At 39.2% G+C, this 72,089-nt stretch overlaps 2 protein-coding genes and 2 long non-coding RNA genes across 5 annotated transcripts in view; all 4 read right to left on the bottom strand.

The window, feature by feature from the left end:
• LOC142175674 (uncharacterized) overlaps positions 1–2,902 on the bottom strand; it is a 2,925-nt gene extending 23 nt beyond the window's left edge. The window contains exons 1-5 of the mRNA XM_075242593.1: positions 2,557–2,902; positions 2,183–2,387; positions 1,442–1,992; positions 622–968; positions 1–418 (exon numbers count right to left, since the gene is read on the bottom strand). The exon at positions 1–418 is cut by the window's left edge and continues 23 nt beyond it. Coding sequence (XP_075098694.1) covers positions 1–418; positions 622–968; positions 1,442–1,992; positions 2,183–2,387; positions 2,557–2,902 — 1,867 coding nt within the window. The remainder of the gene's footprint in view (positions 419–621; positions 969–1,441; positions 1,993–2,182; positions 2,388–2,556) is intronic.
• A 3,329-nt stretch (positions 2,903–6,231) lies between these two features.
• On the bottom strand, positions 6,232–15,875 carry LOC107762542 (uncharacterized). Of its 2 annotated transcripts, XR_012707388.1 has the most exons (4): positions 14,242–15,875; positions 13,986–14,151; positions 12,290–12,341; positions 6,232–6,291 (listed from the first exon to the last, which is right to left on the bottom strand). It is a non-coding gene; the product is annotated as an uncharacterized LOC107762542 (long non-coding RNA). The 2 variants fall into 2 exon arrangements; XR_012707387.1 differs by lacking the exon at positions 6,232–6,291 and having other exon boundaries at positions 12,097–12,341.
• Positions 15,876–15,986: 111 nt separating this feature from the next.
• Positions 15,987–17,672, bottom strand: LOC142179391 (uncharacterized). The gene is made up of 3 exons (XR_012707389.1): positions 17,483–17,672; positions 17,071–17,127; positions 15,987–16,222 (listed from the first exon to the last, which is right to left on the bottom strand). It is a non-coding gene; the product is annotated as an uncharacterized LOC142179391 (long non-coding RNA).
• A 10,267-nt stretch (positions 17,673–27,939) lies between these two features.
• LOC107762541 (serine/threonine-protein phosphatase PP1 isozyme 1-like) lies at positions 27,940–35,388 on the bottom strand. Its single transcript, XM_016580907.2, has 4 exons — positions 34,667–35,388; positions 32,698–33,257; positions 32,405–32,623; positions 27,940–28,294 (listed from the first exon to the last, which is right to left on the bottom strand). Exons 1-3 carry the CDS (start codon positions 34,884–34,886, stop codon positions 32,450–32,452), a joined length of 954 nt encoding a protein of 317 aa, XP_016436393.1. The 5' UTR covers positions 34,887–35,388; the 3' UTR covers positions 27,940–28,294; positions 32,405–32,449.
• Between the last annotated feature and the right edge of the window lie 36,701 nt (positions 35,389–72,089).

A 72,089-nucleotide genomic window follows, 5' to 3' on the forward strand; every position in this document is an offset into this window, starting at 1 on the left:
AAGTTCTTTTGTTATGCCCTTCACCTCCACAATTTCCATATGACACCTTGTACTTCTTTGACTTTATTTCATAAAATGTTTTATATCTTTCCTTGTGAGGTCTCCCTGGCTGCCTTTTATCTCTCGCCGGTGGCTTTACTACCTCATCCAAAATATGTTGTGGCACATCCCATTTGCTTTCATCAGGAAGAGGATTTACTGGCATTTCATAGGTAAGCAGAAGGCTCTTCCTTGTGTAATACGGAGAGCAATAGTTTTCGTATGTTTCCTTCCTGTGCCTTAATGCTGCCAAAGCATGCGCACATGGAAGTTCATCAAGTTGGAATTGTCCGCAGCTACATTTCTTGTTTTCTAGACACACAATGTACCGCTTCACACCATCTAACACAGTATGTATATGATCTGTTGAAGCCCTCACCTACAATTGAAGAACAAACAGAAATAATAATATATCAATCATTAAAAAGGATTATCCACAACTTACCTACAAATCAGCTACAAATACATTGCAACTTATCTACAATCTACAATTACCCACAATTTAACTACAGTTTATCTACAATCTGGAAACAATGCATATTAAGCAATTTATTTTTTTTGCACCAAACAAACAGATCTTACCCTTAGTATCTGAGATAATGTATTGTTGTCATCCAATTCTTTGTTGAATTTGTACCCAAGGTATGTGAAAGTACCCTTTGCCTTCAATAACTTCTCTTTCGTCCAACGTTCAAGAAGCGTCCTCATATACTCTAATAGATCAAATATTGGCAGCTCTCTTGCCTCTTTTGTTACAGCATTCAACGACTCGGTAATGTTTGATGTCATAGTAAAAGTTCTATTCACTGTTGCATGTACTCTTGACCATCTATGATAGACAATATCATATATGTAAGATTTCACACGCGGGTCTACCTCTTCAATCTTCAACATCCTTTCATTAAATTCATCCAAAGTGTATGACCGTGCTGTAGCAAAGTACAATTCATGTAATTGTAAATGTCCCTTCTTGAATTTGGACCTTATATTTGTCCAAATATACCACATGCAAGAGTAGTGTGGCATGCCCGGATAGACAATTGATGTTGCCTTCAGTATACTCTCATTCCTATCTGAAACAACACACATTGAAGGTCTTTCACCATATGCCTCCTTGAATTGCTCAAAGAATCACTTCCAAGACGCGTCGTTTTCAGAATCAACCATAGCATATGCCAAGGGAAATATAGTACCTACATTTTTAATTCATAAAATATTAATTGGAAGCCCTGAAAAGGTATATAAAAATATAATTAAATAACAACTACAATATATATTCAAAATATAGACAATTTATCTACATTTTTTTCCTTTAGCTACAAAATAACTACAATATAACTACAATTTAACTACATTTTATAGACTGCCTACAAAATAACTACAAAATTATTACATTATTTACCTGCTGCATCCATGGTGCTTGCTGTAAGCATAATCCCCTTGTAGGCTGACTTTAAGAATGTCTCATCAACCACTACTACTGGCCTACAATGTTGCCAACCACTTATTGATGTACAGAGAGCAACAAATGTGTATAAGAAGAAATCATCTGCTGCCTTCTTCAATTTAACAACAGAACCAGGATATGTCTCCTCAAGAATATAAAAATATTTGGGTAATTTGCTGTAGGAGTCAGACGGATTCCCTCTCAAAAACTGTAAAGCCTTTTCCTTGGCTCTCCATGCTTGCATGTAGCTTAGGTTCAGTCCATGTTCGGATAACATGTCAGTTTGTATGTCCTTTGGTGTGTAAACAGTCTTAGGATCACAATACTTTGGAACGACCATGCTACCAACTACAGCTGCGGTACGTTTGCGTTGTATGAATGTTTCGTCCAATAAGGAGCATGTGTGTTGTCGGCTGAAACTCCTTATCTTGAACATTGCCGAATCATTAATTGGCGTTGCCTTGAAGTGCCATTTACAGTTTTCAGCAACACATATAAGCCAGTAGCTACAAAAAAATACAATATTTAATACAGGCTATAGATGTAGAAGCAACAAAAAGGACTGTTTTAACACAAATTCATTAAAAACTACAATTAACTACAGCTTAACTACAATTAAACTACAATTTATAAAAACCACATATCTTCACTAAAACACTGCTTTTACTGATATATTCTCCACAAATAAAGCCATACCTTCTATGACTAAATCTTTTTACTCTGAATTGGAACTTGTGCATCACAGAAAAATTCTTCATTGAAGCAACTACAGTTTGCTTGTCCTGATAAACTTGTCCTTCTTCAATATATGTTTGCGTAGATTCAGTTATTATTTCACTTTGATATTCCTCTATAACTGGTGAGAATGGAATTTCAAGTAAGTTTAGGGATCCAGACGAACCTGCAGGAACATAGAGATAAATGTAGTAACTATGTAGATAATTTTGAAAACAACATTGTTTTATGAGCTTCAGTACATTGTTTTTTGTAGTTAATTTGTAGATAAATGTTGTAATATTGTAGATAACACACTAACACAATAACTCTCTGCAATGTCGAATTAAACATACCTGCACTTGTGCTATCGTTGGTGATTGCCAATTCCATATTGAAATCTCTTACGCTTATACATAAAGGATACGAACCTAAGTTCTTATTCTCCTTTTTGGTCTCCATATACACACGAACCCCCATATCATTCCTAATCTCCATTGGAGGACAATTGTCGTTCACAATGTATTTGATTTCTACAATTTTATCCGATGTATCAATCGATAGTTGTTCTGCAATTGTAGAAATCAGAATTCCGTAGCTTGCATTCTCATCTACCACAATGGCATCAACTTCAAAATCTCTAAATCTGCCATAGTGATCCCAATTTCCATTCAATTTTAGCATTATTGGGATTTTTGACATGATTTCGTATAGTTGAGAGAAAAAAGATGAAGAACAGATATAGGTTCGACAATTTGAGTACTGAGGTCGATGAAGAACAATTTTGAATTCTATAATTTGTATTGCGTTGTAGAATTTGTAAAAGCAATTTGAGTACTGGAGCTTCTGAAGCTTGCGTTGTTTTAGAATTGTAGTGAATGAGAGAATTACGCAACAATGAGATCTCTTTCCGTTTCAAAATTCGAATTTAATGTGGAAAGAATCAAACGCAGATTTCGTGCCTTCTTTTTAGCGCGTTGCAGAATCTGCCTAATTATAGATTGGTATATAAATTGTAGTAAAAGTGTGGACTGGGCGGGTAATTAACAAATTATGAACATTTTTGGTAATAAGGTTTCATATATGGTATAGATAGGAAAAAATCCCAAAGTAGAATAGCAGATTGCTTAGCTATTGATGTCACTGGTTCACAAACCTTGAGCTCATTTGTTCAATGAAATCAAAAAGGTCATAATAGGAGAAAGACAACAAATATGACCCTCAACAGATATCTCATTTAACAGAAAACACTGTTGAAATGCATCATTAACCCACATAACCAGAGATATAACCTTTTATGTTTTCAAATATAGAAGCATAAATTGGAGATGAACATCTCCACCCAGGCGGAACACCAGTGTGGACTTAAATTAATGGTACCTCAAAAAGGAAAGAGGAAAGTACAAATAAAGAGCACAAACCTTACTTTGGAATCTAGCTGCAGATACAAATCTGGCCTAGAATACAAATCAACTCGATCTGGGCTTCGTTCTCAAGAGGAAATTACATGAAGCTTCTATTACAATATTTCAACCATGAAAACATCACTTCTCCTCAAAAAGGTACAGGAGCAGCTATATACAAAGGTCAAGTATGTGCGTGTTTCAAGCATTTGCGCCTGGATCACTGACCACGCCCAGAAAATCATCCTTTATCGTATCAATACAGAACTGAAACAGGACACGTGAACCAACATGTGAGGGAAATGACGAAGAATCCATGCAACACAAGTAAATATAAAATGTTGGAGTTCTTATTTTTGCTTGAAATTATCTTAGGAACCTATGATTGTATATCCTTGATAAAAAAGTTGCAGCGTCTATGGTCTTTACTCTTTCTCCCTTTCATATGATCATTCAGAAAAAAGAAATATTATGATTCTTAAGAACTCAACGTGCTATTCCCAAAGAACGGAATCTCATTGAGTTCCTACACTCTCATGTTGACAACTTAATATTGTCATTCGATCACGACAAGAATAAACCCAATCCGGAATACAAACCTAAAGTAAAGTACATATTAAACCGATTGCAAGAGTACCAGTAACAATATCTATTATCCAAAGAGGAATTAACAGTATCGGTATTTAGACTTTACCCCACTTCCCTTGGGTTAATATCCCAACCACAAGAGATTTTTTAGCGGCACAAATAACATTTCCTAGTATCTCAATTTCATCCAGATATTCCTTCTTCTCAGCTTCAGGACCTTCTCCAGTCATATTAGTTTATCCTAGCCACTTAATGTCCCTTGACAGAAATCCCTCATCCCACCCCAAAAATAAATAAAACTTGGATTCACTAGCTAAAAGTGGCGATAACAAATCCAAACTACATGACTATCGAAATTTAGTAAAAGTTATTCAAAAGGGAGGTCAACATTAAAAACTATATGGATCTTCATAATGACAACTAACTAGAAAGAGGCCAGAGCAAATGTCTTTAACAACTATTTTTCTATAACAGCTATTTGTTGAATCAATGGGAGAAAATCAGCATTCTGACTTTGTTACCACCTCCAACCTTACGGTTGCGGGTTCGAGTCACCATGTTACCATATCGGAAAGAATCAGCTATTGTTACCTAATGTGGGAAACTTTGTACCTAAGTATATTATACCGTGGAACCGTTTCTAAAGCCCAAAAATGAAGAATTTTGGTTAAATGTTCAAGCCTATAAGACTAAGAAAAACATAGAGATGAAACAATATCAGCTCCATGATTTTGGACAGAAATCTGCCTAGGTGGACGGAATATTTCCGCTCCACGATATCAGTCCACAAAAATCATCTGAAGCAAGATTTGAATGGAAGAGAAGCACAAAGGTGGAGACGAAATATTTTCGACTCCACGATTTAGCACTGCAAGCGCATTTTTGTCAAGACTTTCAGGCTACTATAAATAGAATCTTAGCTCATTTTCTTAGGTCATTTTTCATTCTTTAGAGTAACACAACAATTTTTAACCTAGTTTAGCAAGGATTTGGAGGATCTTCACCATTGTGTTTGGATTTTCTTACTTTATTAGTCTTTAAATATGTTTATCTTTTCATCCAACTTTTAGTTTCCATTTCTAGTATGAGTAGCTAAGCTTTATAGCTAGGGCTATAAACTCTTATGGCATTAATGTGAATGTGTATTTGTTTATCTTGTTTATTATTACTTGGGTTGTGATTATCTACTTGTTTTCATGCTTTATTGTTAATTTGGTAGCCGCGGACACTAGATTAAACCCTCTAGTGTCTATTTCTTACTTGGAAAGGTGAAATTGGACTGGGTAGTTAACAAGTAGCAAGGATTTGAGCTTATTAAGGAATTAATGAAGCTAGGTTAATGAAATCAAACTAGGAATAGGGAGATCTCTACTTGGTTCATTATCAATTGGGTTTTAGTGCATTCCTTTGTGTTTGGAAGAACATTCTAGGGATAAGCTTGCTAGAGTTGAAAAATTTCTAGTGGGTAGCTAGTAACTGAATCATAATTACTAATTCAACGTATTTAGGCAAGCTAAGTATACCCGAAGAACTAATTATGCCATATTGAGGTTATAACCCCGATCTTTCTCTAATTAGAAAACAAACAACTTTTAACGTGTTCGATAAAGTTCCTAGCCTAGTTTAGTAATTTTAGAAGTCTTTAGAAGTAATTGAACAATCACTCTTTTGTTTGGAGCTTACATTAGGAAACATCAAGTTCTCACACATTTTGACACTCTAGCACACACACTCCTCGTGGGATTCGACCCCAACCTAGTAGGGTTTATCATGGCTCATGACCGCACTATTACTCACATGGAGAGTAGGATTGGACGTCATCAAGGATCCGACATGGGTGCTACAGGATTTTTGACACTCTAGCACACACACTCCTCGTGGGATTCGACCCCAACCTAGTAGGGTTTATCATGGCTCATGACCGCACTATTACTCACATGGAGAGTAGGATTGGACGTCATCAAGGATCTGACATGGGTGCTACAGGATTTTTGGAGGACCTAAGCAACATAGAGGCAAATAAATATTACATACCGAACCATCTGAAGTTGTATAGTTTGGCACATCCCCTGACTGAAACTCCATGTCATCCGGTATCAACTGCAGGAAATCCAAGGGTCAACACAAACAAATGTGAGGAAAAGGCCTATAATAAGCTTTTACATGCATCAAATGGAGTGTATATTAGCATAAACTGGGAAAAGAATAATTACTTTTACATATATCAGAGATGCTCTAAACTATAAATAACAAACATAATTCGAATAGATAAAATTTCAGTGCCAACTAGTAAATAATTTTCGAGATAGCAAGACAACTTTTCGAAACTTTTCAAACATATAACTTAAGTCACTAAGATGAGTCCTTATACTCCTGGTGCTAATAAGAAAGCTATGCATATGCACTAGCCACTGGACATACTAACTACGGAAGTGTAGAGCAGTAAACTTAAAGAATCTCTAAGTGCATTTGACCTGATGTCTACTGAACCGAATAACAGCATGTATTAGGCCACTTCCAGTCACGACCCCTTATTCTTTGTTCAAGAAAAAGGATACAGTAAAGGATTTGTACAAAACATTTGGGTATTACCTTAATGAGAATGCCTTTTAGGCAGATCCTTATTAATTGATGGAGTAAACGAGCTCAGATCCTATAAATTCTTTCATCCTTAAAAGTCTGCCTATCATTGCTACTTCGGAAATTTGGAGAGCAAGGTGCGATGTTAGATATGTAAATGGAAGGTTGAAAGTGAATAGGACAGTATCCCTTTTAGGATTCTCCATTTCTCAGCTTGTTCATATGCAATTCCCCAGAATCAAGCTTGATTCAGATTGGAAGAAAATTTCAATTTCTCAACTCCTGAACAACATTATGCCTTTCAAGCAACCCATCAAAGTTAAGTGGGAAAGACCTCCCCGAAGTTTTGTTAAACTTAACTCAGATGGAAGTTGTAAGAATGGTCTATGTGGAGGAGGGGGGTGATCAGAAATATCTATGGGCATTTTCTATATGTTTATGCATTGGCGTTGGGGCCTGGGACCAACAACTGGGTGCGTTACAGTTTGGAATCAATTGGTGTTTGAATAATGATTTTCAATACAACATTGCTGAGAGTGATTCCAAACTACTGGTCGGCTGTGTCAAAAGGTACTAATGCTACTCCTTGGAGGATGTCAAGTGAGGTAGAAGACATCAAGAAGTTTATGAGGCAAGGCCATATTGTTCTAAATCATTGTTTCAGAGAATCTAATCAGGTTGCGGACAAACTGGCATCATTAAGCCATGTTTCTGCTCACTCCCAGATTCACAAGTGTTTGTTGAGCTTCAATCTCAAGTTAAAGGCCTTCTAAACATGGATAGGTGGGGCATTCCTGCCTTTCGCTACGTCAACAAGAAGAAATCTACAATCACATCCGAGCCTCCTTGATTTTGTCTCTGTATACGTGTAGACGTAGAATTTTTTGGTGGATCTTATGTAGAGTTTGGATACTAAGTCTTAGTTGTCTCATTGACTTAGTTTCCATTCACCACATGTATTTACTTCATCTCAAATATATCCAAGATATAATATCTATCTTGCAACGTATTTCAGGGTATTTGTTAGATGTAATAACTCCCTCAAACCAATGTACTGTTTCGGAGATGAATAAAATGCGTGTTTAATTAATTTATTTTTTTTAAAAAGAAAAAAGGATACAGTAAAGGAGGACAAGATGGAAAAGGTAATAAGACCTAAGTTAATTTAAGAAATCTTAGTGTATTTGAATTCATGTCTACTGAAACAAAAAAAAAAAAAAAAAAAAAAAAACAATGTCTTAGCACCAATTTCATTCACGATCTTTTATTCTTTGTCCAAGATAATGCATGTAGTCTGCTTGGACAAAATGGAAAAAGTACGATGATCTAAGTTACAAGTTCAGGTATAGAAAATTGAGCCTTTATTCCTTTCTAGGGGGGCCTTCAACTTTCATTTTGAAATTTTGGTCAAGGAGCCAAAGAGTTCTTCCATGTTTTGTATGGCAAACCAATTCAAACTGTTCCGCGGTTTTCAATCATATTATAAAACAGAGAAGAAACTTGCATATCAATGATATTACTTTCTCGCATAGCCTTAAGACACAGCAAAGACCTCTTCTTTCATTCCAGAATTGTTCACTCTTTTCCTCTTCTCTCCATCTGTCTCCTTTGCTAAGAGAAATGAGAACAAATGCACTAGGGAGGAACTCAAGAATGAGTTGATTACAGAGAGATACAATTATGAGGCAATTAAGCATTGCAGAGCCACAGTGCCCAGCTAAATTTCGAGTGCGTTTGAGCTTAAGTCATTTTAAATTACGTGCTAATCAAATGAATCAAGGTATTGAAAATATGGAAGTATGGTTGATAGGCTATTGGCATGAAATGGAAATAATTTGGAGTTTAAAGGAAGCCTGAGGAACAATATAAGCTGGAAACTACGCAAGGGGCTAGAGATCCAAACAAGTGACACAAGGCTTACCTTCAAACGGTCTCGACTACCAATGAATAATATATTTGCCTATGAATAAGATGTCAACTTAAAGCACTTAAACTCTAGTCTCCAATGCTTCAAAGTTTTAGTCATTCAGATATTTCTACGAAAAGTTATGAGGATTTTACTGAAGGCTGCCTGTCAGGGAATACCCGTGCTTGCCCAGGGCGAGGGCGAGGCATACATCCTGAGGTTCCATGTGCACGGGCAAGTCCTGCTTTGCCAGAACGTATGCCTACATACCTAGGGCTTAGAAGAAGCCCTCATAATGTGATTTGGTTCATTTTTCTCATCTTCCAAGCCTAAGGCACGACTTCAAAAGCCGCCTTTGGCAACTCTAACCATTGAGGTAAGTTTTATGGGCATATTTGTGATAATTTCATCTCATTAACATTGGTAATAAAATGGGGCTACGTTGAGATCATAGGTTTTCTTCCGAATCTTCAAAGAGAACAAGAACACTACAAAGTTTAATTTTCAAAATTTGGTCTACTTAGGTAATTTCATCATTCCCAATTTATCTATTACATGTCTTTATGAGATTTGTTGGTGATTGAATGTTGAGGGCTCATGAACCCTATCAGTGAGCCATTAATGGTAATGGTTGGAAGGTTTTTTTTTTTTTTTTTTGTGGGGGGGGGGGGGGGGGGGGGGGGGTGATAGATAATTATTGGGTGTTTGGAAACAAGAACTTTTATGATTTTAAGGAAATAAGTATGGGAATAGGGTAGGTGGACTTGATTTATAACAGAAAGACTCGAAGACTCGAAATGGTGAATTGAAAGAAATTGGCTAATTGATTACGCTTGCCGTTGGGATATATGATTAAGGACAGTTGTTGATGGAATTTAATTTTATGTAGATCGTTGAACTTGTTTGGGCACATTGGAGCATATGTTTAGTTGAAGAGATTTTGAGGTGAGTTAAGATGTACCTTTAGTTAAGGTCTTTTCTCACTACGTTCATGCCTTCAACGAGTTCGACAAAATGTTTGAGAATATTAATGTGTGTTCAACTGCAATGAGTGAGTGTGCATTATCTATAAATATTTTGAACTATGTTTCAATTGCTAAAGTGACATAATATAAGTGTTTAATTGATCCCTTTCAAGTTATGTTTACATGATTTCAATTGAATTAAATTTCATGAAAGTTATCAAGTTTCATTATAAATTTCCAAGAATTATTTGAATACTTGAATTATGTTTTCATGTAACGAATATTATGACAAGTTATGAATGATAAAGTTATGCAAAGTCGAGGCCTAATGTGCCAAAGTAAAAGCTTTTATCAAGTGTTTTGGGAGCCACCTTAGATATCTAAGAAGGGTATTCGTAGCCTTGGTTGGACTGTGATTTACCCTGAAACTACTCGTACCAAGGTATGGTAGTATTCATTGACTCGGCTGTACGACAAGTTGCCCTGGTAAAGCAACTACATAAGCTAACAAAGAAACGTAAAACTGTGTGGCACCATGGGGAGATGTCCCAATCGATCGGGCAGGGATCGCCAGTCCAGTCATACTGGTTATATGGTGACTTAAATAAGAAAGATAGTCGAATGGCACTCTCGTGAAAAGATAAGTTTAAATTCGAGCTTATGTTTAAGATCTTCATAAGAATTGCTTTAAATGATTTCAAATGCTTTTATGTTATATCACGCTTTAAGAATTTATACTTTAAACGTCATGTTTTATTAAGTCATCATTCCAGCTTTAGTGAGGGAATCAATGATACTCACTACGAGGAAGTTGTGCTCATGCTCCCTTGTGGGGACGCTATTTTAACTATGTCATTATAGGTATATGTGTCGCAGATAATCAGACTGCAAGCTAGAATCTCCCTCACGTTCCACAGACTTTTAGTGAGCTCCATTTTTGCTTTCAGTGGAGGCATTTCCTTTTTGGTATTTCATTTATTTTGTGGGATAGCCCAAAACTCTTCCATCTCGTGTATTTCATCCTTTCTTCATGTCTAATAGACTTCATAGATGCAACTTATGGTTTCCCCTTTTTGCATGAGCACTTATATGGCATGTAAGAACAACACTTTTCATTATGACGTTACGAATATGAAAGTTTAAAGATGTTTTCAAAGTTTATGATTTACTTCTTCTCAAAGATTGCACAAAGTTGCACAGAGCATGCCAAGGGTAGAACAGACTAGTTGGTTCACTCGGTGCAAGTAAATGGTATCGGGTGCCGCCTTAATTTTTCAGAAAACATGCCGTGACTATGGATCTGCTTATGAGCGTTGGGTGATAGCTAAGATAGTTGGGTAAGTTATTAAAGAAGTAAATACAAAAGGATAAGAAGGGTAAAACTATCTTTTCACATAGCAGTTATTGTTGTATGTTTTTTTATATGGGATTCCTCCATTGTTCTAATAAACTTTTTTGATAAGATCCATTGTGCTAATAAACTGCTTTCATTATCTTGAAAAAGGAAATACAACAATGGAGATAGATTAGATTAAATTTTGTTAGACGCTGGCATTCTCAATTCTGTCATCTACTATAGTATAGTATAATGTGACACTTGGCTGCATATCTGGTAAAGTAAGAGCTTTTATTAATGAAGGGCAATCACCTGTATAAGTATATCAAAAAGTAGACGACCTTACAAAGAGATATGGCTTTCTAAAAGAGTCAACCAAACCTCGATACAAATAGGAATCTCATGGGTGCACCAAAATGATATAAGAGATAAGAGACTACTCCTCAAGTGTACAAATCATTCTCTATCACTTAGCTACATAATATCTACCATCTTTTCTTAGTTGGTTTATAAACTCTGTTGAAGCATGAATGTACTTGAGGACTATAACTATTCCCATCAGAGGCTTACATTTCCGACCACTAGTCACGCATACACAACCACTATTCCCAGGACCGGTGAAGTTCACTTAAGGTAGTAAACTCAATATAATTTAACTCTAAAAATGTTTAGTATGAGTGTCGTGAACAATTTGGTCCTAGCATAATTCTAAAGGCACTAATATTAGCTGAGTACAAAATTAGCTTGGCGCAATATTTATTTATTTTAAGTTCGCTTGGTGGAACACTTAACCAATCCGATTAATATAGTCAAGCATAAACTCAAACTAGATATTCAAGTTAAAGCTAATATTCTATAAGAATAGAATTCTGGATTCTTCCTGAATATTTTATGGATTTAACTCATTAGAATACAGATAAGATAGTTGCATTAGTGAGGGTTTGCTCTAGTGATAGAGTCATCCACTTTCAACAAACCAGTTGAGAGCTTGCATCACCAAAGGGGTTTCCAAAATAAACGAGAAAAGTTACAAGAAAATGTGGAAACATTTTATTAAGTTTGAACCAAAACATGTTTCAAGAATCAACAATTTGCCTTTCTAATAGAAGTTGACATTCAAGCTTCTACAACAAAAAATACATGCAAATTACATTTCATCTTCATATTAAATTTCTATATTTAAATTTGATCCATGCACTCATGCATATAGCAGGGTGCCCCAGTGGTATGCAATGCTAAAAAAATGTACAGCAGGAATGCGGATCAGCAATATATGCTGGTCTAAATATTCAAGATCCGAGAAAAACTCACATGATTTGAAACGAAAATCTGCACAGGCCCTGCTTCAGCAAAAAAATCCCATCTGCAATATTCCACACATATAAGTATCTATAGGTAGAGGGAATAAACTTAATTAACTTTAACCAATTAATCAATTGATCAACTATGCCTAAACCACTTGGAATCGACTATATATATGAATCTTCTATATACATTCTGCTCTATTGAGACTCATTTCTTTCCTAACTGGCAATTAATTTATCTTGTAAAACTAATTAGAGTTCACTACCAAGACTAGTGGTGGCAAAATGGATAAAAGAAAACTGTTGGGTTGGATAATGAACTTTTTAAAAACGGGTCAAATATGGATAAGAACCATATTATCCACTTAGAAAACAGATAACCAATGGATAACTAATGTGTTTAACTTTTACATTTGTAAAGCCTCAAATAGGGGGTTCCTCAAGTTTGGGGGACTAAGACTTCTCCCAAAAGTGATATTCAAGAAGCCATATGGACGAGCCGTATTAAATATGTTCGTATTACCCGTTTATTATCCGTATTAAATATGATTTGGGTCAAATAATTTATCTGTTTTTGCATTACCCATTTTCAACATGCTCATGTCCGACCCGCCCGTTTGTTACCCCTAACCAAGACTAACATAAATACAATGAAATCTTTTTCCTTGCAAATGCAATGTCCAAAATCATAAATATGCATAGGCCAATCAATTAATCATTCATATTGTATCCTATGTAATCAATAATCTATGTTTCAATCCCAAACTAGTTAGAGTCCGATATATGATAGCCTACCTCCATTCTACACTATTCAAGCCTGCTTATTCGCTCTATATAAATCATTACCAACTTTACAACAACTACTATTATGTCTCAATACCCACTGAACTAGTTGCTCCATTTAAACTCAACTCATCTCATGTCAATATTATGTAAATCATAACCAACTTTAATGCAACGAAAATTTCTTACCTTGGATAAGTCCTATCTACAATATTTCACAATCATAAAATAGATTGTAAGTCCATCAATCAATTAATCTAAATCTCAATCTCAAACTAGCTAGAGTTAGCTATATGATTGTCTACATCCCTTATACACTATTGAAGATTCTTTATTCACTACATAGAAATCATGACCAACTTTAATGCAATGAACATTTTTTTACCTTGGAAGTCCTATCTACAATATTTGACAATCATATATGTATAGGTCAGTCAATCAATCTTAGTATCAATCCAAACTAGTTGGATTCAACTATTTAATTCATCTGCATCAAGTCCACTCTATTCGAGCCCTTATTCGGAGCTATATGAATCATGATCCATTTTAATAAAACACTAGCTAACTTTCTCCAATCTTCCTAAACCTTGGTAAGCAGAGTTACCTTGTAATTGTGCTAGTGGGAGGTAATACATAGAGCTTCATTTCTCCTTCTTCCTAATGGACTACAAGGCCAGTAATTGTGCTAGTGAGAGATAGTACGTAGAGTTTAAGTTCTCCTTCTTCCAAATTGACTACAAGGACCGGGTGGAATAGTAAGGTGCACATAAGTTGTTTGCCAACCACCGTAATAAAGAAAATATCTATAGGTCAATCAATTAATCTAAGTTTGAATCCCAAACTAGTCGATTCGACTATTTAATTTTATTCCAAGCCATGTGAATCATGACAAAATTTTAGTGCAATGAAACATTTCTTACCTTGTTAACCATGGTAACAACAGCTTCCAAAATCTCACCTTTGAAAGGTCGAAACACAACGCACTGATACTTCACTGGGAAAGTAACAAAACCCGTCCCGTCACGAATTAAACCTTTCCCCACGCTTTCGATCCCAGTAATCGCCACTATGAAACCGTGCCGACCACTGAAAGAACCCCAAAAACTTAAGCAATCAATATAAACGGCATTCAATGTTAAAGCAACGGGAAATTGAAACTTTCCATTTTAATGAAACCTGCAAGTGCCTTCGACATCTTTCATGAGCTTGGAGACGAGTTTTTCGCGAAGATCACGGCCGAAATGACGGGGATGAAGTTGCATGTTTCTTTCTAATACTATGTGGAAAAACATGTTTGGTCTGGTTGATTACTTGAGATTTGAGAAAGGAGAAGCTGAGTGAGGTGTTGAGCGAGTGAGGGAGAAGAGATGCAGTTTTTCTCAAACGTGTGGGGAAACAGAAGAAGAAAAGAAGAAGAACAACAACAACGCAGTGTAATCCCACAAGTGGGGTCTGGGGAGGTAATATGTACGCACACCTTATCTCTACCCGAGAGGCAGAGAGGCTGTTTCCAGGAGACCCTCGGCTCAAAGAGGCAACAAGAGACACTATATTAGTACTATCAATAGACTCATAATAAAACAACATAAAATACCATGAAATCCATAACATAACATAAATGCCATAAAAAATAAAGTAACAGCAATATAAGAGATATAGGAAATACGAGAAGGATATAAGGTATTAATACACAGCAGATAAAGCCCATCATCAGTAGTTGATCAATAGCATCCTAAGACTAACTCCTAACTGGCTAGTCTCACTCTAGTGCGCTGTAAAAAAGACATCACAATTTCCCCTAACCTACAACCTTAATGCTCGATCTCCACAATTCCATGTTTAGGGCCATGTCCTCAGTAACCCTAAGTCGCGCCATATCCTGCTTGATCACCTCTCCCCAATACTTTTTAGGTCTCCATGTACCTCTCTTCGTACCCACCACCGCCAGTCGTTCACACCTTCTCACCGGTGCATCAGTGTTCCTCCTCTGGATGTGCCCGAATCATCTGAGTCTTGCTTCCCGCATCTTGTCCTCCATGGGGGCCACACCCATCTTCTCTCGAATATCTTCATTTCTAATCCTATCATTCCTTGTATGCCCGCACATCCACCTCAACATCCTCATCTCTGCAACTTTCATCCTCTGGATGTGTGAGATCTTCACCGGCCAACACTCGGTCCCATACAACATAGCAGGCCTAACCACTGCCCTATAAAATTTACCTTTCAGTAACAGTGGCACTTTCTTGTCACACAGGACTCCCGTCGCTAACCTCCATTTCATCCACCCCACCCTTATACGGTGTGTGACATCCTCGTCGATCTCCCCGGACCCCTGAATAAACGACCCCAGGTACTTGAAACTACCCCTCTTAGGGATGACTTGAGAATCAAGCCTCACTTCCACTCCCGCTTCCGTCGGCTCTGCCCCAAATTTGCACTCAAGGTATTCCGTCTTTGTCCTGCTCAACCTGAAACCTTTGGACTCAAGGGTATGTCTCCAAACCTCTAACCTCTCGTTGATGCCGCGTCGTGTCTCGTCGATTAGGACTATGTCATCAGCAAATAGCATGCACCATGGCACCTCCCCTTGAATATGATGCGTTATAGCATCCATCACCAGGGCAAATAGGAAAGGGCTGAACGCAGACCCTTGGTGCAACCCCGTAATAACCGGAAAATAATCGGAATCGCCTCCTGCTGTCCTAACCCGAGTCTTAGCTCCATCATACATGTCCTTAATCGCCCTAATGTAGGCAACCGGGACCCCTTTAGCCTCTAAGCATCTCCATAAGACCTCCCTAGGAACCCTGTCGACATATATATATATATAAACTAGGCCAACAAGGCTATAACAACAGTATATATATAAACTAGACCAACAAGGCTGTAACAACAGTATAACAGCTATCCAGAAGGCCGATAGGGCAATACGAAAAATATATATATACAATGACCGCTAGTCTGCAAGCCTATAAGAGTGTAAGACAATCTCAACAGGGCGGGACAAAGCCCCCGACATGCCCAAAACCACACATATACATCTGTAATAGTACCTATGGACTCAAAGTCAGCAACTCCGAAGAAGTGGAGTGCGAAACCCAACGCTGATCCTGGGGGTCCTACTGAGGAGGCACACCACTCTGTCTATTCGAACCTGTGGGCATGAACACAGCGCATAAAAATGCGTCAGTACGAAATATGTACTGAATATGTAGGGCGACAAGTGTAACATGAAAAATGTAATTAACAAGAGAAGAGACATAGAGATAATTTAAATTCTGAAACTAGCCTCGGTAGGAAACTAAAATTCAACATGGATATAAATGTATGCTCGTGACACCGTCGTTCACTATCGCTACTTATAATATATCACATTATATAATAATAAATCCCTCTGTGGGGCTATAATATCCATAACATACCCGGCCATAATAAAGGCTCGGTAGAATCGTACCCGGCCACGTGAAGCTCGGTAATCCCAACTGATCAGTGGTTACACAATATGTGTCATACCCGGACGTCTATAATGCGGCTCGGTAATGAAAGTAAATACATACATATACTAGATCATAAATTATATAGGTGCAATGCGAAACCAACCTTAAAAGACGTATTCTAAGAAGAGTCGAAGTGGCCTATCATCATTCTTCCCCGACTATCATGGTTGTGGCTAAAAATATTTAATTTTCAACTACGAGCCAACAAGTACTAAGAACATGAGAGTTGTGTATTATGAGTACCTTTGAAGTAAATGTTACTTATTCATGATTTATATGAACGTCGAAAGGAGAACGAGTAAAAGGCTCTAGTTCTTTTTAAGCAAAGAACAAGGAAATCCGAGAATTCATAGATATCCTCTAGAGTAAGCAATCTATGAGAAAAGATCAGGTCTAAGCATCTTTATAAGTTGAAGGTGAAATAACTCGAATCCGACGAGACAATTCGATAAACGTTTATTCGAATTTTAGTCATGCCGGAAAGTATAGCGAAAGCCCTACATACCTTGTCGATGGAGTTATATATTGTTTCCAAGACCTCAAAAGCCTTAGGAATGATTTCCTACATAATACAAACCATTCAAAATCAAATTCAAGCTCATAGCTTAAATAATTCTTCATTTAGACATTTACGCGAACAACTTGTGGCCATGAATTTGTAGGCTCTTTTGTAGATTAATTTTCCCCCAACACACCACCAAATTTTACTTTACTACATCTCCTCATCAACAGAATTCCATCCATGTCTTCACAGATCCAAACAACACAATAAAATCATATAGAACAGCCCCAACAATCAAGCCATATTAAGAGAGGTTTCTAAAAAAATCAAGAATATTTCTATAGAGGTTTCAACTATTTCTTAAGAATTCTTACGGTAGAAGTTTACAAAGATCAAAGAGGAAGTTAAATCATACCTTATGTGACCAGAATTACTCAAAATTCGAAATTACAAGACGGAGTCTTGCTATGAAAAGTGAAACACCGAAGAATTCACGATTCCGAAGCTACCATGGTGTTCTCCATCTTGAGGATGACTAAATTGTTGTTATGCTTGGCTAGATGGACGGGAGAAGTTTGAGAGGAAATCCCTAGGTTTTTGGTTCTGTTTTGGAGAGGATAAAACGTAGGGGTTCTGTTTTAAAAATTGACTTAAATAAAGAAATTTTGACTAAACCCGACTAGGCACACTGTTCCCGTAACAGTGTGCACCCCTGTACGAAAATGTTAATATCTCTCTACTCTGAAGTCGTATTAACGAACGGTTTGTTGCGTTGGAAACTAGACTCATAGACCTTCGATTAGGTAGGTAGAACACACCATAACTCCCAGTATATTGAGAGAAAAGGTCATCAACATTTTATCCAAATTCCAGTGAAATTTAAACCCGTAACTTGCGCGCGATCTTTGTCGAATTTTTAATCACAACTCAAATGACTTCCAATCTTAACGTATAACTATCGCATCATTTAAATATCTCATAGAAATTATCTTCCTACCGAATTATCCCATTTACAGCATGATAACGCCGAATACACAAGGTGTAACATTCTCCCCTCCTTAAGAACATTCGTCCTCGAATGTTAACGGTTAACCTAACTTCTGAATTTTTATTTTTTAAAAAAAATTCGCCAGAGTTTCCCCTATAAATATGAATATCCAAAACCTGCCATCAGCCCAAACATACATATCTAAGGCCACACAGGGCTACACATCATAATAATAACATCAACTTGGCCTCACCCGACCATTTACTTATACAATAATGATAATAAGAAGGTTAGCCATAACTTAATTACCTTAACTGTCACTGGTTGATATATGTGCAACACCTGCCATGTTTGTCTCAGGCATATCACCTGAAGACTCAAATAAATGAGGGTATCTGGACTTCGTGTCCTCCTTGGTCTCCCATGTCATTTCTTCTACATTATTGCTCCTCCAAAGTACTTTTACTGAGGCTACCTCTTTAGTCCGTAGCTTACGGATTTGACGGTCAAGAATGGCAATAGGTATTTCTTCATATGACAAGTTCTCGGAAACTTCAATATCCTCGATAGGGCTGATGCAAGAAGGATCACCTAAGAATTTCCGAAGCATGGAAATGTGAAATACCGGATGGATTGCTTCTAATTCTGGTGGCAGGTCAAGTTTGTATGCTACTTGCCCAATTCTCTGAACAATTTGATATGGCCCAACATATCTAGGGCTGAGTTTTCCTTTCTTACCAAATCTCATTACACCCTTCATAGGCGACACTTTCAAGAATACCCAGTCTCTCACAGCAAATTCCAAGTCTCGACGTCGGTTATCTGAATATGATTTCTGTCGACTTTGAGCTGTACGCAACCTTTCCTGGATCAACTTTACCTTTTCTACAGCTTGCTGTACCAATTCAGGTCCTAGCAACTTTGTCTCACCAACATCAAACCAGCCAATAGGAGATCTGCATTTCCTCCCATATAGTGCCTCATAAGGTGCCATCTGAATACCGGCATGATAACTGTTATTGTAGGCAAACTCATAAGCGGTAATTGACCTTCCCAACTTCCCTTGAAGTCTAAGACACAAGCTCGCAACATATCTTCAAGTGTCTGAATAGTGCGTTCGGCTTGTCCGTCGGTCTGCGGATGAAATGTTGTACTAAGGTTAACAAGAGTACCCAAACCTTCTTGAAAAGACCTCTAGAAATTAGCTGTAAATTGGGCACCTCTATCAGATATAATAGAAAACGGAACTCCATGTAGCCGAACTATTTCCTTGATATACAGGCTCGCATAGTCTTCAGCTGAATAGGTGGTCCTAACTGGGAGAAAGTGAGCTGATTTCGTCAGCCTATCCACAATGACCCAAATAGAATTGGACTTACGGCGAGAATTGGGCAATCCTGTAATGAAATCCATATTAATCGATTCCCATTTCCAAGCTGGAATCTCAATATTTTGAAGTAGCCCTCCAGGTTTCTGGTGTTCAGTTTTAACCTGCTGGCAGTTGGGACACTGAGCCACAAATGTGGCTATATCTTTCTTCATGCCGTTCCACCAGTATAGCTGACGAAGATCATGATACATTTTGGTTGAACCAGGATGAACTGAGTACCGAGACTGGTGCATCTCTGTCATAATTTGCTTACGAAGCTCCCCAACATTAGGTACACACCATCGGCCTTTATATTTTAGAATTCCATCATCAGATTGCTCGAACAACTGCTTCTTCTGAAAAGGGATACTCTCTTTAATTTTGACTAACTCCGGATCCTCAAATTGACGCATTTCTACCTCAGCTACCAGTGATGACCCCGCAATATTTTGGACTACTACACTCTGGTCACCTGTATCATGTAGTCGTACACTCAGGTTAGCCAATTGATATATCTCTTTAGTCATTTCTAATTTCCCAGCTTCTACATGCTTCAAGCTGCCCATGGATTTACGACTCAATGCATCAGCTACCACATTCGCTTTGCCCGGATGGTACAAAATATCCACATCATAGTCCTTCAGCAATTCAAGCCATCTTCTTTGTCTCAAGTTCAAGTCTTTCTGCTTAAATATATATTGTAAACTTTTGTGATCTGTATAGATATCCACATGAACACCATAAAGATAATGACGCCATATTTTTAAGGCAAATATAACGGCTGCTAACTCAATATCGTGAGTCGGATAATTGTATTCGTGCTTCCGCAACTGCCTCGAAGCATATGCAATAACTTTTCCATGCTGCATTAGAACACATCCCAATCCAACCCTGGATGCATCACAATATACCACATAACCTTCAGATCCTTCCGGAAGTGCTAGAACAGGTGCTGATGTTAAGCGTTTCTTCAACTCATGAAAGCTCCTTTCACATGCATCAGACCATTGGAACTTAACGGCTTTGTGTGTCAATTTTGTCATGGGAGCAGCAATAGAAGAGAAGTTCTCAACAAATCTCCGATAATAACCAGCTAAGCCCAAGAAACTACGAACTTCCGTAGGAGTTGTAGGTCTAGGCCAGTTTTGTACTGCTTCAATTTTCTGACCATCTACCTTAATACCTTTATCGGAAACGATATGCCCAAGGAAAGCCACTGAATTCAACCAAAATTCACATTTGGAGAATTTAGCATATAATTTCTGATTTTTCAAAGTCTGCAACACCACACGCAAATGATCCTCATGTTCTGCTTCTGATTGAGAATATACCAGAATATCATCAATGAAAACAATTACAAATATATCTAGAAATGGCTTGAAAACCCGATTCATTAAATCCATAAAAGCTGTTGGCGCATTAGTAAGACCGAAAGACATCACAAGAAATTCATAATGGCCATATCTAGTCCGGAAAGCCGTTTTCGGAATATCTCTCTCCTTAACTCGCAATTGGTGATAGCCGGATCGAAGGTCAATCTTTGAGAAATATTTGGCACCTTGCAACTGATCAAACAAATCATCAATTCTGGGTAAAGGGTACTTGTTCTTGATAGTCACTTTGTTGAGCCGGCGATAGTCAATACACATTCTTAACGAACCATCCTTCTTACGAACAAACAACACTGGTGCACCCCAGGGAGATGTGCTGGGCCTGATAAAGCCCTTATTCAAAAGATCCTTCAACTGGGCTTTCAATTCTTTTAACTCAGCAGGAGCCATTCTGTATGGAGGAATATATATTGGTTGAGTGTCTGGAAGCATATCAATAGCAAAGTCGATTTCTCTTTCTGGAGGAAGACCAGGAAGTTCATCAGGAAATACATCAGGAAATTCATTCACGACGGGAACCGATTGAAGGGTTGGAGATTTCACCTCCATATCATGCACTCGTACCAAATGATAGATGTACCCTTTCAAAATCATCCTTCGAGCTTTAAGGTAAGAAATAAACTTTCCCTTAGGCGCTGCAGCATCACCTTTCCATTCAATAATAGGCTCACTTGGAAAATTAAAACGAACAATCTTTGTCCAGCAATCTACATTGGCATAACAAGAAGCCAACCAATACATACCCATAATGATATCAAAATCGACCATTTCTAGCTCATGCAAATCTGCTAATGTATGGCGGTTATGAATCTTCACGTCACAACTTCGATATACTCGTCTAACTACAACAGACTCACCCATTGGCGTAGATACCTCAAAGGACTGTTGCAACAATTCAGGCTCTCTATCCCATTTACTAGCAACGAAGGGGGAGATATACGACAATGTACAACCAGGATCTATCAAGGCATACATATCGATAGAAAAGACGGATAGTATACCTGTAACCACGTCCGGAGATGACTCTAAATCCTGACGACTCGATAAAGCATATATGCGATTTTGCTGACCTCCTGAACTAGAAGCTCCAAATCTTCCCCTACCCCTGCCAGCTGATGTCTGCATACTCTGTCTAGGAGGACGTACCGAAGAAGAAGAAGCCCCTGCAGATGCTGTCGGCTGAGCCATACCCCCTCCACCTGTCATCGGACAATGTCTCATAATATGACCTGGCTGTCCACATGTATAACATGTATCAGAACCCTGGCGACATGGTCCAAAATGATTTCGGCCACATCGATCACATCTAGGAAACTGAGGCCTCATCTGACTGAACTCGCCTCTAAACTGTGGACCTGGGGTCCGTGAACTCTGACCTGGACCAGAATAAGTGGTCTGATCCTGGCGCTGTCCCTGAAACTGTGGCGGTGCACTAGCTTCCGGATAAGACTGACGCCGGGGAAACTGTGGCCTAAATCTACCTCGAAACTCCCCTATGTTACCTGCGAACCGCGCCCTCTTCTGTTGTCCTCTATCATGCTCTCGATTGGCTCGTTGTTGCCTCTTGCGATCCTCTAGACCCTGTGCATATGCTTGAATACGGGCAATATCCATTCCTTGGTTTAGAGAAGCTGTAGTGCACTCATTTATCAAGTGTGCCCCCAAACCACTAACAAACTGGTGTACCCGATCACTCATATCAGCAACAATCGTAGGAGCATACCTAGCCAAAGAGTTGAACTGCATGCTATATTCCCGAACGCTCATATTACCCTGTTCTAAGTGTAAGAACCTATCTCGTCGGGCTCTTCGAAGCTCGATTGGCAAATATTGCTGTAAAAATGCCTCAGAGAACTCCTTCCATGTCACTGGTGGCACATTAGGCCCCCGAGTTTGCTTCCAAGTCTCATACCATGTCACAGCAACATCACGTAGTCTATAAGAAGTAAACTCCACTGACTCAACATCCGTGGCATGTATAATTTGTAAGGTCTGTTGCATAAGATCCAGAAAATCCTGTGGGTCAGCATTAGGATCAACCCCTGTAAATACTGGAGGATCCAAGTTGATAAAGTCTCGAACTCTCGCACTCACGGACCTATCAGCAATACCGAAGGTCTGGTGTTGGGCCTGGGAGGCCACTATTCGAGTCAGCAATTGTACAGCACTCCGCATGTCTAGGTCCTGATCAGGAACAACTGGGAGAGGGACTGGAGGTATGTTAGCTCCTCTACGCCCTTCCGGGGGTGGTGGGGGTACTGCCCCGGAAGCCTGAGAATCAACCTCATTCTGTGGCTCATGTTGATCTACATTAGCATGTGGCACCTGACTTGTGCCCTCTCCCGCCTCCTCGTCCAACCTCTGAATAAATTTCATAGCCACTTGTCGTCTCCTAGTGTTAGGCATCACTGAGAAGGTAAACAAAAAAGAGAATTAGGAATGAACACTTATGATTAGGCTCTATTGCACGATCTAGATTAAGAAGAAAGTAATAATCCTAAATGCCCAATAGCCTCATGTTTATAAGTGTGGTGCACAACACACCATAAACAAGACTCTACTAGACACGGCTTGTAGACTCCCTAGGACTGACCTGCTCTGATACCAAGTTTGTCACACCCCAACCTTGTGAGGTGTGGCTGGCACCCGATGCCCGAAGGCCCGAGCGAACCAACCATGAGATATGATCCGAAATATAATAACCTGCAGGTAGAAGAGCCCAACACGACATATATATATATATATATATATATATATATATATATATATATATATATATATATATATATATATATAAACTAGACCAACAAGGCTGTAACAACAGTATAACAGCTATCCAGAAGGCCGATAGGGCGATACAAAAAATATATATATACAATGACCGCTAGTCTGCAAGCCTCTAAGAGTGTAAGACAATCTCAACAGGGTGGGACAAAGCCCCCGACATGCCCAAAACCACACATATACATCTGTAATAGTACCTATGGACTCAAAGTCAGCAACTCCGAAGAAGTGGAGTGCGAAACCCAACGCTGATCCTGGGGGTCCTACTGAGGAGGCACACCACTCTGTCTATTCGAACCTGTGGGCATGAACACAGCGCATAAAAATGCGTCAGTACGAAATATGTACTGAATATGTAGGGCGACAAGTGTAACATGAAAAATGTAATTAACAAGAGAAGAGACATAGAGATAATTTAAATTCTGAAACTAGCCTCGGTAGGAAACTAAAATTCAACATGGATATAAATGTATGCTCGTGACACCGTCGTTCACTATCGCTACTTATAATATATCACATTATATAATAATAAATCCCTCTGTGGGGCTATAATATCCATAACATACCCGGCCATAATAAAGGCTCGGTAGAATCGTACCCGGCCACGTGAAGCTCGGTAATCCCAACTGATCAGTGGTTACACAATATGTGTCATACCCGGCCGTCTATAATGCGGCTCGGTAATGAAAGTAAATACATACATATACTAGATCATAAATTATATAGGTGCAATGCGAAACCAACCTTAAAAGACGTATTCTAAGAAGAGTCGAAGTGGCCTATCATCATTCTTCCCCGACTATCATGGTTGTGGCTAAAAATATTTAATTTTCAACTACGAGCCAACAAGTACTAAGAACATGAGAGTTGTGTATTATGAGTACCTTTGAAGTAAATGTTACTTATTCATGATTTATATGAACGTCCGAAAGGAGAACGAGTAAAAGGCTCTAGTTCTTTTTAAGCAAAGAACAAGGAAATCCGAGAATTCATAGATATCCTCTAGAGTAAGCAATCTATGAGAAAAGATCAGGTCTAAGCATCTTTATAAGTTGAAGGTGAAATAACTCGAATCCGACGAGACAATTCGATAAACGTTTATTCGAATTTTAGTCATGCCGGAAAGTATAGCGAAAGCCCTACATACCTTGTCGATGGAGTTATATATTGTTTCCAAGACCTCAAAAGCCTTAGGAATGATTTCCTACATAATACAAACCATTCAAAATCAAATTCAAGCTCATAGCTTAAATAATTCTTCATTTAGACATTTACGCGAACAACTTGTGGCCATGAATTTGTAGGCTCTTTTGTAGATTAATTTTCCCCCAACACACCACCAAATTTTACTTTACTACATCTCCTCATCAACAGAATTCCATCCATGTCTTCACAGATCCAAACAACACAATAAAATCATATAGAACAGCCCCAACAATCAAGCCATATTAAGAGAGGTTTCTAAAAAAATCAAGAATATTTCTATAGAGGTTTCAACTATTTCTTAAGAATTCTTACGGTAGAAGTTTACAAAGATCAAAGAGGAAGTTAAATCATATCTTATGTGACCAGAATTACTCAAAATTCGAAATTACAAGACGGAGTCTTGCTATGAAAAGTGAAACACCGAAGAATTCACGATTCCGAAGCTACCATGGTGTTCTCCATCTTGAGGATGACTAAATTGTTGTTATGCTTGGCTAGATGGACGGGAGAAGTTTGAGAGGAAATCCCTAGGTTTTTGGTTCTGTTTTGGAGAGGATAAAACGTAGGGGTTCTGTTTTAAAAATTGACTTAAATAAAGAAATTTTGACTAAACCCGACTAGGCACACTGTTCCTGTAACAGTGTGCACCCCTGTACGAAAATGTTAATATCTCTCTACTCCGAAGTCTTATTAACGAACGGTTTGTTGCGTTGGAAACTAGACTCATAGACCTTCGATTCGGTAGGTAGAACACACCATAACTGCCAGTATATTGAGAGAAAAGGTCATCAACATTTTATCCAAATTCCAGTGAAATTTAAACCCGTAACTTGCGCGCGATCTTTGTCGAATTTTTAATCACAACTCAAATGACTTCCAATCTTAACGTATAACTATCGCATCATTTAAATATCTCATAGAAATTATCTTCCTACCGAATTATCCCATTTACAGCATGATAACGCCGAATACACAAGGTGTAACACTTAGCTCCATCATACATGTCCTTAATCGCCCTAATGTAGGCAACCGGGACCCCTTTAGCCTCTAAGCATCTCCATAAGACCTCCCTAGGAACCCTGTCATACGCTTTCTCTAGATCGATAAACACCATATGGAGATCCTTTTTCTTATCCCTGTATTGTTCCACCATCCTCCTAATAAGGTGGATAGCTTCTATGGTAGATCGCCCCGGCATGAACCCGAACTGGTTGTCTGAAATAGACACCGTCCTTCGCACTCTCATCTCTACCACTCTCTCCCAAACTTTCATGGTATGACTTAGTAATTTAATACCCCTATAGTTGTTACAGATCTGGATATCGCCTTTGTTCTTATACAACGGGACCATTGTACTCCACCTCCACTCTTCGGGCATCCTATTAGTCTTGGATATAACATTAAGCAACTTAGTAAGCCATTCCAAACCTGCTCTACCCACACACCTCCAAAGCTCAACCGGAATTTCATCTGGTCCGGGTGGTCTAGACGGAGGGTGAAATTCAAAAATAGCCACATTTATAAGTGGTAATTGAAAAATTACCATAATTTCAAAAATAATCGAAATTTAGCTATTTTTTATGTAAAAATAAATATGAACGAAAATACTGTTCAAAATTCGAAAAATATTCCAGCAAAATTCTCCAGTATACTATGCTGGAACTTTCCGTGTTGCAACAAAATAGTGGTTATTTTTCAATGACTTTGCAAAAGGTGGTTAGTTTTCAATTACCAGTCTGAAAACGGGCTAGCCCATGCTATTTTGACCTAGATGGACCTTTTTAGAAAAAATTACTGGACACTTTTAGGGTGGTCTTTAACTTTTGACCATATTTGCCCCTAGGCATGGGCTACTTTGAAAGTGTCCAGCAATTTGAGGACTGTTTGTGTACTTCACCCACCTTTTGAGGACCAGCATTTAAATTTTGATCACAATAAGAAAATTCATGGGAAAATAGCCTCCGACCAGAACTTTTTAGCATGCTGGTCAGAATTTTGAGAAATGCTCCTAGCAATAGCCAGAATTTTTCTTAACAGACAGTTATGATAATCGTCAAGATTTTAAATCTCAACGCTGAAAAATCCTTCCGATTTGTCAAGTTTTGTAGCAAATCTTGGTGTTCAACATATGATTGCCATATAAAAAATATTCTGGCGATCGTCCAGAGTGCTTCCCAAAATTATAACCATCATGCTTCAAAATTCTAGACGGAGGTTATTTTTCCAAGTCTTTTCTTGACGGGTCAAACTTTAAATGGCGGCATCGAATGATCGTATTTGTGCAAATCAACCTTTAAACCCTGCCAACAATTTCACAAAGCAACATTTCTATGGCAACATCATTGTGTCTGGTCTCGATTTTTTCATTGATTATTTGTTATTCGCACCACCACTTGAGTTGTATTACTTTTTTGGTGAATTTAGATTTAAATTTAATATCTCACAACCTAAACTTATGGGGATTATTTTGGTTCTTGAAATATGTATTATCATTTTGGTTCTTCTCGTCGTGGGTTCGAGCCCCACAGTGGGCGATGTTTTTTCAGACCCCACGTGTGGGATCACACTGGGTTGTTGTTGTTGAAACATGTATTATCATTAATAATAGACTACTCTATCCAAAATCCTATAACTTAATTAATAAGTCTTTACTTCTGCTTGATTACGTGTTCTATTTTAAACCACTAAGAAATAAGACAATGGAAAACTGAATAAATCTGCCTATTTCATGAGAAGCTAGTTGAAGTGAGCCAGTTATGGTCAATGGAATATATTTCTCTTTTATTGTATTACATCTCTAATTAACACTGCTAATAGAATTCAGCAACACAAGCATTTCTCAAACAGCTACCGTTTGGAAAATCTAATGGATTATATGGAAAAGAGAGCACTAAGACTTTATCCCCGGCTTCAAATTACAAGGAGATGTAACAATATAACAGGCCAGGTATCCGAGCCCGGACCAACTTACTGAAACTCAGATTATTCTACTAGATATGTGCTACCTTCTACCGGTGCATGTACTGGATAACTTTATACACTCAAACTCGGACAGATGAGAAGAAATCTCGTAACATTCTTTTTGGTATCTCACAGTAAGGGTGATGGTTACCAAAGAGGACAAAGGAGTGAGGAATCTTCAACACCAGACAATAATCAAGAACCATTAGACTCACATAAGACTACCATTCAATTAGGGAAGTTGCTGCAACAGAGCAAATTTTTGGCAATCTACATATTTGCACCGGCAATTTACAAACCGAAACACGGTTACTTTATAAATTGCATGAAATAAAATAAAATAAAATAAAAAAGATAAAAATAAAAAAAGAGTATGTGGCCTCGAGGCCACCTCAAAACTACAGTTAGGTCCTCAAATTTTCTGCTCAATTGAGAAGGCTTTTAACCAACTACTTGATCCCTCTCCATTCATGTACATCCCAGAAGTCATCGGCATCTTCAACTGCTCGTTGCCGACCATAAGAATTTCTGCATAATAAATAAACTTCATAAAGGCGATACACATAGGAAGAAACATAACTTTTCAGATAATTTATCCCAGCAACCACCACATTTCAACCCCAAGCAAGTTGGGTTCAGCTATATGAATCCTCAGTCCGAGCTCCATTCAAAATATAAAAAATATAACTATTCCATACAATTTAAGCAAACATCTTCAGTTTGGACTAAATCAATACAAGCACTATGGTTAAATCCACAATGTTTCCAGGTCCACTGTTCAGCCCATAAGAAACAAGAAAATTTGTTGGAAGAAAAATATGGGTTCATAAGATTTTTTGCAGGTACTAAGATTGCATCCTCAATTAATAAAAAAACAGAACTTGATAGCACCCTATGCGAAAAGAAAAGACATTCAAAAATAAGCTCGCAGTTTGGGAATGACTTGCAGCACAGCAGCATCAAAATACACTAACCATAAACATGAAGAAAGCAAATGTTAAATGAGCTTTTCCAAAATTTTGCGAAAATTTGGAGATCTACTCACTGGTTCATATCAATACAAAATTACAAATAACTGACAAAATATAATGATGCTACCATAAGTATTCATTCCTTTAATTCAACTGCTGGATGCTGCTAGTTCACGAGGTTGTACCTCACCAACTTCACTAAAAGGGAAAAAACATGAAACCGAAGTATTCAAACATTTTCAGTTTTGTATTTTTGAGTACTTTAATTAAGAATATTAGAGTGTATGGATCTATGCACTAGTTAGTATTCAAACCGAATAAACCGAAGTTACCGATCCGAATAAACCGAAAGGAGAAAAACCGAACCATACCAAATTTAATTAGGTACGGTATTGGTATAGGATTTTAAAAAACCGAATACCGAAAATACCAAACCGAAATGTCTAAATACCGTACCGTACCGACCGACAAACACCCCTAGTCCCTAGTCACTCCCCTCTCTTCTTGCCTTAATCATTTCACTCTTGTTTCTTATCTTATTTTGTTTCTCTTTCTATTGCGAACGAGTATAACTGTTTGGAGAAGATGGGGCATGGTAGGATTAAATTCAAGATTGAGGAAAAAGAAAGTTTTTTACACAAAATAGAGGAAAGATAAAATTGACTGGCAAATTTATCCATATACGATTAGAATATAAGGTCTTATAATAGGGACATCAACGTAATGCTTAGCAATACATCATGGGCTCTTCAAAGGACAACTCTATAATTAACTCTTTAAATCAATTACTTTAGTTGATATTGAACTTACTGATTATGATGACAAGGCAGTGAATCTTAGAACATAAAAAAAGGGCAACCCAATGCACAAAGCATCCCGCAGGGTCTGGGGAAGGGCCTCATCCCTAGGGGTGTGATATATACAACCTACCCTAATGCAAGCATTAGTAGCTGCTTCCATTGCTCGAACCCGTGACATATAGGTCATATGGAGACAACTTTGCCGTTGCTCCAAGGCTCCCCTTCCTAGAACATATAAAAAAAAAATTGGTTCTCCCAAAACAAAGATATATGTACGCGAGGAGTAAAGAAAAGCATACTAGCTGGGAGAAACACAACATGTGAACATTTTCACCGTGTTTGTTCAGGTATACAATTAGCTCCTTAAAGTAGGATGGAAGTCACCTCACTAGGATTACCCTAAGAGATAGAAGACGGGTAAGAAAAAGAGAGGGAGAAGAAAAGACATCTCTAATGCAAATCTCAATTAACTATTTTGTGAGCAAAAATAATCTCAAACTTGCACCACTTTAACATGAGAAACTTTATTTTATGCCCAACACAATTGATAAAAATTGTGTGAACGTTGTTGTCTTTGTCTTTGTCTTTGTCTTTGTTTGAAAAGTGGAGTTTGTGAGCTAAAAATTCAAGATTTTGGGTCCACAGATTCCACTTGTCAAACATAGACAAATCCTCACACAACTTGTGTATATTGTGTGAGACACAAAGTAAATTTTCCTTTAAAACCAAGAGCAAAGAAGATACAGTTGACTAACTTTTGCCATAGCTGACTTTAAATGGGATACTTAACAAAGAAAGTCAAATATGATAAGATGCTAAAACACACAATCGTTTGGGAGGGCAACAGATACTATGAGTAGCATCTATAAATCTGCAACAGGGGAGTATCCTGCTGCCATAAATTAGTCTCACTAATTCTGCACAATAATGTCTAAAATTGCAGAGCAAACTGCTTTTTTTTTAGTTTTATTCATCATCGTCAATCTTCTTAACTGTTCACTTACCCGTTAAAATGTAAGATAGCAACAGTTTAGAATGGTGAAAAGGTTATCTACCCTATGATCCTCCTTATCTTACAGAGGTTTACTACAAGCCATACCCAATCGGATACATATTGCCCAAATGGAACCTAAAAGATGGGATGGGACGATTTAATATTTTTTCATTCATTCCCATCCAATCAAAAAAGTCTTTTTTCGAATTTTTTTATTGTTTTCTGGATTTTGATGAATAGTAAGATAAAAAAAAGGCTTTTTCTCAATTTTATCAATTATTTGATAATTATTAATACCAATTGTAGAGTACAATCATAGCACTCATAAACATGCTATTTTCCTTGTATAGCAAACTTCTTTACGTATATGCAAATACTTCATATTTTTATGTTGTTTTAGACTTGGTGACTTTTCCCGTAGAAACAAGTGTGCCCAGATGACTGCTGCAATCATTTTCTTTTCAAAACGGTATCTAAAGTAATGGAAGATTCAACTGGGAGAAAGACATGAAATTTTCTTTACACTAAACAAAGAGGCTCTAACACAGCCTACCGCGTTGGTATAATCCTATGTCATTCTATTGATCCTACAGAAAGATAGCAGACAGCTTTTAGTTCCTTGAAATTTGGAAAAACAGGACAGCAACACAAAGAGGGGACAAGAAAAAAATATCTGATCATTATGTACCTTACCCCTTCCTTCACTCTCCTTCTGCTTGCTTTGAAAAGTCTCATTATTATAATTCAATTTTCTCTAAACTACAACCACTGTTAGATGTCACTGCTAATGAATTCTTCACAAGCATGGAAGTAAAAGAAAATAAAACATAAGGTGGATATAGAAATTAATTTATGTCAAAAGTTGGATTCATGGTAACAGTTGCTCAAATATAAACTTTCAAATCAACAAAGGATCTTCCAATTGGTAAGAGCATTTTAGAATAAACCATATAACAAGGTTTTGGTCATGTTCCCTAACCCAGAACGCAAAAAAAAAAAAAATAATAAATAAATAAATAAATAAGGTAAAAACCAGCAGCAAAAAACGTGAAAGCTGTTTCCAGCAAAATCATATTTTGTGGCAATTGTTTTACTTCTTATCCTAAAGGAAAAAAGAAAGAAATAAATATTTGAATGTTCATATGACATCCTAAAAGATTCTTCTGCCTCAAAGGGCGTCTTGGTAACTTAACACTCAAAATCATCACTTTTACAGAATAACACATATTTATATAGGATCAAGAAAATGGTCGCCACAAATTCAATTGTGACTAACTTTATCTACCCCACAATTTTTCTTTATAACACATTGAACTTGAAAAGGGGATAAAAAGTAGTTGAACGTCACCACTCTTTTTCCCAAAGAAAGTTAGATATGGAATCATGGGAAAGAAAAGGTGGGAATTCCGGAAAACTGTGAGAAGGGGAATCAAAGTAGAATGAACCATCAAAGATCTTAAAGATATGAGAAGAGTAGAATGATGTTTGACTCAATTTTGTATTTAGACTTGGTTATATGTTAAAATAATACTTAAAGATATGAGGAGAGTAGAATGATTAAGCAAAATTCACAATAACGTAAAACAGTTATTTAATGTTTGCTTCACTTTTGAGATTGGACGGATTAGATGAAAAAAGTAAATCAGGCAGTATGCAAGAATGAAAGTAGCAAACAACATTTACATCTTTAAAGTGATTATACTTTTGAGATGAGCAGGATAACGTGAAAGTAACTTACAAAATTTAACTTATCTTCACTTCTATATCATGAAATCAGCCGATGAATCAATAGTTTATAGCACGATATTCTAGAATTTAACAGCATAAGTGTTGCATATACAATGGGAAAATAAGATTGCATCAAGCTACTAACCTTGGGTGCTCTGGGAGAGTGTAGCTACAAGCTATCGATTTTGCCTCATAAAAACCGAGGCTTTCTATCTGTTGGCTTCAGTATCTGGAACGAGCACATTAAACTTTCATCAACACTCATCATTGCACCAGCATTATCAAATTCACCACAGTAGTTTGGGGCCGAAAATATCGTCACTAGCTGCCTTTCCGCAAAAAATTCATAACCATCTTCAACAACCTAGGTTTAAAATATTCTGGTCAAATCAATACTGAAAAACATAACGGAAGAACAAAAAGGAATCGTATAAATACCTGGTGGGCACGACAAACAAGGTCCATATCATGTTGCATCAAGAATTCTGCGACCTTATCAGGACCAAAAGTATATGAAACTCCCCTATCATTCATTCCCCAACCTTTAACTTCTCGGCTAGGATCTGACCAAAGTAAATCACACAGCAAACCAGAATCTGGAACATCAGTTGGACGAGGTAAATTTCTTATCTGATCTAAGTTTGTTAGGTCTGGAGAAAGACCACCGTGCATGCACAGTATTTTCTCATCTATGAGAGCAGCAACGGGAAGACAATTGAAACATTCAGTGAAGCATTTCCATAGCTTCACGTTGAATCGGCGCTTACATTCATCATAGAATCCATAAATTCGATTAATAGAAGCACATTCATGATTTCCTCTCAAGAGAAAGAAGTTCTCAGGATATTTAATTTTGTATGCAAGTAGAAGGCATATTGTTTCCAAACTTTGTTTGCCACGGTCGACGTAGTCCCCTAAAAACAAATAATTAGCCTCAGGAGGAAAACCCCCGTATTCAAAAAGCCTCAAAAGATCACCATATTGGCCATGAATGTCACCTAGAATCCAGAGCCAAAAAAACAAAGAGAGGGGAAAGGAGACAGATTTATCAGTCCAAAGTATAAAACACACAGTTTTAAACCAAAAAGCCCATGGATAAGACAATGAAACTAAAATTTTGTTAATCGGGAAAAGCAACCTATCATAAAATAAACATACTTCATGAAATAAGATACTAATAATGATACAATATTTCAAAGGAAGCACGCTAGCAATGATAATATAAGGCACATAAATTAAGAATCATGTAAACACTATTAAAGCTTCACTCTTTAAAGATAGATAAGACTAATTACAATGACAACGAAAGAATTCATTATCTCCTTGCTTTTCCACATCTAACCACTACAGCGATTTATAACCCTTTTATAGAAAGAATTATGACAAGTGTCATACCATAAGTTCATTTTAGGGCAGCGTGCATGCAGAAAACAACCATCAGTAGAAGGCAATACACTATATCAAAGGTAATATGATTCAAAACCACATGTAATATTATACTCCTCAGTCCTCACCCTACATATCAACATTCTACCCATTTTACATTAAGGAAAAAAATGAAACCAACTACCCGCACGTCACAAGTGCACATAAGGCAATTAACTCAAACGTTAATGAGTGAGCAAGCCCGTGCACGGTCAAGTTAAAAGGACTAGATAGAACATGCCAGTACTATTTGATAACCTAGACACAAATCCATTTGTACCTTAGTAGAAAATTAGAGAACCTCTGGTGTTTTTCTTTTATCAAAAATTTAGCGAACCTCTAGTATTATTGGGTGTTAGAATAAAACAGGTCCAAATGATGCAAAATGGATACTGAGGTCCATATAGGCGACCCAAGTAGTATGAGATTGTGGCCTAATAGTAGTTGTTATTGTTGTATAAACTTAGACCAAATAACTTTTATTGTTATATAAACTTAGACCAAACAACTTTTCATGGTGTGCTACACGATACACGCTCTATAGATTAAGAGTAACCTCACCAAACTTCCCAAATTTTTTATCAGATAAAATTTCCAAATTCAGCAAATAAAAGTTAGTCATATTTGGGGGAATATAACAAATATCTCAAAAAGCAAAACAACGTCTTTAAACCTACAAGCATCAGAAGTTCACAAATCAATACACTACTCAACCAATCACGCCTCAATTCCACAGGTCGGCAATATTTTTTTCTTTTTTGACGAAGGTAGTGTCTGGGCCCGCTGCACGCAACTTGACTATTCCACCTGGTACGTGTTACCTCCCACCAACACAGGTACCGAAATAAATCTATCCACCATGAAGGCTTAGACAAATAAGACGAAATCACCTAGAAATTTTTGCCACCGCTAAATATGAATCGTCTATATAAACATTGCCATACATATGGAAAGAAAAAAGAGGTGGGAAGAAAGAGTTTACCACAGATCTTGATGGGGGCTTCAAGTTCAAGAAGATTAGGCTGCTGAAGGAAGATTTCCCTTGAAGCACTACAAAGTGAACGGATCTCAGCTTCTGAAAGCTGAACCTGCCTCACTGTTCTTGCATTCCTAAACTCCAATAATCTGTTTATTATATCATCAAGAACCCCTGCCTCTATTAATCCCTGCCCCTGTACCTGCTGCTCGTTATTTTGTGCCATTCCTTTGTTTCTTTCTCGACCTGGGGTTTCCACAAACACTAGAAAAACAACAAAAGGGAAAGGGAAAAACAAGAAAAGGGTGCAAAAGGGTGTTTGTATTTTCTTTTAGAATGAAGAAAAAATTGTAGATTTGATATTGATGGGGTTTCAAGAAAACACTAAAAACAAGCTAAAAACACCCACAATTCAAAACAAACTAAATAACAAAGGGTCAAGGGAGAAACAAGAAAAGGGTGTTTGTATTTTTCTCTTAGAATCGATTATTACAAGAGAAAAAGTTGTAGATTTGATATTGATGGGGTAATATGGATAGTTTTCTTGAAATCATGAATGATGGAGGAATGAAGATAGAAAGGAGATTATTACTATTATATCTATAATCTTGCTCGTGTGGCTTTCTCCTTGATAATTGCTAAATCTAACGTTGTTTTTGGTTTGCAGCGTGTAAATGTGTCATGAATCATGTGGGGACTGTGTGGGTGTACCCCTTGTTGAGGTCATTGCTCATTGGAGGACGGCGCCATTTCCTAATAAATCCCTTTGCCTTTTAGGTTTCAAAAATATTTCGTACGACCTACCCCAAATTTAAAATAAATTTTTTTTTTAAAAAAAAAGGTGAGAAAGAAAAGAAATTGTAGCCCTAAGCTTACTATGTGTTCTATTTTGTCACATCCCAAAATTCCAAACAAGGGATCGTATAGCGCCTAACACCGCTTACTAGACAAGCTAATATTTAACAGCAATAAGAAAAGCAGAATTGAACATCTAACAACAGAATATTATCAATAAAAGTAATAAAGCTACGAAAATAACATAATAAGTCTAAAACCACTATAACTAACGTAAACAACTCCCAAAACTGGTATTGCAAAGTATATGAGCTCAAAGAGTACTAAATACAAAGTCTAAGATGAAGTACAATATTGTCTGGTACAATAAATAGTAATAAAAGGTAGGAAGAGAACTCCAGGGTCTACGAGCGGCATACAACACTACCTCAAATCTCCTGATAAATTCAAGATAATCACCCTTATGAGCACCACTAGAACCAATGTCGGAATTTGCACAAGAAGTGTAGAAGTTTAGTATCAGGACAACCAACCTCATGTACTCAGTAAGTATCGAGCCTAACTTCGACGAGGTAGTGACGAGGCTATGGCAAGATATTTACTCACTACTAGAAAATAAACCTATTGCAACGGTTATTTAACAGAGGTTATATAAGCGTTGCAATAGATAATCTACGGCAACAGTTATAATCGTTGCATAATTCTATCAGGGCTATTGAGATAGTTAGTAGAATAAACCGTCGCATTAGGGGAATAACCCTTACCATAGACATGTCTATTGCGATGATTTATTTAAATGGCAACATATATATCTATATTGGTGATGATTAATGATGTCTCTACATAACCGTATCAAGTCAGTGCTAATAATTTTATAACTCATCTGCTAATGTAACTGAGTAGTCTAACAAAGATCAAAATGTCAATACATTTGGATGTATATTTAATGCGAGAAGTGAAAAGCACCTTATCGAAATGTTGGCTCAAGTTAAAACACAGATGCACCATCCACATTGCTGTATGATATATCAGTATCTGTTAGAACATCTGTCACAAGAGGAAAGTTATTGACATAAAAGTTAAGGGGGGGAAAAAGAATCACTCAGTTGTTTCAGGCGTATTATTACTTATTGTCGATGCATTAGTCTGCAAATAGGATTCATTTACCAACATACATGTAGAATATTCAAGTATAGTATCAAAATGAATTTTGGCAAAGATTCGTGAGAATCAAAATTTGTAAATCGTAATTTTCTCAACTTTTTCTCCCAAACATTATTTTTTTAGAACATCATACTTTGAAAAATAGTTAAATGAATATACTTTTACCACCAATTCTAGGACCTCAAGTGCTAACCAATGGTTATATTTTTTATTTTGGTTAGTGCCTTGGGTCTTAGTCCATATAGTCCAATCATCTTCAAATGTAATATTATCATTTGACTAGCTAGAAAGAGTACTAGAACAACCACCGTGTGCCTCAATTAAGCATTTGAAGAAATTCCATTAAATATATTTGTATGGGCTAAAAATTGTCATAAGTATATATGAGCCTAATCGATATTAAGAAAGAACTTCAAAGGTCGTTATGTGTCATCAAGTTGATTTCAATGAAGGGCGAAGGCGATCGAGGTCGAGGACTCAACGAAGGTCAAAGACGAGGACGAGTACTCCCTTAGCAAAGCAACAACGACTAATTTTAGAAATGAGACTACAAAGAGAATATTCTAGTGACTATTCTTCGGATATGTACTATTAGAGTTTTTTGGCCCATGTGCCTTTATAAATAGAAAGATATGTAGCTATAGAAGGGAATTTGGACACTCATTATAAAAAATAACATATTGATAATTTTTGAAGATTCTTGCTTTACCATATACATACGAAATAGACCTATTCTTCAAATCTTTATCTAATTTTTCTCCCACGATCCAGGAGAATCCGAATATTCAAAGGCTCATCAATTATTTATCATTTTCAGAGGGAATATCAAAGAATCTCACTCTTTCTCGGTTGACTTACTTGCATTTATTTACATAAATGCCATTATCATTCACTATTATTTAATGTTATTCTCGTTGTTCTTGGACCATTAAATATTGCTTTATCATTACTATTTATTGCAATTCAAATAGTGCTCGTAATATCTTACTACAAAATCAGCTAAACAATCTTTTAGATATTAATATTGTCTAAGATTAACTCTATTCTACTGGAAAATTTAATTGTTTAAACCTAGATCTAAATTTTGGGTCAAACAATATGGCGTTGTCTGCGAAGATTTTCTCAGCCAATCTTTTAGTTTCCATTAAATCCATAACTCACGTGACTTGTTAATCTAACCAATCACAAAGTTTATCTCTTCTCTTTGTGTGTACAAAAGCTTCCAGGGCAGCTGACCAAAGAAACGGAACGAGGGCAACAAATAACGTTCCCCTTAACCTCATGAACGCCATCAACAAAGGCTATGACACACAGGGCAAAGAAATGACACCCATTGCCTCCCCCAGGCGAGAGAGGTCGCCTGCCCCTTTCTGCAGCACAACAAAACCAAATGGGAAAGGAGCCTCCACGTCCATAGGAGGAAGGGCATCGCCTACTATGAAAATGCCCCTAGAAGCATGGCTAATTGATACTCTAGTCAGCGTACTCAGTAAACAAGCTCCATGCACGACTACAGAAACCACGAGAATCCATGTGGCGTGATGCGGGAATGAACAGGATGACCAACCAGACCCCCTAATTCCAAGTAAAACTCACACTATTACTAACAATGCAGGTGGCAGCGTCCTCGCCGCCGTACTAAAGAGAATGGAGGAAATGGAGATCGAGAACAAGGAGCTCAAAGACCAAATGAAAGAGCACCAAGAACGGGTAGACAAAATATCAGGTGCCCCTAAATTATTATCGAAAAGGGACGCGGACCGGATTGTAGAACAGCTGTACATTGAGGAAGCGACCTGACATGCCATACTAAAAACCTTCAATATTTCCCTATATCTCATAATCTACGACGGGACGACCAACCCCGAAGGTCGTGTGACTTACTACGTTACCATTGTGAAAGGCAACTACCTCACCAAAGAGCAGGTGTCCTCCATCTTGCTAAACAAATTTGGCAAAAACCTCACTGGAGAAGCGTTGACGTGGTATTCGCAGTTACTAGCCCGTTCCATAGAAACATTTGAAGAGATGGCCGACAAGTTCGTGACGGCACACTCTAGGGCCAAGAAAGCCGAAATATGAGTAAATGTCATCTTCACAATCAAGCAATCCCTAGGAGAGGGACTAAGGGACTTCCTCTCCTAATTCAACAAAGTGAGGATGACCTTACCAAATGTTTTCGAAAGGATGGTCGTGGCAGCTTTACAAAATGGGTTGAGTAGAGAAGGTTCGAGGGCGACCAGAAAGCTTCTGAGTCGGATGGTGAAGTATCCGTCGGACACTTAGAAAGAAATCTATAATGCCTACTATGTCGAGGTCAGAGCAGATGATGACGACCTTAATGAACTAACTCGACGGCTCATCTCGGTACAATCTGAGCCCAGGAAAGAATGCAGAGATAATATGAGGAGAGATCACCTAGTGTCACAGCTGGGCAGGGAACGACACCGACTCTATGTTAGGATACATGTTCCCACCTTCCGTTATGAAGATGGCCCGTCTAGGCCAAGATCAAGCGCTCACAAGAACGATCGAGGTATGCCTCCTAATTATCTGCTTACAATTTTTGTGTATCGCCTAAATAAGTGGTCCACGCTCTTGAGAAGCTTGGAATAAAAGTCAAATGGCTGCCCAAGATGAGGTTGGACCCAAACACAAGGAAATTTGACACTCTTTACGAGTTCTACCAAGAACGTGGACACAAAACAGAAGATTGCATCGCCTTGAGGCTAGAGGTGGCAAACTTGCTGCAACAAAGAAGATCTTAAAGAACTGCTTAGCGACAACGGCAGGAACACCTTGGCAAGGGGTCGAGAACGTCTTGGATCGCCAAAGCCCCATCACCAACTCATACCATCAATATGATTATTGGTGCCAGCAATGATGCCTTTATCAACTGCATCAAATTCACCACCACCCATAAGCTCAAAATATGGATCACCCACAAATGATATGACGGCCTCGAGGAAAGTATCGTCTTTGATGAGTCAGATGCCAACGGTTTGACTTTCCCTCATAATGATGCACTTGTCCTTACTTTAGAATTTTAGATAATGATGTTAAGATAATTATGGTAGATGACAGAAGTGGAGCATGCATCATCCATCCCCGAGTCCTCGCACATATGAGACTCAAGGATAAGATAGTACCATGTTGCATTACACTAACCGGTTTTAACAATTTAGTAGAACGGACTTCAGGATAAATCACACTCCTCGTTCTCACCAGCGGAGTAACTTTAGAGACGATGTTCCATATCATGTACAAAGACACCACATACAATGGCATCGTGGGACGACAATGGATACACCCCATGAGAGTTGTCCCCTCAAATTTATACCAAGTGATCAAATTCCTAACACCTTGAAGACTATTCAGCATACGAGAAGAACAACGTACATCCCGGGAATGCTACCGAATTGCCATGAACAACACGACAACTCAACAAAAGAAAGAAAATAAAAAGGAAACATATCAATCAGCAGGGTCAAAGTCACCGATAAATGGGGATTTTAACCTATTATTTGCTCTCTTTTACTTGCGTTTTGGGCTTAAAATGTGTAAAGGTATTCCCGAAAACTAATGGAATATGCTTGCTTGCAGGAATTGATCAAAATGAGCCAAATGAGGCATAATCAACTCATAAAGGAGTAAAATCTAGAACAAAAACTAAGACTGGGCTAGGAGACCTGAACCATGGACCGCACAAATATTGTGCAGCCGCGGAAGCCACAATGCGGTCGCGATAACAAATACACGGTCCGTGAAGTGAAGAATCAAAGAGCGCGTTTTAAGGACAACTGTTGAACGAGGTCCGCACCAGAAATGTGCGGCTGCAAAAGTCTCACCGCGACCGCGATAGGAATTATGCTGACCGCGGTGGATGAGATTCAGAGAGTTCACATTTCAAGCAAAAATAAGGAGTAGGGTCCGTAGTAGAATTATACAGCCGCAAAAATCCACTACGCGACTGCGATGGAAATTATGCGGCCCGCGAAACAAACCTCAGCCCAGATCTAGAAGTCAAAAACACGGACCGCGATTAGTATTACGTGTCCGCAAAAGTAAGAGTGCGGCCGCGATAAGAATTACGCGGCCGCAAAACCTCCGCATGGGTATTTTGTTCAAAAATTTTAGCTTAGTATAAATAGATCTTTTTGACATTTTTAGGTTAAGTTTTGTCTTAGCTGAGCATGTGAGACGGCTGGATATTCCGTTTTGGGCAATTTTGTATTAGATTCATCTTTTAACATTAGATTTTCATCTTTTAATCTAGTATTATGGATTTTATCTTTATTTCATCTTTGATTTATGTTATTTCCATGAGTAGCTAAACCCATAGCTAGGGTTGTGACCCAACCCTAGTGTGAGTATTTGATGGGTCTTGAATTTTAGAGCTTGAATGTGTATGGATTAGTATTATTTAGCCTAGTTCTTGCTAGAACTGTGGAATTAGTGGTTGCAAACACTGATCCATGCCTTTATGACTTAGTCCCTACTTGAGAAAGAAGGACTAAGTCTAGGAAAACTAGGCTAACAAGGAATTGGGGTGAACTCAAGAAATTGATAGCCCCAATTAAAGGGTTAAACATAGAGATAGTAACACCCGACTTAAGCTAAAATTACTTGAATTGCATGAATACCCATTTGGACTTGAGAAAGCCAAATTGGGCAAAATCACTCAAACTACCGAGAGGTATAGAGTGAGTACTCTGGTGTGATAGCTAGATTATGATCCCAATCAATCACATGATTGCCCTAGATTCTTGCTACCCATTAGATATCCACCTAGGTAGGAGTCACTATCCTATTCCCTTTAAACCCTTGAAAATCAACAACAAAAACATTGTACTTAGTTTCAAATACTGTATGCTATAGAATAGAAGTAGAAGTAGAAAACAAAATTAACCATTTGTGAAAGTGTAATTAAGAGCAAACCCCACATCTAGACTTGTATATAAACCTAATTACAAACAAATTAACTCCCTATGGATTCGATCCCGACCTAGTTGGGTAAAACTGCATCGACCATCCTTGCTACTCAATAGTAGTGTAGGCTTGGACCCGATCAATTTTTGGCGTCGTTGCCGGGGAGTTAGACGATTTTAGATATATATCTAAGTATTTGTGTGTTTGTTTTTCTTTCCTTTCATTTTTCTAATTTGCTTGTGAATTTCTCTTAGGTACCAAATGTCTCTTGACAATAAAGCCCTTGGAAATTTGCCATTGGGGGAGGAGGTAGATGATGATCATGTTGATGAGATTCAACCCAAACCTCAAGCATAAAGGAGAGGCTGACTGCCTCATGATAATATTCCAAACCATCCCCCACCTCCAGCAAGGGCAGCACATCGGGTGTTGCCCAACGAAGGCTATGCAAGTGCAATAGTCTCGCCCCGGATTACGGCGGGCAACTTTTAAATATCCAATGTCATGCTTACACTCTTGGAACATAGGGGTTTCTTTGCCGGAGCTCCACACCAAAATGCCTACAAGCATCTCAAAAGTTTTGTTGATACGTGTTGGGGGAGAAAGCAAACTAATGTCTCCAAGGACGTATTGCGGTTAAGGATTTTCCCATTTTCTCTAAGGGGGAAAGGCTTTAGATTGGGTAGAAAGGTTGCCCAATCATTCCATCACCACTTGGGATAAGTTGGCCGAGAAGTTCATCGCAAAGTTCTTTTCTCGGGGACATATGGAGACGCCAAGAGATGAGATCCTTGCTTTCAAACAAGATCCAAATGAACCGCTTCATGAGATTTGGGAAAGGTATCGGACGATGGTTAAAGAATGGCCGAATAATGATATGACCGAAGCCATGATCCAACAAATATTCTACCATGGCATCAATACAACAAACCAATGTGTGGTTAGCTGGGGGGAACTTCATGAACACACCATATGCTTAACATGTGAAATACTTGATGAGATGGTGAATACCTCTTCGGCGTGGCAAAGTTGAGCTAATGTGCCACAAGGTGATCCTAATGTCATTCACCTACACAAGGAGCTCCATGACCACGGACAAGTAATAGCCGAGTTGATTACTACCATGAACCAATTGGCCAAAGCTCATTTGCAACAAGTTTAAGGGCCAAAACAAGTGAATGCCATAGAAGGAGTGAATGTGATGATCAATAAGAGAAGGCAATGAGGTCAATAAGTTCAAAACAATCCGGACCAATTTGAGCAAAGTTGTAGCGGGTACAATCAAGATGATTAATATGATGATCAAAGTGAAGAGGTTCAATATGTGATCAACTATCAGGGTCAATGGGGCAATGCTCCAAATCAACAACAGTGGAGATCACAAGGAAATTGGGGAAATCAAAGTCAACAAGGAAATTGGAATAGTGGCAACAACAACAACCAAAGCAAGTGGGGGAGCAACAACAATCAAAATTGGGGTAACCAAGGAAACCAAGGCAATTGGGGTGGCAGTAATAATAGTAAGTGGAGAGGCAATAACAATCAAGGGGGTTGGAACAACAACAATCAAAGGGATCGGACGTCGGGCTTTCAAAGGTCTCCGATGTATTAACAACCAAACAACCCACCACCATTTCCGTCACAAGTTCCTAGCTCTTCCAATAATTAGATGGGACGGATTGAATCCATGTTCGAGGAAATGATGAAGAAAAACGTCGACTTCGATGCCCAATTGGCCTCCCACAACATTTCTATCCGCAACATGGAAGTCCAACTTGGCCAAATTTCTCAAGCTTTGAATACTCTCCCTAAGGGGGCACTACCAAGTGATACGGTAGCAAACCCGAAGGGTGGGAACAATACGGGCCACACTATGGCCGTGACTACAAGGAGTGGTAGAGGTGGAGTTGTTAATACCTCTAATCCAAGAAAGATTGTGAGTGATGATGTGTTGGTTCAAGATGATGATGAGCAAAGCAATGATGTGCAAGTGAGTGATGAGAATGTGAATGATGAAGGAGGATAGACATTGATGACAACGTAGGGGAGATGCAAAATGATGTGAACCCGTATAGGGAACATGAGATAGACATGCCGAAAATGGTAGTGCCCAAAGCCAAGGCTCCTTTGCCAAGGCCTCCTCCACCATATCCTCAAAGGCTTGCACAAAAAACAATGAGAACTAGTTCAAGAAATTTATTGATATGATGAAAAGTTTGTCCATAAATGTGCCTTTGGTTGAAGCTCTAAAACAAATGTCGGGTTATGCCAAGTTCATGAAGTACTTGGTAACAAAGAAGAGATCGATGAACTGTGAAACGATCAAAATGACACATCAAGTGAGTGATATTGTGCACTTCATGGCTCCAAAAGTAGAAGACCCTGGTGCCTTTACAATCATATGCACTATTGGTAGTGTCGATTTAGCCAAAGCTTTGTGTGATTTGGGGGCAAGAATTAACTTGATGCCATATTCTGTGTTCAAGACACTGGGGATTGGGCAACCAAGGACCACATCCATGAGATTGCAAGGCGGATATGACAATGAAAAGACCATTGGGGATATTTTGAAAAGACCATTAAAAAGACCAAAAGGTCTTCTACATTAATTGATAATGTGCTAGTTCGGGTCGATGAGTTCATACTTCCTGCATATTTTGTGATACTTGACTGTGAGGTTGACTACGAAGTGGCGATCATATTAGGGAGACCTTTCCTAGATACATGGAAAGCCTTAGTTGATGTAGAAGTAGGGGAGCTCACCTTCTGGGTGGGCGATGAAAAATTTGTGTTCCATGTTTGCAAGTCAATGAGGCAACCTAATAGCAACGAAGTGTGTTCGTTTATGGATCTTGTGATCGAGGTGATTGTTGAAGACACAAGTGCTGTGATTAATGTGGAAGACCCTTTGGAAGCTGTGTTGTTGAATCATGATGTGGATAAGAAGGAAGGCTTGGTTGAATATGTCAATGCTTTGTAAGGAATGGGTTCATATACGTATGAGCCTCAGAAACTTTCCTTGGACCTTGAGAACCAGAAGACTTCGCCAACAAAGCCCTCAATCAAGGAGCCTCCCATATTGGAGTTGAAGCCTTTGCCTTCACACCTCAGGTATGAGTTCTTAGGCCCTTGTTCCACTTTACATGTTATTCTTTCCTCGTGCTTAACTAGCGTGCAGGTAGATGCCAACCTTGCGGTGCTTCAAATAAGGAATAAGGCAATAGGTTAGACATTGGCAGATATTCGGGGTATAAGCCCCGCCTTTTGCATGTGCAAAATCATACTGGAGGAGGATGCTAAACCCTCTGTGGAACATTAAAGAAGGTTGAATGAGGCCATGCAAGAGGTTGTCAAGAAAGACGTCATCAAATGGTTGGATGCTAGGGTTGTCTACCCCAATTCTGATAGTTCATGGAATACACCGGTACAATGTGTCCTAAAGAAGGGGGCATAACTGTGATTACAAATGAAAATAATTAGTTGATCCCCATAAGAATTGTCAGCAATTGGAGGGTATGCATGGATTATAGGAAGCTCAACAAAGTGACTCGGAAATACTATTTTTCGCTTCCATTTCTTGATCAAATGTTGGATAGGTTAGTCGGACGTGCTTATTATTGCTTTTTGGATGGGTATTCCAGGTATAACCAAATTCTTATTGCACCTGAAGACCAAGAGAAGACCACCTTCACTTGTCCATATGGCACATTTGCATTCTCAAGGATGTCGTTTGGTCTATGTAATGCACTGGCAACTTTTCAGCAGTGTATGATGGAAATATTTATGGATATGGTGGAGGACTTCCTCGAGGTATTCATCGATGATTTCTCTATTGTGGGGGATTCTTTTGATGAGTGTTTGAATAATCTTAACAAAATCTTGGCACATTGTGAAGAGACCAACTTTGTGCTTAAATGGGAGAAGTGTCACTTTATGGTTGATGAGGGTATTGTCCTCGGCCATAAGATCTCTAAGAATGGTATTGAAGTGGATAAAGCAAAATTGAGGTGATATCAAAACTCCCTCCTCCTATTTCTGTTAAAGGAGTGAGGAGCTTTCTAGGCCATGTGGGGTTTTACCGTCGGTTCATCAAGGATTTTTCAAAGGTGGTGAACCCGTTGTGAAAGTTGTTGGAAAAAGATGCAAAATTTGTGTTTAATGATGATTTTATGAAGGCTTTTGAGCTACTCAAGTATAGGTTTACTACCACTCCCATCATTACTGTACCAAATTGTAGCTTACCATTTGAGCTCATGTGTGATGCTAGCAATGTGGCGATATGAGCGGTATTGGGGCAAAGAATCAACAAGATATTCCATCCAGTCTATTATGCTAGTAAAATCAGGAACGAGGCACAAGTCAACTATACAATGACCGAGAAAGAACTGTTAGCCATTGTCTTTGCTATGGAAAAATTCCGCCCGTACCTCATGGGTACCGAAGTGATTGTTCACACCGATCACGCGGCGCTTTGTTATTTGATGAGTAAGAAGGACTCAAAGGCTAGATTGATGAGGTGGGTACTTCTTCTACAAGAGTTTGATCTTGAAATCATAGACCAAAAAGGTAGTGAGAATCAAGTGAAGGACCACTTGTCCCATTTGGAAGAGGAGGGAGGCCCCATGATGACCTTGAGATCAATGATTCATTTCCGGATGAATAACTCATTTCCATGTCTTTGACCGGGATGCCTTGGTTTGCCGATGTGGCTAACCATCTTATTAGCGGAATTGTTCCGAATGAGTTCTCTTCAAACCAAAGGAAGAAGCTCAAACGAGACTGCTTGGGTTATTATTGGGACAAGCCATATCTTTTCAGAATTTGCACTGTTGGTGTTATCCGAAGATGTGTTCCAGAAGAAGAGCAATTGGGTATTCTTGAAGCTTTCCATTCCTTACCCTATGGTGGTCACCATGGTGAGGGTGAGAACTGCTACAAAGGTCTTAAGCTGTGGATTCTATTGGCCAACCTTGTACAAAGATGCTACCAAGCTTGTTAAGCGGTGTGATGATTGCCAAAGAACCGGTGGGATTTCCAAGAAGAATGAGATGCCTCTCACCACCATCCTTGAGATTGATATTTTTGATGTATAGTGCATCGACTTTATGGGTCCATTTGTGAGTTCGTGTGGGAACACCTATATTCTTGTTGCTGTGGATTACATTTCCAAATGGGTTGAAGCTGTGGCTTTGCCTAACAATGAAGCAGAGAGTGTGGTGGCTTTCTTGAAGAAAAACATATTCACAAGGTTCGGCACCCCAAGGGACATCATTAGTGTGGGGTTATCATTTTTTCAACAAAGCCTTTGACACTTTACTCTCCAAGTATGGTGTCACTACAAGGTGTCAACCCCCTATCACCCCCAGGCAAGTGCACAGGTTGAGGTCTCCAACAGGGAGATCAAGAGTATTCTTTCCAAGACTATCAATGCAAACCAGATTGATTGGTCAAGGAAACTTGACGATATTTTATGGGCCTATAAAACAGCTTACAAGATTCCAATTGATATGTTTTTGTATCGGTTGGTATTTGGGAAAGCATGTCACCCCCTGGTGGAATTAGAGCATAAGGCCATGTGAGCGTTGAAGAAATTGAACCTAGAGTGGGATGTAGCTGCCAATCTTCGGGTGGAGCAATTAAATGAACTTGATGAGTTTCGGTTCCATACTTAATCTAGTTCGTCATTGTATAAGGACAAGATGATGTACCTACATGATAAGTATATTTGGAACAAAGAATTCAAAGAAGGTGACCTTGTTCTCTTATTCAACTCTCGCTTACAGATGTTTCCGGGAAAGCTAAAGTCAAAATGGAGCGGTTCCTTTGAAGTGGTGCATGTAACTCCTTTTGGTGCTCTAGATTTGAAAAAACAAGAATGGTGAGATCTTTAGAGTCAATGGGAACCGAGTGAAGCACTACCTTGGTAAGGTTGATGATGGCCATGTTAAGGAATTGATCCATTTCAAGTGAATGATGGTAACATACGTCATGCCGCAACATTAAATCAGGTGCTTCTTGGGAGGCAACCCATGTGTTTTTCTTTCTTTTAATTTTTTTCTTAGATTAGGCATTGTTTTGGACTAACTGGTTGTGAAGTATATGTAGGAATTGGTTGTGTAGTGCAGAAAATTGACAAGAAAAAATTTGGCTAAGTGATGAAATTTTGCGGACCGCGCTCAAAAATATACGGACCGCACAAGCACTTCACGGCCGCACAAATCTGACATGGACCGCATAGCTGGTTAATGGAAATTACCAACTCTCTAAAGTTGGCATGTCAAAATATCCTTCTGAGTTTGCGGCCGCGTTCCAATATTTGCGGGTCGCGGAAATTTGGCGAACGCGGTCAATATTTCGCGGACCGCGACATTTTGTTTGAAGCAGCTCTGCAAAAAGGTAACGAGTGTGAACCGCGGTAAAATTTCGCAGCGGCACTTAGGTTAGGCGGTGGGCCCTCTGGGCCTAAGTATAAATAAGAGTTCTTACCTCATGTTACACTTTACAAACTCCAGCTGTTCAAACACACCTAAAGCACAATGCACTCATTCTTATTCTCATTCTCATCTCACTCACTTCAATTGTAGATTTCCCACATTATACAATTGGTATGTTCAATTCCGCGATAGGGTATGTGGCCGCGTCCAAAACTTCGCGGTCTGCGATACCCTAACTTCTAGGCACTGAGGGATGTTCAGCCATCGCGGTCACGTTTCTGCGGTCCGCGGTTGGACCTTAGTGGCAGCGTCCATTTTTTGCGGTCCGTGCTTCTAAACTTTAGAGAGTCTATCAATTGCTTCCGCGACCGCGTTTACTTTTACATGATCCGCGATAGGTCATTCACGATCGCGTTCCTTTTTTTGCGGTCCGTGTTTGATCAAGTACAAAAAGTCAGTAGTTTGAATTTGACCTCTTCATGGTCACATTCACTTTAAGCGGTCCATGATGGGCATTTCGCGGTCGTGCTCACTTTTACGCGGTCTGCGGTGCCCTGTTCTGAGAAGTAGTGTTGCATTTCATTTGTACTATTTTAACACATGCTTGAGGCTCTTTTTCTAACTATATTTCACTACTTGTATATTGCAGACAATGGTCCATTCTAGAGGTAGAGGTGATACATCTAAAGGGAGGGCAGAACCCTCCCGAGGCAAGGCATGGGTAAAGGAAAGAATAAGTTACCCCTAACAGTGCAAAAATCTATCGGCAAGTTAAGAGCCTCCATCAAAGCTGCGGATAGAGGCACGGACCATTCTGACACCAGTGAATATGTCCCTTCCTAGGAAGTTTCAAAAGGAGACTCTGTGCCAGCACATGTCCCCACACAATTCCAAGGAGACTTCATCTATTTGATGAACCTACCTCCTCTTCTGAATCGTCTGATGGCTCAGAGCAAGGTAGTGAGGCTTCAGCACCATCTTCCTTACCTGCTACAACTTCGGCCTCACCAACTACCCCTATTACTATTGATGATGATGACGAGGTCCTGGATGACGGGAAAGGGGGTGAAACCAATATTGGGGGTTGTTCAAGTCCAGAAAGCCCGAGGTGTAGACTGGTAGATTCATGAGCGAGATAGCATATATAAAGTTCTAGGAGTGGTGTCCCCAAAGGTCGTTCACCCTTGAGCGACAGTTCATAGAGAGAGACCTCCTTACCCACAATCCAAATGTCAAGAGGCAATTTAAGGAAAGAAAAGGGTGGAAGTTCTTCACGAGAAAAGTGTCGGATGCAAATGAGTACCTTGTAAAAGAGTTCTACGCCAATGTTTCCCACATCAAAAAGGGCACCACTGTGACAAAGGTCCGAAACTTGAAGATGCAGTTTGATGGCCACACTTTGAACAAATATGTAGGTTTTGAGGATGTGGAACCCGTATAATACTTGGAGAAGCTGGCATTAGATGAAGCAGCCCGTCCACAACTAGCAGAGATATTAGCCCCAGGGATGACACCGGTATGGCTCGTAGCTGGAGTCCTAATAGCTAGAAACACCCTAAGCTTTGAAACCAAAGGGTGGTCCACATTTGTGTGCAGCCGGCTGGACCCGTGTCAGCATGATAATGTCCTCCTACTTACTCGGGCAATCTTAATAGCTTCCATCATGGTGGGGTATCCTATCAATATGGGGAACATCATGTACTATCACATCACGAAGGCAGTTGGAAAGGAAGAAAGATCCTACCCCTACCCCAACTTCCTCACCATGTATTTCGAGGACCAAGGGGTCGAGAAGAAGCACTATGACACAAAGGCAAAGCCTAAAAAGCCTTTCTCTTGGTATAACCTCCAAGGACCGGACAACCCTAAAGCAAAGGGTAAAGCCACTATCTCTATTGGGCAGTCTGAAGAGCCAAGAGTAGTGGCCACCCAGTCAGAGCCTTCCAAAGCAGGGGGATCTTCAGCTACCATGCCTCCTCCTTCATCCGGGCTATACATCATAGTGCCATTATCTGTGCCCTCATCTTCCACTTACCCCCAGACTGCACTGCGGGTATCTCAGACATTATCCAGCATTAACAACCAGATGCAGGCAGCTACATCAAAGTTGTCTATCTTATCCAGTATAATATAGCACAGTCATCCCCAGTACAACTTCAGGTACCTCCATCAGTGGAGGATTTATTGAAGGAGCTTCTGAACAACTAGAAGAAGCTCTTGGATAACCAGAAGAAGATCCTGGACACTTTGGATACACATGGAAAGGCTATCAAGGATTTGGGCAAGCAAGTGAAGAAAGTGAAGAAGACTCGGGCCTCAAAGGAGTCCGTGGAGCTGCTGAAGAAGGGGGTAGAGAGGTTTACTTATGCTGGAGACATCCCACTAGACCTGCTCATGGAGGAGCAAGTCCTAGCAGCACAGGTAGCAAAGCATGTGGCACCAGTAGCTCGCCAGTCTGAGGAGCCGGCTACCACTACACATAGTGCTGAGGAGATGTCCAGATGCTCCGCAAACCCGTGGTCCCCCAGTCATGGGATTTGGAGATCCATTTAGAGGACCTGAAGGGAGTTGCTGATCCTATGCCATCCGAGGACCCCCACTCATGTGCCTGACCCGATGTAGACCACATAGAGAGTTTTCTTTACTCTCTAACCCTTTCCCTGATCTTATTTTGATATTAGCATTAAAGATAATGCTATCTTTTATTTTGGGGGGGAGGGGGTGGTCCATTTTGATTTGGTGATAATTTGATGACATTGGTATGTAATAACTATGATGTTATTTTTCTTTATCTTTACTTCTCTTTATTTTCACTTTTGGTATGTATATATTCGTTACTTTTACCTTTTGGTATGTATATATTTTTACCATTTGATGTATATATTTATTTTCATTTATGTATATATTCCCTTTACTTCAAGTTTGTATATATTTAGTTTGATTTCCGTAGTTTACTTCATAACTTATTTTGCAATTTTACTTCATAGCTTCTTATTTCCTTTAGTAGTTTTTTCTAAGTTGTTAGCTTCTTTTTAAGTTTATGTTGACAATAAGCCTTTGGTTTTCTTAATGCCATAGTTCTTTCCAAAGGTGGATGTTGTATGAACCAAGTGGCTCTTCTCGATGATGGATGGCGTGACAACTTTCTTAAGGGATTGAGTCTGTTTTCTTTATATTTTGGTGTAAATAGTAGTAATGAATAAAAGCATCTCAGGCAAGTTTCACTTGGACCTAACACATTTACCTTCGACCTTATGGTTTAGAAACAAGTTAATTGGCAAAGAATAGTTCTAGTTGTGACCTTTAGACTCTTGTGTTGACTAAACAATCATCGAGTGGCGTTTTGGAGCCATTTGTGATGCTCAATCTTAGCTAAGGTTGTTATGGGCCCTTGACTCCGTTCTCTCTAACAATCTAACAGCTTGAGAGGTGAGGTATTGAATTGCAAGTCTAAGTTCCGTGCCAATAAGTCTAAAACTTGCCCTGAATGTTGTCTAGGCGAAATTCTAAGTGTAGCTCAACTTGAGAAATGATTTTAGGCTCTCCTTGATCTAATTTGAAACTTGAAAGCTTCTGTAGCCTATCAATATGATATCCTTAGTCAACTCCTTTGAGCCGAAGCTCTTTTTCTTTCAATAACCATGTTACAAGCCTTTATCCGTTCTATAATGACCCTCTCTTGGCACTCGATCTTTCCTTGGCATTCTTGATATACAAGTAGCAAAAGCATAAGTTTGGGGGATAGACGGGGAATGTGAAAGTGATAAAAGGTACAAAGAATAAAAAGGAATGAAGAAAAAGGAAGGCAAAAGAAAAGAAAGAAAAGCCTGTCACACCTCCTTTTTACCTGCGCCCGCAAGGGCGTAAGGGAGTTTTTCCAATTAAAGGACAATCGAAATGAGATTTTATTTAAAGATTCAGAGTCGCCACTTGGGAGATTTATGGTGTCCCAAGTCACCGGTTGAATCTCGAATCGAGGAAAAGATTGACTCTATATTACAGTCCGCGAACCAGAAATCCGAGTAAGGAATTTGTTAACCCGGGAGAAGGTGTTAGGCATTCCCGAGTTCCGTGGTTCTAGCACGGTCGCTCAACTGTCATATTCGGCTTATTTGTCTGATTTTAATACATGTTGAACCTATGTGCAAATTCTAACTTTTTACCGCTTTATTATTATTATTTTAAAAGAGAATTGCAACATCGTAAAAAACGCGTCTCGAACCACGTCACATCAATGTACCTGTGATTGTTGACACATCTCGACTCCGTTGAGGTTTGGATTTGGGTCACATAAATGCGCATCCGAGTTTAAGGAGGCACTGTTATTAAAATACGCGCCTAAAGAGACTAACGCATTATTATTTTGGGGAAAGCCGTGAAATTTGCTAAACAGCCCGTTCCCGAAATCTAAGGATTTGAATATATACATCTCATGAGGGCCCCGCAATTTATGTATTTTTATTAGGCGAAGCTCGCCTTATTTTTATTATTTTAAAGGTCCATCCAAAAACAATCTATAATTTTCTATTTAATTCGTCTCTAAAATGAAAGCAGTCCTAGTTAATTAATGTGCGTGAAAGATCCGAAATTACATAACTCGATTTCAAACAGTTAAGTCCAGAGTTGAACAAAGAGAGCGGGACATTTTCAGTACACGACCAAAGTTTCATTTCACAGAAAATGGGTCGCCTGAGCCCACAATGGTTCATACACCTAGTATCCTATCAATTGAACTTCCATAGCCAGGGCAGGAATTATTTAGGCCTCAGGGATCATGACAGTCCAACTTGATCAATGGGTGTAGGGGGAGCTAATTTACAGAATTAATCATACTTGCATCAAACTCATAATTTCTAATTTTTGCACTCGAGATTGACATCATTTTTAAGCTATTATAGCACTGATTTTAACACATAGCTCAATTCTCATTTGGTTTAGCACATAACTCACAATTGTTTGCTCATCCCTATTAGAGTAGGAATGGTCTTACCTATAACTCACTCTAACGAATCACTTATCCAATAATGATTTAAATCACACATGAAGTCATGGATAATTTCCAATTCGAAACTAAACATACGTGACCTGGACTAACGTGAATATGCACCTATTTGGTGTGATTTGCCTTTGATTTTTGGTGTGGCGAGCAATTAACCCGAATAGTGAAACTATTTGATACTATGGACTTGATTTCAATAGAAATGAGTTACATATTAGAGGTAAGAGTCCATCACAATTCAAAACAACTCAAATCGGTTAAACAACAATCCTAATTATACAGGTACCTATTGTCCACAAGTTACAAAACAATACATAGCATGTTAATAATCCAACTAGTCCCTTACAGGCGCATTAATGCACAAATTTATCATACAAATCTTAAAGCTAACTGTATCATAATAAACTGAAAAAAAAACAGTAAAGCTTTAATGAATGTCAAACAGCAATTGCCTTTCCATTCCACTGGAGAAATTACACCAAAACAGGTTCAAATGTGTACCTGGAGAAATACAACACAAGAAGAGGAGAAAGAGTAGTCAGCAGTAGGCTAGTAGCAGTCAATACAACAGCAATACACCACCAGCAGCAACTCAATCAATACTCCAGAAAAAAACCCCCAGAAAGGTTGTAAACCAACAACAAATACCAAGACAAACAGACTCAACCAAGCTTGTATTAAACCCAAAACTGAACCAGTAGTCCACTGAACCACTTAAGCAATCAAAAGGAATGAGAATCACTGTCCAGAATTTGAATTACATCTACAAATGCAATGAAACAATATCTTTCTTTTTATTTTCTGTTCTTAAACTCTCCAGCACTCTCTAAAAGAAACTAATCACTTTCTAAGCTTCCAAAATGTTGTTTTTTTTTCTTCTTTTTTTCCTTTTTTTCTTTCTCTAAAATTGATCCCCCATATTTATACCCAACTCTTGAACCCCTTTCCAGCCCCCTTTTTCTTTACAGTTGTCAAAGAGATCTTTTATTATTGCCCCCATGTTTCTTTTACTTTCCAGCTTGTAATATTCCTCTACTATGTGTATCCTTTTAGCTTTTATCATTATCCCTATACCATTATGTCTTGTTCACCACTAACACATTAGATTAATGGTTAATTAAGTACTTTACTGACAGCCCACTTAGCAAGACCATTTGCCAAACTTTTAAACCCCAAAATACCCCTGAAGGCCCTGTGACTGCAGCTATAACCAATTCTCCTAAGTTCTGAATGCAACCTTATAACTCACTACTATCTAATGAACATTATTATACCAACACTGAATTCAAACCAATGTCAGATTCATTTCAAACCCTAAATAGTAGGATTCAATTCATCAAACTCAACAACAGCTTAAGCTTGAACCAAGTTGAATCAAATAGCAACAAAATAAAGGCCAAGGATTTTAATGATTCAGAACACCCTTACAAGGAATGACACAGTAGGTTCAGGTGACAACCAAAACAATAGTTCATGTATTTTCAAAGCATTTCTACTGACCAAGCAATTCAAAATAATATGACGACCGACTAAGCGATTCAAACATTGTGATGAACTAATTCTTAATTTATCGATTGCAAAATCGAAAAATGTTTTAACAAATTGACAAACTGACTAGCTTCAACAATTGACTAAAATTAACGAGTCAACACCAATTACCAAACCAAAATAAATTGACGTGACAGGAAATTAATCAGAAAAGACACATATCGAATGAAGCCTAAAAACGAGATGAAACAGAGAATAGAAATACCTAATATGAACGACCAACTCGGCTTGAACAAAATCCGACATCTTTCGATTTTGGTCGGAATAGGTCTTAAATCTTCAATACAGGCTCTTGATTTGAAAACTCAGCGTTCGTTCATTCAAATTGAGATTCGACAAACTACGGTTTGATTCGAGGGGAACTAGGGGTGGTTTAGGGACGAGGGAAGTCAGGTGGACGTTGGGTGTTAGCCTGGAGTCGATTGGATTAGTTAGAGTTTTTTGGTCGATCTTTGATTGAAGATTCGAAGGCCCTGATCAGGATTCGAGGGATAAGGGTTAGGGATTCGGAATGGGGAGGTCGAGGGGAATCAATGGTGTAAAGATGGGGTCGTTTGGACAACCGGAACTGCCGTGAGGCGATTTTCGGTGGGCGGAGCACGGTGGTAAGGGGCAGAGGGTTCGTTTGGTCTCTAAGGCTTAGAGACGAAGAGGTGAGGGGGGGTTTGGCTTGGGGGCGGGGTATGGTTTGGGCTTATATATGTGGGGAAGTGATTTGATCCTAGCCGTTAGATCAATTGAGATCGACGGCTTGGATCAACTCACTTAAAGAGATGGTGTCGTTTCGTTTACCTCGAGACCGGATCGGTCTTTGGATGGGAATGGGTCGGGGCATGGGGGTGATTTTCGGCCGAATGAATGGCCTGGATCGACAGGCTGGAAACGGCGTCGTTTCTTCGATGCTGGGGGTGGACTGGATTGGGGCGAGTATTAGGCTAGTTTTTGGGTAAGAATTGGGTTGTGGCCAATTGGGCCCAGTCTGGTTTCCATTTTGTTCCTTTTCCTTCTTTTTCTTTTATTTCCTAATTAATAAAACTAAAATTCTAAATTAAATTATAAACCAAATTAAAAATACTAATTAATTCCTAATAACAATTATCACACACAATTAAATACCAACTAAAATAAAATCACACAATTGGAGATTAAATGCTAAAAAATGCCAAGTACATATTTTTGTGATTTTCATTCTCGCAAATCCAAATATTGTTTAATTAATTCCTAATTATAAAATTAAATCCTAAATGCACATGCAACACATATTTTTGTATTTTTTCTTAATTAAAGTAAAAATAAACATGCACAAACAAATACAAATAAATCACAAACAACACAAAACTATTTTATTTTGAATTTTTGGGAGTAGTTCTTGTAGGGCAAAAATCACGTGCTCACAGCTGCCCCTCTTTGTCCGGAAACATAAAGAGTTTTCGTGAAAAGATAAAGTGAGCGGATACGAGCGATTTTTGCCCGTTCGGCTACTCCGTGTGAAGCATTTTTGAAAGATTTGACCGAACCTCTGCTTCAATGGTTTCCTACATATCCCTGGCTAAAAGGGAATCAGGTCAATGTAGTTAGGAAAGTTTTGGTAGCTGGGACTACCACGGAGCTGTGGTTTTACTGTTACTGTTGTTGCTGCTGCTTCCATTACTTACTAACCTCCTTATTACACCATGCTAAAAGAAAACAAGAAGCTAGACTAAACTATAGTCTATGAATTACAAAATCTTATCTAGATCTTCAGTCGTGCTCTTGTGTCTCTTGTTGCTTTGACGTCTTGGTGACTGGTGTTTCCTTTGTTGTTTCTTTCTTTCTGTCTTGACTCGTAGTCTTCTCTTGATTGCCGAATTTGAACTGCTTATTTCCTTCTTGTAAGCTTCGAATTATTTTTCCTTCGAAGCTTGAACCGCCTTCTTCTGACTAGTGTTGTCTTCCTTCCGACTTCTAAACTTTAATTTATGTTGGGGATCTTTGTTGTAACCCTTCGCTCTCTGGGCGGACTCCTGACTTCTACTACGACTCCATTCTCCAGGCGGGCTCCTGACTTCGACTACAACTTGAAAATATAACAACCTCCATTCTCCAGGCGGACTCCTGACTTCAACAACTTCTTAAAAATATAACAACCTCCATTCTCCAGGCGGGCTCCTGACTTCAACAACTCCTTAAAAATACAACACCTCCATTCTCCAAGCGGGCTCCTGACCTCATCTACAACTTAAAGGATAACAACCTCCATTCTCCAAGCGGGCTCCTGACTTCGTCAACGACTTAAAAATATAACACCTTCATTCTCTAGGCGGGCTCCTAACTTCAACAACTTCTTAAAAATATAACACCTCCATTCTCCAGGCGGGCTCCTGACCTCAACTACAACTTAAAGGATAACAACCTCCATTCTCTAGGCGGGCTCCTAACTTCGTCAACGACTTAAAAATATAACACCTCTATTCTCCAGGCGGGCTCCTGACTTCAACAACTTCTTAAAAATATAATAGCTTCATTCTCCAGGCGGGCTCCTGACTTCAACAACTTCTTAAAAATATAACACCTCCATTCTCCAGGCGAGCTCCTGACTTCAACAACTTCTTAAAAATGCGTTCTATTGTCGTTGTTCCTTCTTGTCTCCTGAACCATTTTCCTTCTAACTTGAATTATCTTCTTTCAGAACTGCTTCCCTCAAAACTGGTGTTTCATTCCTCTGAAAACTGCTGGAGATAACACCGTTGTTTCATTCAAAAATATGTTATTTTCCTCCTTCAAAGACTACTTTCCTTAAAGCTGGTGTTTTCCTTCCTCTGGAACTACTTCCCTTAAGACTTGTGTTATCTTCCTCCCGAAATTGCTTTCTTTAAACCTTGTTTTGCCTTCTTCCGAAAACTGCTGGGGATACCGCTTTTCACCAAACTTGTGTTATCTTCCTTCTTCCCCAAGTGGGTACCTGACTTCCAAAAAATTTTCAAAATGAAAGAAAATTTTCTGCCCCAGTTTGACAATCTTTATTGTGGCATGTCTTTCTGTCATCAATAACATTTCCTGGCCCTGCTTAAAATCAAAGAGAATTTGTTAGTTTAAAACATGGGGATGCTCCTGCTGGGGACGATTTTCCCTTTCGCTCTTTTCCATGCTCTGCGTTGTTCGACCATCTTGAAACTTGGCCGATAACTTCCGACCTTCTTGATGATTCTGTATTCTCCAACCTCTCAACCGTTGTTTTCCACCTTTTCTCCATATTGTCCCCGAAAACTTAGACCAATCCATCATTTGGTCTTACAACGACGTCTTTCTCGTCCCATCACATTATCCTCGCATGTCTTATCCCCATTTACCTTGCACCATGTTGGCAACTGGTAGTTAGCTCTGAAAATCCTTCTTAAAAACAAACTACTATTCATCAAAAAGGAATGGAAAACGATGACTTCGAAAGATAGAACAAGAAGAATCTTTCTGAACAATTGTTTGAAGAGAAAATAACTTATCTGAATGGTATAACCGATCCAAATGGTCATGTCGTGCATTTTTGGATTAATCAACCCAGTCTATTCACATCAATTAATCTTTATGATGTCCCTACTTTGTATTTCAAAGGTCCTGCAACCCATCTCTGTTGCCAAAATAACATCTTTATTCTGCTTGATGTCTCGACGGATCCCATCAAGCTTATCTCTTTTGCACCCTTTTAATTCCTTGTCGCCTTATAGTGCCCTTCGAGGGGTTTTCACTAATACGACTCTCTCGTTTCTCTCAACTCCCGTCGCCTTAGGGTATCTGTGAAGGTTTTCACCGATAAGACTCTCTCATTTTATTTCTCTCAACTTCCATCGCCTTAGGGTGCCTGTGAAGGTTTTCACCAATAAGACTCTCTCATTTTCATTAATTTCCCTGCTTGGACCGGAGTATTACCCTGATATGAATCACTCTATTTGCTCGACTTGTCATCTCTCGAAAACTGATCAGAAGGTCTTTCTTTGGACCGTAACGTGGGCTTTTGGATGAGATTAGAAAGAAAGGGTATCAAAGGCCCAAAATAATTTGACATGGGTTTAAAATTACAACTTTTGGAATCACATTTCTTATTACAAATACAACCTCTGCCCCAGTTTCTTGTTTGGGGATCTTTGGATATTTTATTTCACTTTGACCGAGCCGTAAAGTTGCCTACGTACCCTTAATAGGGATCAGGTCAAACGTAGTTCACACCTGAATTTCCTTGTTGTTATATTTTTTTTCACTTCTTTTCTTTTCTCTTTTTCTTTTCTTTCTTTTTCTCTCTTTTTCGTTATTGATTCCAAAAGAGGGGTATGAAAGAAATAAATAAGGCTCAAAAAAGGGGAACAAAGGGTAAAGTATTTAGATAGTATAACAAATTGCCTTCGTCATTTCAATCTTCGAAATAATGCCAAATGCAAACAATCAACAATTATACCAAAGAAATCATACATAATATCTTTTTACTGCATCAGAATTGATAGCCATGTCTATGCATTTTCCTTCGATATTTGTTAAACATAAAGCACCATTAGACAATACTCTGGTTACAATGAATGGCCCTTGCCAATTCGGGGCGAACTTGCCTTTTGCTTCAACCTGATGTGGAAAGATGCGTTTCAGCACTTGCTGACCCACTTCAAATTTCCGGGGACACACCTTTTTGTTGTATGCTCTTGCCATTCTCTTTTGATATAACTGGCCATGGCACACAGCTGCCACTCTCTTTTCATCAATCAAGTTCAACTACTCCAAACGGGTTTTGACCCACTCATCATCATCAATCTCAGCCTCAGCGACAATCCGAAAGGACGGGATTTCAACTCCGCCGGTATTACTACTTCAGTTCCATATACCAATAAATAAGAAGTTGTACCTACCGAAGTACGGATAGTAGTGCGATAACCCAGCAACGCAAATGGTAATTTTTCGTGCCACTGCCTAGAACCTTCCACCATTTTCTGAAGTATTTTCTTTATGTTTTTGTTGGCTGCCTCAACTGCTCCATTCGCCTTGGGACAATATGGGGTGAAATTGCGGTGTGTAATCTTAAACTGTTGACATACCTCTTTCATCAAATTGCTGTTAAGATTAGCACCATTATCCGTGATGATCACCTTTGGGATTCCAAATCGACAGATGATATTTGAGTGAACAAAATCGACCACTACTTTCTTGGTCACAGACTTGAAAGTTTTGGCCTTAACCCATTTGGTGAAATAATCAATGGCTACCAGAATGAACCTATGGCCGTTGGATGCTGATGGCTCAATTGGTCCAATGATATCCATGCCCCAAGCGACGAAGGGCCATGGCGCTGACATTGTGTGCAATTACGATGGCGGAGAATAAATCAAATCTCCGTGTATCTGGCACTGATGACATTTGCGCACAAAACTAATACAATCTCGCTCCATGGTGAGCCAATAATAACCTGATCGGAGAATTTTCTTTGCCAACACATATCCGCTCATATGTGGTCCGCAGACTCCTGAATGTACTTCGGACATGACAGACGTAGCTTTTCTAGCATCTATCCATCTTAACAATCCCAGGTCTGGTGTTCCTTATACAAAACTCCTCAACTTAAGAAAAATCTGCTTGCCAACCGTCGAATTGTTCTCTTTTGATCCCCCGTGGCTTGCACTGGGTATATCCCCATTCTGATGTATTCCTTGATATCATGGAACCACAGTTCGCCATCAAATTCTTCTTCAATCATGTTGCAGTAAGCATGCTGATCTCGTACTTGAATATGCAAAGGATCGACATAGGCTTTGTCCGGATGGTACAACATTGACGCTAGGGTAGCCAAAGCATCGGCGACCTCATTATGGACCCTTGGAATATGCCTGAACTCCACTAATCTAAACCGTTGACAAAGATCATGCAAGCATTGTCGGTATGGTATGAGCTTCAGATCTCGCGTTTCCCATTCTCCTTGAATTTGGTGCACCAGAAGATCCGAGTCTCCCAAGACCAGAACTTCCCGGACATTTATGTCTGCAGCTAACCTCAAACCCAAAATGCATGCCTCGTATTCAACCATATTGTTGGTGCAATAAAACCGAAGCTGAGCCGTAACAGGATAGTGATGCCCTATTTCAGAAATAAGCACAGCTCCTATTCCGACTCCTTTCATGTTAGCAGCCCCATCAAAGAAAAGTTTCCAGCCTGGTTTTTCGGCCTGTTCTAGTTCATCAATATGCATCACCTCTTCATCAGGAAAATAAGTTCTTAGTGGCTCGTACTCTTCATCGATCGGGTTCTCATCCAAATTATCGGCCAATGCTTGGGCTTTCATCGCAGTTCGAGTCACATATATTATGTCAAACTCTGTTAGCAGAATCTGCCACTTCGCAAGCCTTCCTGTCGGCATAGGCTTTTGAAAGATATGCTTCAATGGATCCAAACGTGAAATGAGGTAAGTAGTGTAGGATGACAAATAATGTTTCAACTTCTGTGCCACCCAAGTTAGGGTACAACATGTCCTTTCCAGGTGAGTATACTTAACCTCATAAGCCGTGAACTTCTTGCTAAGTTAGTAGATGGCCTGTTCTTTCATGCCGGTGACGTTATGCTGTCCCAGTACACAGCCAAAGGAATTTTCCAGGATAGTCTAGTAAAGAATCAAAGGTCTCCCTGGTTCTGGTGGTACCAACACAGGCGAGTTAGACAAGTATCTCTTTATCTCGTCAAATGCTTCTTGACACTCATCAGTCCACTTGATCGCCACATCCTTCTTCAGCAACTTGAAAATAGGCTCATAAGTTGTCGTGAGCTGAGCAATAAACATGTTGATGTAGTTCAACCTTCCTAACAGGCTCATCACTTCAGTCTTGTTCCTCGAAGGTGGCAATTCTTGTATGGCCTTGATCTTTGATGGATCCAACTCGATGCCTCGCCGGCTGACTATGAATCCCAACAGTTTTCCGGATGGAACACCAAATGCACACTTGGCGGGGTTAAGCTTGAGGTTATACCTGCGAAGCCTCTGGAAGAATTTCCTCAGATCTTCGATGTGGTCGGCCTGATGCTTTGATTTTATGATCACATCATCTACGTATACCTCAATCTCCTTATGTATCATATCATGAAACACAGTAGTCATTGCCCTCATATAAGTTGCCCCAGCATTCTTCAAACCAAATGGCATTACCCGGTAGCAATAAGTTCCCCATGGCGTGATGAATGCCGTCTTTTCTGCATCTTCTTCATCCATTAGAATCTGATGATACTCGGCATAGCAATCCACAAAAGATCCAATCTCGCGCTTGGCACAATTATCGATCAAAATGTGGATATTGGGTAGTGGGAAGTTATCCTTAGGACTTGCTTTGTTAAGATTGCGGTAATCGACGCATACTCTGATCTTACCATCCTTCTTCGATACAGGCACGACATTAGCTAACCAAACAGGATATCGGGTGACCCGGATAACCTTTGCATCCAACTATTTGGTAACTTCTTCTTTGATCTTCACACTCATATCAGTTTTGAATTTCCTCAACTTTTGCTTGACGGGAGGGAATGCTGGATCAGTGGGCAGTTTGTGGACCACTAAATTAGTGCTTAAACCCGGAATGTCGTCATATGACCACACAAAAACATCTTTGTACTCGATGAGTGCTTTGATTAACTCCTCCCGGATTTTTGGCTTGAGGTGGATACTTATTTTAGTCTCTCGGACATTGTCTGTGTCCCCTAAATTGACGGCTTCTGTGTCATTCAAATTGGGTTTGGGTTTTTCTTCAAAGTGAATTAACTCCTTACTAATCTCTTCGGAGGCTTCATCCTCATCATCATATTCTGATTCGTAACCAGAATCTACTTCTTGAACTAACATTTTGGAATCAGATTGATTTTTAAGACTGGGCTGAGGATTCCTTATGCATGCCATGTCATTAGAACCAGCGTAAAAAGAACTGTATAGAAAACAAAACAAAACAAAAGGAAAACCATCAGGAATGATGAAGAAAGGGAAATTGTATTTCATTGATTGATAAAAGATAACAAGGTTTGCACACTCAAACAGGCGAAAAAAATAAAATCTGGATTACAACCCTGGAATAATCCGTACAAACTTAAATTAAAATTAAAGCAAACTACCAAGACTCCTTCCGAGTAGGGAGATGAGTGGTCTTCCAATTATTAAGCTTTGTTTTTGGCCCAACAAATTGCACCTCCGCGTTGCTAGAACCTTCTCCAATCTCTACCATGTTCACATTGTCGAACAACTTCTCAAATCTTTCAAACAACTCCTTGTCAAGATTAATCACAGAACTGGAAATTGTTGTCACTAGGCGACTCCTTGTACCGGACTTGACAAATGATCTGGAAAGACGTGGGACCGGCTTTGTAAGGACCCATGTCCTATGTTTCAATTTCCTAGCTCTTTTTATGTCTGCGGCTGTGGGCTTGAATCCCAGTCCAAATGTTCCCAAGTTTTCAGGAAGAGACACAAGCTGTATGATGCCTTGCAACGCTGATCCCAAGCCCTTTCCTGGTACAAAACCATTCTTCAACATTTCATACGTTACCATGACTGATGCGGCGTTTATCTTCGGATTCGGGATACACTTCCCTTCTGGAACTTTCTCGACTGACATTGCATCAGAAACTTGGTAGACCCATGGTCCCTTGTCATCTTCCACTTCAATGAATGGCACAATGGTATTGTTGTGAGCGCACAAATTATCTTCGCCGTGCACCACTATTTTTTGTCTCTCCCATTCAAACTTGACCATCTGATGGAGTGTTGATGGCACCGCTTTAGCGGCGTGAATCCACGATCGCCCTAATAGAAAATTGTAGGAAACAACTATATCGAGTACTTGGAATTCCATTGTAAATTCTACTGGACCTATGGTTAGTTCCAGCATTATGCCCCCGACTGAGTCTTTGCCTCTGCTGTCAAATCCCTGCACATAGATACTGTTCTTATGGATCCTCTCATCTTCTACTTTCAGCTTGATTAGAGTGGAGAGAGGATAGATATTTGCACATGAACCATTGTCAACCAATACCCGGGTAACCACGACATCCTTGCATTTCACTGTCAGGTAAAGGGCTTTATTATGCTCAGTACCATCTACCGGCAATTCATCATCGGAAAAAGTGACTCTATTTACTTCAAAAATCTTGTTGGCTATCTTTTCCAGATGGTTTACCAAGATCTTGTCGGGAACATGGGCCTCATTCAAGATTTTCATCAGGGATTGGCGGTGCTCATCTGAATGGATTAGCAACGAGAGTAATGAGATCTGAGCGGGCGTTTTCCTCAACTGCTCTACAACAGAATAATCATACACTTTAATTTTCCTCAAAAATTCCTCTGCCTTTTCTTTAGTTATAGCTTTCTTTACCGGCGTTGAATTAACTGTAGCTCTTCTTAGCTCCTCGGGAGTAAAACACCTTCCTGAGCGAGTCAAACCTTGCGCTTCACAAACTTCTTCTTTGACTTCTTTCCCCTTGTAAATCACCGTCACCCATTCATAATTCCAAGGAACAGCCTTGCTGTTGATTACTGGAAGCTGCGTTACTGGTTTTATAATAACAGGCTTTGTGCGAGCACCCTTCACGACCACAACAAGTTTGCTTGCGACCCCTGATACTACCACTTTAGCTTTCTCTGGTTTCACTGTAACAATGTTTGACGGCCCTCTCTCGGCTACCACAGCTGGTTTATCATCTACTCCTCTCAACTGGACCACTGATTTCCTACTGGTTACTTTTTCCTTTGAGCTGGTTTCGCTGGAACGGATCATCATTACTGTCTGTGAGGGCTTCTTGGGCTCCCCCTCTTTGTGTATCAACTCAATCATGTGTGTCTCATAGTGAGCTGGCAGTGGATTCTAATTGATATTTGGTGCTTCTAGGCTTGAACCTCGATCCGATGAGTATCAATAAGCTCTTTCACAACTGTTTTTAGTTTCCAACACTTCTCTGTATCATGCCCAGGGGCCCCTGAACAGTACCCACAACTCACCGAGTGGTCAAGATTTCTATGAGGAAGATTTGGCATTTTGGGCTCAATTGAGTTCAGCATGCCCAACTACCTCAACCTGTGGAAAAGACTGGTATATGATTCCCCCAATGGAGTAAAAGTCTTTTGTTTTTGTAACCTCTCATTCTTGAGGGCTTGGTTTGGTCGGAAACCCATTCCGGAGGGATTTCTGTAGGCTCTTGGGGGTGGATACGTGTTTTGTGGAGATGGGTATGGATTTTGTAGAACCGGCGCACGCCATTGTGCGTGTGCCGGGGTTTGGGTATAGGCTTGTGCATGATGGACGGAAAAATGGGGATCTGGCGGTGGGTAGTAGTGCTGTGGAGGGCTATATGAAGTGTGGGGGTAATTTTGGTGGTAGGGTCGTGATTGTCTATAGTAGGGTGACGGGCCTCTAGATCCGAACCAGGCTCCGGACTCAACAGTTGTGACATCTTCTTTCTTCTTTTTCCCAAGCACACCTCCAGTGCCGCTTTGGATGGCCTGGGTGGTTGCCTTGATCGCTGAATAACTCATGATTTTGTTGGACTTAAGCTTCTCCTCAACCATGCCTCCCATTTTTACAACCTTATTAAAAGACTTGCCAATTGCTGACACCAAATGCCAAAAGTAGGTCGGCTCCAAAGCTTGCAAAAAGTAATCAACCATCTCGCTCTCTTTCATTGGGGGATATACCCTTGCTGCTTGCTTCCTCCACCGGAAACCATATTCTCTAAAGCTTTCACTGTGCTTCTTTTCCAGTTTGGTCAAGGATAGTCGGTCCGAAATGATCTCAAGATTATATTGAAAGTGACAAGCGAATGCTTGGGCCAAATCGTCCCATGTGTACCACCTGCTATGATCTTGTTTGGTGTACCATTCTAACGCTGATCCACTCAAACTTTGGCTGAAATATGCCATCAGTAATTCATCTCTTCCTCCTGCTCCCCTCATTTTGCTACAAAATCCTCTCAGATGAGCCATCAGATCACCGTGTTCGTTGTACAAGTCGAATTTGGGCATTTTGAACCTCACCGGTATCTGTACATTTGGTAACAAACACAAGTCTTTGTAAGCTACACTTACTTGACCTCCTAACCCTCTCATATCCCTGAAGGATTGTTCTATGCTTTTTATTTTTCTGAACATCTCTTCCTGTTCAGGATTTCTGGCTAGTTTTCTGCTTTCCCCGGTAGGTCAGAATGTGGATCATATGGATAGGTTTCGGGTGCCTTGAAGGTAAGCTCCGGGGGATAATACTGGTTGTCCTGAGCTTGGAACACAGGTTCACTCGGCGATTTATGGAGTGCAGCTGGTGGAGATGCCACAAAGACAGGGGTGATTGGCGGAGAAGGGTATGAAATTGATTTTGATGGTGGAGCTTGTGGCGTATGAGAAGTAGTGCCATGGTAGTGTTGATAAATAGGAAAACCTGGATCGGTGGCGGGATGATCCTGAGACTGAGCTAATGGTGGGGTAAAAGCAGGGTTAGCAGGGTAAGCTGGCGGTGATTGCACCTTGGACTAGGCCTGGTACATTTCGGCCATCTGTTGCTTAAGCTTGAGCATCTCCTCTTTAATTTTATTGATGTCCAACTCCTCTACCTCAACACTAGTGTCGACATCTGGGATAGACATGATTTTCGGTATTGGTCCCTTCGATCTGGTTGGTAATGATAATGTGCCAGTGTCCTCTAATTAAACTTGAATTCTCTGGAAGCAGAAACTTGTTAGTTTTTAGAGTTTAACACATATGCAATTACACATTAGGATGCAATGCACCTAGGCAATTAACCATTTCTATCATGCATTTGCTTCGGTTGCATGCGTCATTCTGGCCTCTCATAATTGTGCCTCTTCCTTTATTCTATCCTTTTTTTAGTGGTGATCGAATCCTATAGAGATTGCCTACGTATCATGTCCCCGCATGAATCAGACCGTGCATAGTTCTATCAGATAAGTGTGCAAGTAAATAAAACATTTTTGGGATTTTTAGCTTTTATAAAATAGATGCTTCGGTTACACAGACTCAATATCAACAAATTTCAAAAGACCAACAGACTCTGACGTAAAGACGACAAACAGACTCCAAAATTAAGCTATCATACTCTAAAGAAATGCTGACTCGGAACAGAAAGAAAATGCAAACCCAACATGACTCACAGACTTTGACAGAAAAGGAAATACAGATTCAAACAGAAAATTATGAGTACATCAATGCTCCTGGTGTCCGTGGGACATCATTCGGTCTCGCCACGGGCCTATGTGCAAGATCCCTTTGAAGTCGGTCCAAATTGTTCATTATTTGTTTAACAAAGGTCATCACTGCCGCAAAGAATGTAGTGCGGGTCATACCCTCACAAATGTGGCACTTCATAATGATGTAATGAGCGATGTTTCTAATTCTCTCTCTTATGATGCCCTTTTCTTGTAACAAACGCCCAATCTGCTGGGCCCTGGCCTCCAAGGTTTGCTTGGCTGCATAGTTTTGTTCCTGAAGTTGTTTCAAGTCTATTTCTAACTGTACCAATGTCGTGTGACAGTGTTCCCTTTCAAACTTGAAGTCTTTTGCTTGTTTGATCATTTTGTTTCTTGTGGCGATGACCCTTTTCTTCAATCCCGTGACCTCATCGTCGTACCTTTCTCTCAACTGCTTAACCAGGCATACCCGTTCATCTGCATTTTTGGCTAATTTTTTTTGAGCCCCGGCCAGTTCACTTTCTGATTTGTTCAAATAGAAACTATAGTTTCTCACTTTCTACCTTAGGTTAGCTACGAGCTTTTCATCTCTGTTACTTCAGACTGGATTTTCTGCCGCTACTTTTAGTTTCTGAATTTGAGCTCGGAGGGCCTCATTTTCTTTAGCTAGTTTCTTTCTCTCGCCCTCATCTGCGGCGGCCTGCAGATCTTTCTCAAATTGCAAATCCATGACTTGCTTCTCCAATTTGCCTATTGTAATCCTGTACCCATGTTTTTTAGCCAACCAATCCCACTATTCTTGTGACGCCTTGACGAACTTCTGGAGATGGGGTCTTTTGGTCGGTCTCCCAAACTCGATTTCCCTCCTATACCAAGCAAAGTATCTTGGCGAAACTTCACATTTGGACCGATCACGTACACATGTATTTGCTGTTAAGTATTGACACTCGCTCCAAATTTGTCGGACTGTTGCTTCATGAAATTGTCCATTAGGCCCGATCTCGACCACTTGGCCGCTAAGATCTTCATCTTTTGGAACTATTTGGCATCTCCCCAACTGCCTCAATACTCGATACGGGGCATAGGGCTGAATACTCCTGAGTCCCATCAAAAGGAAATGGGGTCCAGTGGCTGGCATATATATGATTTCATCCACAGGCAACCATCCAAATGTCCATTCTATTTGGCTTGCAGTGACAGAACGGAGGTGTGCTGTCCACTCTGTGGCCCCTTCTAGTAAGCTGATTCCGTCAACACTCGTAGGAAATTCCTCTATGCATGTTTTCTTCGTCGACCCCTAACTCATAAATTGAGGACGACGACATAGGTGTTCGATCATCCATATCTGCAGCAACACGTTGCACCCCTCAAAAAAGTTTCCCCCGGCTTTGCAGGCTGTGAGAGCGTGGAAGATTTCAGCTACTATCATGGGTGCGAGGGTGCTGTTGGCCTGAGTAAGCAAAGTGATGACAACCCCAGATACTCGTATGTCAATGTTCCCATCTTTTCTAGGAAACACCAGGAGTCCCAAAAAGGCTACCATGAATGCAAAACACCTATGTTCTTCCCACTTAAGGCGGTTTCCTTTGCTACAGATTTTGTTCTCTGGCTTGTTGAACCCCCTATGTGACCATATCTATTGTATATAAACTTCAAAGTACAAAATCCAGCTGCCAAGTCTGGGTTGTGGACCCCCTGCTTATTTTCAAAGAGTCTAGGAACCTGTGTACGGCTACGGCCCTTGGAGCAATCAGGTACTGGTGTCTCAGAGGAACTTTGGGACTCCCGATGTATCCGGCTATTTCTTCCAATGTTAAGTTCAAAATCCGAGAAGTGAAATACGTTATGAGCCGGGTCCCAGAATGTGACCAAGGCCTTTATGATATCCCCCCTAGGATTAATCTTCAGCAACCTAGTGAGGCCTCCCAGGTATAGATTGATTGTGTCGCGCCCTGATTCGCCCAAGTCATCCCACCACATGTGCAACTCCAAAGAGATCTTGTTCACAATTGTTACGTGCAAATTCTGACTTGTGCTCATTCTGCACATTTATTAGGATGGTTAAGCAAAAATCACGATTCAATTGACTCAAAGATAACATGGACAATTTTTTTTTCATTTAAAATAAAACCCGATTTTGCCAATACGGCCTTTCAGCACCTTGGGGTCGAAGATTTTAAGGCTGTGTCGGCTAACTGGTAAAAGCCTAAAAAATGACCACATGCGGCTGTTCTTGCAAAAATAGCCTTCCGGCGCCCTTTTAGGGACATTCGGCTATTTCTAGCAAGAATGGCATCACCCTAATTATTTTCAAATAAAATTTTTGTTCTTTTGGCTAATTTCGCAAAAAGTGAAGTTGGACCCGATGGGGGTTGCCTACGTATCTCACACCCTGTGAGAATCAAACTGGCGTAGTTCGGGCCGATAAAACAAACTTCTTTTGAAAACAAGACTCTTTTCATTGTAAAATAAAACGATTTTTTTCTCTTTTTTTTTCTTTTCTTTTTTTTTCATTTTCTCAAAAATTCGGCAGAGTTTCGACACTATTTGGACATTTTTTTTTTCAAAACAGGCGATTAACTCTCTTTAACCCTCGTGCCTCTATCTCTCTTTCCTCAAAATATTCAAAAGCCGGTCAGCATGCAAGTCCGAAGCAAACAAATGCACAAGTAGCAAGTTAGATGCATCAAGGTGGTCTTTTGTCATTTTTGGTACACCTGTCCTAGACAGACCCAACCCCTATGTTGAGCCTTTAAAGTCAAATGCACGTGATGCAAACAAACGTTCCTACTAGGGATCCGGCATGAAGCTGAGTTATTCTAGGTTTATAACCTGGGTATTTGTTCTAGACTGTGTACCCGAGCGGACAACTCGAGTCGAGGAGGGGGCTACGTACCGGGAACCAAAAGGCCATCCGGCTTAGTAACTTGTCCGAGCCTCTTTCTTATTTCAAGGTATGACACTAACAGAATAGGGAGTCTCGACCAGCGAGCACATCCCTGAAGATGAGAAGAGAAGAGTTTCGTAACAGTTTATATACAGTTCAGATAATATCAAAGCGGTAAAAGCAACATTTTGCATATTTAAACCAAAACATGTAATAAAATCAGATAATAAGTGTAAGCACGTGATTTTTGCCCAATATGAGAATTACTCCCAAAAAATTCAAAAATAAAATGATTTTTCTTTGGTGTGCAATTTTGTGATATTTTGAATAATTATTTGTATTTGTCTGTGCATGTTTATTTGCTAAATTAATAAAAAATACAAAAATATGTTGCATTTTGCATATAGGATTTGATTCTACAATTTTTTAATAATTAAGTTTGTTTACAAAAAAATAAAAATTTACAAAAATAGGCATCGTTTGCATTTTTAGCATTTAATGTCCAAATATACAATTTTATGCTTAATTATTACTTAATTGTGCGTTTATTGTTATTTGGAGTTAATTTGCGCTTTTATAACTTAATTTAGTTCTTAATAATAAGTTAAGTATTTTTATAATTTAATTTTAGAGAAATAAAAGAAGAAAAGAGAGCGAAAATATAAAGAAAGTCGGAATTGGGCCTCTTCTTCGATTTCAAGCCACAGGACCAAAAAATGGCCCAATCTTCCCAAATGACCCAGTCCATTTCGAACTGGGTCGACCCAGTCCATAACCCAAAAGACTCAAACCCCATTTGTCTTTCATTTTTCATAAAAACAAAACAAAACAAAAAAAAAAATAACAAAGAAAAACCCTAAAAGACTAAGCTATCCGCCACCCCCCCTTCCTATCTTTTTCTTCTTCCTCAAGTTTCTCCAAGGTCATCCATGGCTTACCCCTCAAAGCTCAACCATGGCTGCCCAACGTCACACTCACACACACACGCACCAACACCTCCAAGCTGCCCTCCCATGAACGACCTCAAAAACCATAAACGACCTCAAAAACAGGAAAAAAAAAACCTCCATCGCATCTGCTTTTTCTTCTTCCTTCCCCTTTGCGTCCCATGAACGACCATCTATTGGACGACCTCATCGCCGGAAAGAATCCCAGACGAACCCAGTCGCCAGGTTATCGCCCAGGAAAGAACTGTTGCTGTCGCGCGATATAGCTAGTCGCGAGCTACGTGAACTGCTGGCCGCGTATAGCTTCATTGTTATCTTCGTCGTCGTCACGTCCAAATGACCATCGGCGTCCATGTTTCTTCAACTCGTGTTGCTGCTGTTCCTTCTCCTCCGAGCTGCTGCTTCTCCGCCATGGACGAGCACGCACAGGTGCGTCGACCAGCTCTACTGTGAAGCAATATTGCTTCCTCCGTTTATGCTCCCCGCTGCTAATGCTTCATGCTGCTTCTTCTTCCTCACTCGATGGACTGCTGCTGCTGCTCGTCGCAGCAGTTGCTTCGTGTTTCTGCTTCACGTTGCTTCATCTTCTTCGTCTCGTCAAAGTTCGAAGGTTTATTTTTATTTGAGTCGAAACCCGGACAGGTTTGTTTACGATCGAGTTCGTCGTTGATTCATCTCTGGTTAGTTGTTTTTGAGTTTTATTTTTGTCCATATTTCGTTTTTATATTTCTCAAAGTTAAAATCGTTAAATATTTGATTCTTTTTTTGTTCGTTGTTCATCGTTGAATTAATTTTTAGTTTGTTCATGTGTTTTGATTGAATTAATTTTCATATTTCAAATGGAAATTTAATTAGTGGTTTTTCATGTTTGTTTTATTGTTTAGGTAAAAGTTGTTAGTCTAATGTTGGTGAGATACAAATTGAAGTTTAATTAATTGTTTCTTCAATTTGTTTCATGTGTTTATGTATTTTTAGAAATTGTTAATATTGTTAAGTTCAAGTTTAAGTTCATAATTGTTTCTTTGTCGATCTTGTTATTTGTCTAAAAGAATTTAGTTGTGTTAAGGGAAATATGTTGATTTAATCGTTTGAATCCATCATGTTTGTTGTTTAAAATAGATTTCATTCATGTTCATACTTTGTTTGTTTGTTCTTGAATCCGAAATTTGTATAGCTTGATTTCTTGTTTACCATTTATGATTATTTCTTGAATTTGTCTCATAATCTTGTTTAAAGTTTAATATAGGAATTGTTTGTTGTAATGTTGTTAGAGTTGATTTTAAGTTCAATATTATTGAATTTAGAAATCTAAATATACTTGTTTGATTGTTGTTGTTGAATCCGAAAATAGGTTTGTTGTTGCTAAAAATATTGTTCAATCAAATTTTAGTTGTTCTTTGTTGTGCAATTTGTGTTCATGTGATTTGTTGTTGAAATGTTGTTGAAATCATGTTCATGTGAATTGTTGTTGAAATGTTGAAGAAATCATGTTCATGAAATTTGTTGTTTGAACATTGTTAGAAATTAATCATATTGTCTATATTTTGGTTAAGTT

The sequence above is a fragment of the Nicotiana tabacum genome, chromosome 3 (assembly GCF_000715075.1).
Source record: "Nicotiana tabacum cultivar K326 chromosome 3, ASM71507v2, whole genome shotgun sequence".
NCBI lineage: Eukaryota > Viridiplantae > Streptophyta > Magnoliopsida > Solanales > Solanaceae > Nicotiana > Nicotiana tabacum.

Bases quoted from the DNA above. Each gene is read 5' to 3' on its own strand.
- LOC107762541 (XM_016580907.2), bottom strand. From the start codon at position 34,886: ATGGCACAAAATAACGAGCAGCAGGTACAGGGGCAGGGATTAATAGAG. The intron at 33,258-34,666 runs GTAAACTCTTTC...TCTGGATTCTAG, and splicing joins AGCCCCCATCAAGATCTGTG to GTGACATTCATGGCCAATAT. The intron at 32,624-32,697 runs GTATTTATACGA...TTTTAAACCTAG, and splicing joins TTGTTTGTCGTGCCCACCAG to GTTGTTGAAGATGGTTATGA.